Source organism: Vicugna pacos, chromosome 10 (genome assembly GCF_048564905.1).
Source record: "Vicugna pacos chromosome 10, VicPac4, whole genome shotgun sequence".
NCBI lineage: Eukaryota > Metazoa > Chordata > Mammalia > Artiodactyla > Camelidae > Vicugna > Vicugna pacos.
Window position 1 is genome coordinate 62,227,973 of NC_132996.1, and position 60,948 is coordinate 62,288,920.

The 60,948-nt window shown below is 38.2% G+C and overlaps 8 protein-coding genes across 8 annotated transcripts; 6 read left to right on the forward strand and 2 right to left on the reverse strand.

Annotated features, from left to right (window-relative positions):
* Positions 1–5,803: 5,803 nt before the first annotated feature.
* Positions 5,804–6,742, forward strand: OR5D14 (olfactory receptor family 5 subfamily D member 14). The gene has a single exon (XM_006214129.2). It carries the CDS (start codon positions 5,804–5,806, stop codon positions 6,740–6,742), a length of 939 nt encoding a protein of 312 aa, XP_006214191.2.
* Positions 6,743–14,219: 7,477 nt separating this feature from the next.
* On the forward strand, positions 14,220–15,155 carry LOC102542652 (olfactory receptor 5L2-like). Its single transcript, XM_015247768.2, has one exon. The coding sequence runs from the start codon at positions 14,220–14,222 to the stop codon at positions 15,153–15,155; it is 936 nt and encodes a 311-aa protein (XP_015103254.2).
* Positions 15,156–21,107: 5,952 nt separating this feature from the next.
* On the forward strand, positions 21,108–22,064 carry LOC102540272 (olfactory receptor 5D18). Its single transcript, XM_006214033.2, has one exon. It carries the CDS (start codon positions 21,123–21,125, stop codon positions 22,062–22,064), a length of 942 nt encoding a protein of 313 aa, XP_006214095.2. The 5' UTR covers positions 21,108–21,122.
* A 4,424-nt stretch (positions 22,065–26,488) lies between these two features.
* On the forward strand, positions 26,489–27,423 carry LOC102542907 (olfactory receptor 5L2-like). The gene is given in 2 exon segments (XM_015247769.3): positions 26,489–27,266; positions 27,269–27,423. Coding segments are annotated over 2 exon segments (933 nt in total).
* Positions 27,424–33,739: 6,316 nt separating this feature from the next.
* Positions 33,740–34,718, forward strand: LOC102540521 (olfactory receptor 5D16-like). The gene has a single exon (XM_006214034.2). The coding sequence runs from the start codon at positions 33,740–33,742 to the stop codon at positions 34,682–34,684; it is 945 nt and encodes a 314-aa protein (XP_006214096.2). The 3' UTR covers positions 34,685–34,718.
* A 10,634-nt stretch (positions 34,719–45,352) lies between these two features.
* On the forward strand, positions 45,353–46,306 carry LOC102543168 (olfactory receptor 5I1-like). The gene has a single exon (XM_006214130.3). It carries the CDS (start codon positions 45,374–45,376, stop codon positions 46,304–46,306), a length of 933 nt encoding a protein of 310 aa, XP_006214192.1. The 5' UTR covers positions 45,353–45,373.
* Positions 46,307–50,887: 4,581 nt separating this feature from the next.
* Positions 50,888–51,826, reverse strand: LOC102543419 (olfactory receptor 5W2-like). The gene has a single exon (XM_072970817.1). It carries the CDS (start codon positions 51,824–51,826, stop codon positions 50,888–50,890), a length of 939 nt encoding a protein of 312 aa, XP_072826918.1.
* Positions 51,827–58,888: 7,062 nt separating this feature from the next.
* Positions 58,889–59,824, reverse strand: LOC102540765 (olfactory receptor-like protein OLF2). Its single transcript, XM_006214035.2, has one exon. It carries the CDS (start codon positions 59,822–59,824, stop codon positions 58,889–58,891), a length of 936 nt encoding a protein of 311 aa, XP_006214097.1.
* Between the last annotated feature and the right edge of the window lie 1,124 nt (positions 59,825–60,948).

The following is a 60,948-nucleotide window of genomic DNA, read 5'->3' on the forward strand; positions in this document are numbered from 1 at the left end:
ATAAAAGGGTCTTTGATCTGTAAAGGTCTTTGTAGTGTTAAAAAAAAGAAAATATTAATTTTTTCTAGTCAGCTTCAGTGCTTTAAATGGGAAAGAGAAGTCATAATTGAATGTTTCAGTGTTCTTTATTTCTGTCCCAAAGGAGATCATTAAAAGTATCAAAATATATTTTTCTAGGAAGCAATTACCTTTTGATGCTCGGGGAGCTCAGAGTAGATAAAACAATCTGTCTTCATACTTGGTTTCCTTGTCTACAAGCAGTGTGACATAGATCTCTGGTGTAAATCCAGAACCATTTAGACTTCCACAGATAAGAAATTTCACATGTAGAAGGTTTGGAAGTGTTGCAAATAGTTCATATTTAATGGTATGTTGGTAGAGAATAAAAAAGCTCTTTAAATGACCTTATTTCTCAGTATTCTGAAAATTTTAACTCATCAAAAAAGAATTATAAATTTCCAGCTAAAAGAAGAGTCATCTTTTTTTTTTTGAGAGTCATCTTGATTCACAACATAATTATAAAATTTCTTTTTTCCCCCCAAAGTAGTTTATTTCCAAAGAGGACATACGCGTGGCCAATACATACATGAAAACATGCAGAACGTCACCGATTATTAGGGAAATGTAAATCAAACCCAAAATGAGATGTTGCCTCACACCTGTTAGAATGCCTATTGTCCAAAAACAAAAACAAGACAAACACAAACAAAAAAAGAGAGAACAAATGTCAGCAAGAATTTGTTACTAGCAAGGAGAAAACAGAATCCCGGTGCACTGTTGGTGAGAATGTAAATTTGCATAAATTTGTATAACCGCTGTGGACAGCACTATGGAAAACAGAATGGAAATTCATTAAAAATGTAAATAAAGATGAAAATAGAAGTACTGTATGATTCCCTGCTGAGTATTTATCCAAAGGGAATGAAATCACTTTCTCTTGAAGAGATGTCCTCACCTCCTTATTTATTGCAAAATTACTCACAAGAGCCTGGACATGGAAACTGTATCAGTGTCCAGTGATGAGTGAGTGGATAAAGAATTGTATAAAGCTGGAAAAAAGAAAGAAGTAGCTTGTCTCTTCTCTCTGTTAAATGGAATAGATGATAGAGAAGACAAAAAGTTCGAAAAAGTGTAGGAATAGCAGAGCACTAGAAACAAGGAAGTCCTGTGGGGAAAATTTTTCCTCTGAGTAAGTATCATTGTCCAGTACTTTGTGGTGCTTAATGGAAGAAGTTAAACAAATAAATACGTGACTATATGAATATATACATGCATGAATCTATCCATCCATCCATCCATCCATCCATCCATCCATCCATCCACAGATACATAAAAAGTCTCCATTGGACAGAAGTAGAGGATTATTGTGATAAACTAAACAAAAGCCCCCAGAGATACCCAGGCCCTGAACCTTGGACTCTTGAATGAATGTCAGTGTTACTTACCTTCTACCCAAAAGGGACTTCACAGCTGTGATCAAGGATTTTGAGATTGGACGATTGGCCTGGATTGTCTGAGTGCTAAATATAATTAAAGTGTCTTTATAAGAGGGAGGGAGGGGGAGATTTGTTACAGAAGAGACAGCGATGTGACGATGGAAGCAGAGGCTGGCGTGGTTCTGTCACAGCCAAGGGCTGTGAGCGCCCTCCAGAGGCGGGAGGAAGCAAAGGACGGATGTCCCCTGGAGCCTTCAGAAGGAACCAGCTCTGCCTTGATTTAAGCCTTATCCCTCATTTTGGACTTCTGCCCCGCAGAACTACAGTAACAAATATGTATTGTTTCAAACCACTAAGTTTTTTTTTTTTAATGTAATTTATGGCAGTAGCAGTAGGAAACTGAGACAATAATCTTTCCAAATATTAAAACTTTCAAAGGTGCAGAATCAGAGACTAAATAAATATGACTGCAACTTAATAAATTGACTAATCTCTTATCCAAAGAGAGGGGACAAGAATATCACAAGAAAATCAGAAAATTTGCATAAAGCAACAAGAGAAGTGTCTTCTCCTGTTCAGGCCGGGGCATAAGGACTTTCAAAGCAGCTCTCCCTTACTGAGTCTGACCTCTCTAGGAAAATCATGGGGAAATGGAAAGTGGTTATTGTGTGGATGCCTCTGGAGCTCTACCTTCATCGTAGGACAGGAAAGAGGTTATCGCTTACTAGAGGAGAGACTTTACGCTGTTTTAGAAAACCAGCAGAGGTAAGCCTATTTTCTCTCTCCAGTTTCAATCATTTCTCACCATTCTGTGGGCTGACTGTGTGAGCCTTCTGCCAGTCTCCCTTGGGCTCATCTTGCGACCACAATCCATTGGGAGCTCTGGTGGGGCTAAAACTTCTGAAATGATGTCACCCCTCTGTTAGGAGATCTGGTCCTGGCTGTTGGGTGGGGTGTCTCAGCGTTTTCCCATGGAATCTCTCACCCACTGGGAGGCTACAGTGGATTCCTTACCTGGGGACCTCAGAGCAGTGTTTGAAGAGACTGAAAGTAGAAACTGTAAGACACCTTGGTGCCCCTACTCCCTAACCAGTTAACATCATCCCACCATGTTTTCCTGATCAGACAAGTCACAGTCCCGTCTTAATGGGCTCATCACTGTGTTCTCCTACGGAAGCATCGTTCTTCTAACTCCTTGGCCTCACGGTTTCACTTATGGGAAGTTAGAGAAGTCAATTTGCTAGTATTTTGTTGAGGATTTTTGTATTGTATTCGTAAGTGATATTGACTGTAATTTTCTTTTTTGTGATATTTTTGTCAGGTTTTGGTATCAGAGTGATGGTGGCCTCATAAAATGAGTTTGCAAGTATTACTTCCTCTTTAATATTTTTGGAATAATTTCAGAAAGATAGATGTTAACTCTTCTCAAAATGTTTGGTAGAATTCACCTGTGAAGCCATTTCTGCAAAGAAGACATCCAGATGGACAACGGGAATGTGAGAAGATACTCAATATTGCTAATTATTATTAGCAATGCGAGTCAAAAATACAATGAGGTATCACCTCATATGAGTCAGAATGGCCATCATTAAAAAGTCTACAAATAAATGTCAGAGAGGGTGTAGAGAAAAAGGATCCATCCTACACTATTGGTGGGAATTTAAATTGGTGCAGCCACTATGGAGGACAGTACAGATGTTATTTAATAAAACTAAAAATAGACTTCCATATGATCCAGCAATCCCACTCCTGGACATATATCTGGAGAAAACTATAATTCAAAAAAGACACATGCACCCCAGTGTTTCAGTAGCCCCAGTGTTATAATAGCCAAATATGGAAACAACCTAAATGTCCATTGACAAATGAATGGATAAAGAAGTTATGTGTATATGTGTGTGTGTGTGTGTGTGTAATAGAATATTACTCAGCCATAAAAATAATCCTGTTTGCAGCAACATGGATGGACCTAAAGATTATCATTAATTGAAGTAAGTCAGACAGAAAAAGATTAATATCATATGTTGTTGCTTATTAAGTGGAATCTAAAAAAAAGGAAAGAAAAGATACAAATTCAAATTATTTTGACAAACCAGAAATAGACTCACAGACATAGAAAACAAACTGTAGTTACTGGGGGGAAAGAAGAGGAGGGACAGAGTAGGAGTCTGGGATGAATAGATACACATTACCATATACAGAATAGATAAACCATAAGGACCTACTGTATAGCACAGGGAATTATATTCAATTTCTTGTAATGAGCTGTAATGGAAAAGAATTTGAAATATATATATATATATACATATATGCGTATATATATGTGCATATATATGGCTGAATTGCTTTGTTGTACACCTGAAACTAACATTGCAACTCAACTGCACTTCAGTAAAAAATGATAATTAAAAAAATAAAATAAAAAAGGAAGGCAGAAATTGCTCCAGGGCAGAGAAAAGCATTTTGGGCCTTTCGAATAAATTTCAAAACACTCTTGAGTTAAAAAATGTTGTTAATAAAATAACCTCAGTTAAAAAACCAAGTAAAAGAAAGTTTTAAAATATTCCCATTGTTTAAAAAATGTACTATTAACTCAGCCATGTTTTTTGTGAGTACTTTACTTTAAACTTTGGGTTCTTCAGTCAATTTTAGGTTAAGATTCTCTCTTACCTTTCAGAGTGCTGGTTTCCTAACACAAAGACAAAACTTTATGATTCCAGAGATAGGGACTAAGAAAGTACACAGGTAGCACATTTTAGGAAACCACATTAACAGAATATCCTTTCTTTGCATATTTTCATAATTAGCAAATAATATTTTTTCAATTGGGTAAAATTGTAATACACTTAGAAATGCATCCTTCCCCCCTCAAAAAAAAAAAAAAAACCCCAAAACCAGAGACTAAGTGTTCCGGTTAGCACACTTTTCTGGGTTATCTTTGCCTTTTGTTATCAGTGAAGTATTCTACAAAAAACAAAAAACCAAACAAACAAAACCCTCTAAAATTTTCTGTAAATGAGACAGGATTTTAAAATGCTGCCTCCCTTAGTTTTATTTTAGTTTTATTAATTTGAGAGGACTTTTTAATTATGGGCAAGTAAATCCTGTTAGTCAGTTACAAGCCCCAATTTTTCTGTGTAATTTCAAGAACATTCCAGTCATTAAAAATGCTGCAAGAGACTTGCCATTTGCCTTAATTGCCTGTCTTGTTGTTTGTGAGGAGTGAGATGCTAGTGAGTCCCCAGAGTTCGGGTCCCCAGGGTTACCAAGCGAGATGTAAGAACCTTGGCGTCCCAGTAACACTCAGCTTGCAGAGAAGCAGGGTGGGGTGGTGACCTGTTTCTCTGTAGCAGGTAAGACTTTCAGGGTGTTTATGAAAGGGTAAAAATACTATTTTCTTGAAATGGTACCTGGGGCATTCATTTACTTTTCTTTTTATGATAACTCACTGTAAATGATATACAAGTCTGAGTTCAATTATATTAAAGAAAGAAGTTAACAATCATGCACAGATTTGACTTCGAGACCATTGACAACTATCTTACAAAGAGTGGAGTAAATTTATTACCTGGAAATGGATATTTATACATATTTCTTTATATGCACCTTAAATTGGTATATAAACTATCACAAGAGTGAGACCTAGTTAATTCCGAGGGAACTCTTACCTGATAAATCCTGAGACCCTTAAGAGGTAGCAATACAATGTCTAGGACTGCATTAAAAGCTAAGCTGCAGGCTAAAAATCCTGATAAAGTGTACACTCCGTTCAGAACTCAAAGCGAGCCATTGTCTTCCTCGACAGCTAAACAAGTCCATGAGGGAAGCAGCCTTTACTGAACAAAAGGTGTTAAAATGGGGTTGCTATGCTCTGTTCTTAGATTTCTGTAGTGATTTACTTTATTCTTGAAAAAGACATATATTCTGGTAAAGACTTTACTTGATTTCTGTTCACAGACAAAAAATACAGTAGCAATATATGTGGTTCTTTGCAGCAAACATTTTCCATATTTTTTAGACTCTTTCAGTAGTTTATGCACTTACGTGCAAGCATTTTCTAACAGTTATGTGCATATTACACCACTCGCTAATGAGTGGATGTATACACTACAAGTGTCTCATTTGGAAATGCGAATGGCGATGGAAATGCAAAGACATTTCAGAGACTCAGCTTGGTGGGGCACGTCCACACCTGTCCTCTGTATGAGGCATGTTCTCTGTGGAAGAAGTCAGGACCAATAACTCTTCTGATTTTCTTTTGTCCACCATAGAAGGTCATGCGGTGCCTGTCACTCATTCTCCAAAATCTTCTTTTTGTAAAGGGCAAGTCCCTTCTCCCAGCCCCTCTCTTCGAAGGCACTGTGGTGATGGCTGCAAGAAACCTGAGTGTGAAGACGACCTTTGCCCTCTTGGGTTTCACAGATTACCCAGAGCTTCAAGTTCCTCTCTTCCTTGTGTTTCTGATCATGTACGTGATCACGGTGGTAGGGAACCTCGGGATGATATTAATCATCAAAATTCACCCCAGATTTCACACCCCCATGTACTTTTTCCTTAGTCACCTTTCGTTGGTGGATTTTTGCTACTCCTCCATTGTGACTCCCAAGTTGCTTGAGAACTTGGTCGTGGCTGATAAGAGCATCTCCTACTCCAGCTGCATGCTGCAGTACTTCCTGTCCTGCTCGGCCGTGGTGACTGAGTCCTTCCTGCTGGCGGTGATGGCCTATGACCGCTTTGTGGCTGTCTGTAATCCTCTGCTCTACACAGTGGCCATGTCACCGAGGCTCTGTGCCCTGCTGGTGGCGGGGTCATATCTCTGGGGTATGTTTGGCCCCCTGGTACTCCTTTGCTATGCTCTCCAACTAAACTTTTCTGGACATAATGTAATCAACCACTTTTTCTGTGAATACACGGCTCTCATCGCTGTCTCGAGTTCAGATATCCACGTCCCCCACCTGCTGCTCTTTGGCTTCGCCACCTTCAATGAGGTGAGCACACTCCTGATCATCCTCACTTCCTACATCTTTATTTTTGTCACAGTGCTGAACGTCCATTCTGCCAGTGGGCGTCACAAAGCCTTCTCCACCTGTGCCTCCCACCTGACCGCCATCACCATCTTCCACGGGACCATCCTTTCCCTCTACTGCATCCCCAACTCGAAAAATTCTCGGCAGACTGTCAAGGTGGCCTCTGTCTTTTACACAGTGGTCAACCCCATGCTGAACCCTCTGATCTACAGCCTGAGGAATAAAGATGTGAAGGATGCCTTCTGGAAATTAGTAGACACAAAAGTCTCACTTCACTGAACCAATATCAAAAGATGTCTCCAATCTCAATGAACAATGGGCTCAGAGACTTCTAAAACGGTAACGAATATTTTCATAAGGTTTTTATAGATGACTGTGATGTTAATCTGTTGTGAATTGGTAAGCTCAAATCCCTTGAAAAAGAACAAGAAGTTCATTCTGGGATGAATTCCACGGGACTTTATCCACAAAGCATCTATTTCTTCAAATGCTCTAAAAACAAACACATGAAATACTACAAAGCACACCAGAAGTTTCAATGTGGGGAATGTATTTGTTGAGAGAATGATGGTAACTCAGCAGAGAGAAAGCCTTTCTGGTTTGTTGCTGCAGATGGCACTGTATAACTTGCCTTTAAAGCTACTCATGCTGTATGTCACTGAAGCATTGTGTCATTGCTGGGAAATACAGATGGCTATCAAAAATGAGGGGTGATTTTTTTCTGGCACCTTCATCCCTTGGGTTCTGTGAATTCTATAAATGGACAGTCTTCTACTTCAAACAATCAAATTATGTGGAGACGTACAAAAAACAAGGACATTTATACCAATTGTGTAGATGATGTGGAGATTAAAGAAACCAGTCTAGAAATGACTGAAATGAGACAAGAACTCATCCTGTTGACTCTAAGTCTAGTGCCTTTTCATGATGGTACCTCTAGGTCACAGAAACTTGTTTTGTCCTTCAGAAAGGACACTCACTGTGGTCATTTTAATATGCCTAGACATGTTTGGATATTATTACTCAAAAGGCTGCATTCCCAGTATTACCAGGTCTGGAAATCTCTACAGGCATTATCTAATCTAGTTCCTATAGTATTAGAACTAGTACAAATATAATACACATTTTATTTGCAAATATTGAGAAATTGTATTTCAGATTTTCTGTTCTAATATTTGTATGAATGACTAAACAAGAACAAATATCCAGTAACAAACATCCTAAAAATTAAAGCAAACTGTAGTAGGAAGACTAACCCTATATAATTTAAAATATATTTTAAAGACCTTATTATTAAAACAATGTCATATTTGGACAAATAGGTAACCATACTAGAAAATGATAAAATTTGATCTCACTTTATTTCCCACACCAAAAGAGAGTTCTAAATACCAGTTTAAAACTAACATTGCATGATTCTATAAAACTTCTTGGCAAAATAACAGAAAATGAGTAATATTTCAAATAAAAAGCTGAAAACAAAGTTACCACGTTTATCACATATAGAAGAGGAGAAAATGACAATCCTCTAGAAAAAGCTGACATAATTAACAGCTCTTATAAAAGAAAAACAAACAGCCCTTAAACATTTGAAGAATTGTTCACCCTGACTTATAATAATAGAAATACAAATGGAAACTGCCTTGAGCTCTCATTCCTCACCTACCAGAACAGCAAAATCCCTGCAAGTGAAGATGCGGAGAAACAGACATTTGGATACATTGGAGGCAGGAAGGTAACATGTTACCTGTAATTTGAATTACTAGCAACAATTCATGTGCCCTTATCCTTTTTAAAGCATTCATAGACCTGAAAGTATGCAGTCGTAAAAACAGAAAGGGGAAGCTTTCTCTTTATTGCTATGGAGAGAGTTCTAGAACATAATCTTCCATGAAGAAAGACAAGATATAGAAGAGATTTTATAATATAATAAACTGTGTGAAATAAGAGAAGGTAAAACAAAAACTCATAAAAGAAGAAAGAGATGAAAGAAAACTTCTAGAAATGAACTTTGTAGTATAGCATTGCTTTGGGGGAAAAGTAATATTTTACACAGTTTAAATGACCTAACTTTATATCAGAAAGTGTAACAAAGATATCCAAAAAATTAAAAACAGATAAAAAGAAATGAATCCATTCATAATGTTGGAAACATGGTCAAAAAGAGTGAAACACTTTCTATAAAGGACTTGAAACACAGCATTTTGAGTATACCACATATTGCAATGCTACTTTAGTATAAAGTAAATAATTATTGAAATTTTATTGAAACTAAAGTTAACAACATGGAGAAGAATTACAGCTCTAACAGGAGCAAATAAAAATGTTCAATTTTAATTCAAAATTCAATTTGAAACATTTTTCCTTTTAAATCAAATACCCACTAATGAAGGTAACTCAGTTGCAGTAAACACTGCTAGTCCCAAAACTTGAAATGGCTACCCACTAGCTTATGATGAACATAAAAATGAGTATTGACTGAAATTAATTTAAAGTCATCAAATATGTTTAAGTCAAATATGTCTAAATACTAAAAAAAAAAAACCATTGGTTACTATTAAATGTTGCTGAGGATATCATTATGTGGAATATTGGTAAATAAATGAGATAAATAGTTATTCTGTCTTTCCTCAGTGAATTGTATTTCAGGGTTACCCAACAGTTCAGGAGAAATTCAGAAGTAAAATCAGAAGGTATTAAAAACATTAAGTGAAAGTTGGTGGGAAATGCTAAAATGAAGTAATCCCGCTGACAGTGCCTGAATCCACAGATCAGACTGAGCATCACGGAAAGCCGGACACCAGGGAGCACACAGCCTACACCTGCTGCGGCTGGCGGTCATGAGGACCACGTAGGAAGACTCCTCGCCTCGCGGAAACTAAGGGAGTGAATCTGAACTATAAAGCTTCTTGATGTGAGCATCAGTTTAAAGAACTGATGTAGGAACAAGTCAAATGACCCCAAATAAAGCAAAAAGCCAAATGCAGACTATGAACCATTCTACAAATGATTCAATTTCTCCAAAAAATTACCTAAACACACATATATGTACACACACACAAACACACAAAAGGAACTATTATACAATATATGGACCATGTTATATAACACTGGAACTGTTACATACTAAAGGAAACCTAGTTACAACCACCAAATTTGTTTGAATCTTGATTCAGATTAACTGTAAAAATATATCTTGAAGACACTTGTGGAAGTTTAAAGAGATTTGGTCTGAGTTTATATTAAGACTACGGTATTATTTTTGTTAGGCGCAATTTTGGTACAGGTGTTTAATTAAATGTCTACTTTGCTGATGGTTATTCTTTTTACAAATCACTATTAATGACTTAGTTGTCTTAGAAGTGGGTTAAAACAGAAATATAATATCCTACAAATATGATAATGTTTGAAATGACTCCAGTTTATAGAAGTGGAAGCCAGGGGCTCACTGTTCCGGGAATGCCCTGACTCTTAAGGACAAGGAATGATCTACATATTCTCATAGTTCAAGCTTCACACAGGAATGTTTGGCCAAAAAATACATTTGGGACAGGAAAAAAGACAGTGTAACAAGCAGTTCTTACAGTGACGTGTTTAGAAGCTTATAGTGTTGGTTTAAGTACTTTTTATTTCTTTGAAAATCTTCAGAAGACTTAAAATTTTTAAATTACATTGACCATTTTTTTTGTTTTATCATCCAAATTATTTCCACAGAGCTGAAATTATTCAACAAAAATTTATTAATGGAAGTATACTGGGAAAGTACTTGTGTTGTCACTTATTGTGTTATTGATCTAAGGAAAACCAACCTACTGGCATAAATACATCTTTAAAGGACACCTGTAGATACACTCGGATAAGTTTTATTATGTTTTTCCTTGTCATAAATAATGTCACTATGAAAAATTCATTTTATACATGTTTTCCATAGGGGATTTAGAAAGCCTAGAACAATATCATAAACCGCAGAATTGTTGAGATGCATTTAAAAAGCTGACCGTCTAAAAACAAGTTGTATTTGCTCAAAAGTTCCCTTTGCTCACACTCAACATTTTTTCCCATATACTTGCTCCCTCACTTCATAAAGGTCCATGCTCAAAAAGCACCTCGCGGTAGACTGGTCTGAACTCCTTATTTAAAATGACGCCTTTAATTATATTTATTTCAGCATTTAGAAGCACTGGAAAATGACAAAATATACATTTGTGTTTTGCATTCCCCATTCAATATAAATTGTTGCCACAGGGACATTCTTTTTCCCACAGTACCCAAGCTAGTAACTAGCTCAGGGTAAGCCTATAATAAAAAAATAAATGAAAAAAAAAATGAATGAGTAATGACATATCCTCATTCTGTACTCAGTTTCTGTATTGCTTATCATAGAGCAATTAAGCTATATGCATATATATTCTTCTGCTTAGAGGAACCTCGATAAAAACAATGAAATTTAAGAGCTAAAAAAATTGAACATATTGTTAATTTCATTACACCTTTCCAAAACAGTATTATTCTGAACTGGTATTATTTTATGTGGTGTAAACACAGTGCATAAAAAACTTACAACTTCATATTGATAGTATTCAATTTATAGATAAAGACCACGACATCAATTTCAATACAATTTTTATATTTAAATCAACTATGAAAACCCCTGCCATGTCTTTAAGCCTAAGGTAAACAGATAAGCACAGCAGCTTTCCTGTGAGGGTGTCTCCCAGATGGTAGAAAGGGTCACTGTCAATGATGACCTTCATAGACGTTTCCTTAGTTTTTCTGTCATGAATTTCCCTCCTTCAGAGGGCTGCATTTTGTGACAGCAGGTTCAAGGTGTACTAAAAACAACAGCAATGAGAACAAAACAGATGCTAAACAAACATCACCTTCACTCTACTAACATCTGATTTCAAAACATCACTATGTCGACTAAAACATGTCTAATGCCATCATTTTTCCCTGAAAAAATATATGCCAGAAAGAAATAAGAGGTCCTACCACAGGTTTGAAAAGTCTTGATAAAAGCAACGTTTAGACTTCATGGAGAGCAAAATTTCACAGTGTTCTTTTTTTCAATTTTTTTATTGAAGTCTAGTTGACTGTCATATGGTATCACTTACATGTAGAATCTAAGAAGTGAGCCAAATGAACTTGTTTACGAAACATAAGCAGACTTACAGAGCAAACACACTCATGGGGGACAGTGTATTTATGCCTTAGGTTTTGGAGACTTGCTTTTGCTATTCTCATTGGGGTAATTCCCAGAGTAATTTGTGAATGAATAAGTGGAATCCTTGCTTTTGAAGAATGAAAGAAAAGGAATAGTGAGAGTGCTGGGCGGAAAAGCGACGCTGAAACACTCCTCAAAGTCAGGCAATTATCAGATGGATCAATTTTAGGGAAATAAGTACAGGTTATTGAGAATTTGGAAACTCAATACCTGTAACTAATTACATTCAAGGAATTTTTGAAATATTTGGTATTGATCCAGGAGCACAAACCACAGGCCGTCTTTTGAATGGTGCTGGTTTAGGGAGATGCTGCACACTCAGAAGAGAAGCAGACCTGGGAGGAGTCCCTCAGGCGTATTCGTGTACTTCACAAGGGCAGCGTGACCTCTGGTTCACAAAACCATGTTCGGATGCGGGTACAGTGCTCTGCAGTGCGTCATGAGCTCTGCGAGGAATCCTGTTGGATTATAACGTGTCCCAAGTTGGGACAGTTTTCCCCCCCGTTTGTATTTCAGATAAGTCATTAATTATTTGAGTCCCAAGGTGATGCTGCTGTCTTCATATCTTGATGTCCACAGAGATCAGTGACTAACTGTGGAAACCTAAGGAATGTGGGCCCCAGGGATGCACACACATAAACACATAAAGCTCATCACATTTCCCTTCGTAGTAGCTTCAGAAACAGACGAAGCAAGGTTTATCCCACAAGCTGGTTGGAAAGACTACACTCTGATTTTTCAGGAAGTGGAAGGTTAGTAGTATTGATGAGTTTTTAAGAATCTATATTTAGCATTCACTTAATTAGAGTGTTTTAAGAAAGGCCATGCTTTGGGCATTCCTATATAAAAGTATTTTCCCTTTTTGAGGAACAGTCTCAAGGGGAAATTGCCACAGTTTAATCTGCAGGGCCAGATACCTTGTAACAACTATTTGCATTGAGGGGAAGAGTGTAAACAAATCGGGAAGACAGCTTGACTTCTCTCTCCTTCACTTCTCCTCCTCTCTCTCACCTGGACTCCACCCGTGGAACCTGGTCACGACAGGATGGAGCTTCTCCTGACAGTCACGCTGACGCTGAGTGGTAGCGAGGGGTCCTCTGGACTGCTCACGGAGGGACACAGACATGGGACCCACCTCTGAAGCAGGAAGGGGAGGAACTGCATTGGCCCTGCCCCAAAGGGACTTTGCGACGTCTCTCCATAGCAGGTTTCTCATCATGGTTCCAGTGACATTTTGGGTTTTAGTCTAGATTCCTTTTACTCCAGGAAAAACCAACTAGTGCCTCTAAAGCATGTATAATTACCAGGGTTCCGGAGAGAGAGGAATCGGGCCTGTTCTTACGCTCTGTTGGCATTTTCTATTTGGGAGGGGCCTTGAATGTATCTGCCCTTTATTTAAAAAAAAAAAAAATCCCACCTTTCTTTGCAACACAACCATAACACTTACATTTTGTGAGAAATCAAGGAAGTGTCTACATCACTTTTTTAAGTAGTTGAAATAAAATATTTATGTTCCACTGGTGTTGTGAGGATTAAATACCCTATGTAACTCATGTACAGATATATAATATTTTATCTGGGCAATCTGGCTTTCTGTTTTTTCACTTGCCATTTTTCATAGTCATTTCCAGGTCGTTAAAAGTTCTTGGAAAGCTGCATAGTTTTCCATAATGTGTGTGTGTGTGTGTGTTTGTGTGATAACTTTGACCATTTCCCGGATGTTTTACATTTTATTTCTAAGTTTTATTGTCATAAATAAAGGTGCAATGCAGAGCACCAAGCATTTCTGTTAATTTTATCTTCACATCTTTGTTTAGTTCTTTCAACAGATTTAAAGTAGTGAATTTATTTGTCAGATAGGTTTTTCTAAGGGTTGAGAATCACAGTTACAGGAAGTTTGGATCTGACTGCCAAAGCCCTGAATAATGACTGAATTGTATAGCGTAGTTAACAAAATCACTATGCTGATTTTATAGAAGAAATGCTAATATAGATCATAAAACCTACTTTGTCCATCTGGACCATATTAATAAGAAATAAATACTTGTGGGTTAACAATCTTAAAGAAGCATACTTCTCACCATTTCAGTGGGAATAAGCAAGGTTATTATGTGGTAATTAAAAAAAATCATTTCTCAGGATCCCAATATATTTGACACTAAGTAAAAAATCTGCCCTAAAAAGAGATTTGAATTTCATAAAACAGTATGGCTAATTCAATGATGTCTTTCTGATGATTCAGTTTCCAAGCTGTAAACTGTGTACGACTAGTTTAGGGAATCATATGGGCTCTTACAGACGCAAATGCTTTGTGTGATTTATAAATTAAACTGTGAGCTCTATGCATTTGTGTGCTGCAGTATCTGAGCCTTTCCTAAGTTTCACAAAAACAGTATCCAATTTCTTTGCTGAAACAAATTAACTATCCCTCTTATTCTCATGTCTTCTTTAGGAGAGAGTCACAACTGGATTTAGGATGATATAATAGAGAATAACTATTAGTATTTTTTCCAGCCCTGATAAAGTGCAGACATGGGGGAGGAAAACTGCACCACTGTGACCAAGTTCATTCTCCTCGGGTTCTCTGATGCCCCTGACTTGAGAGTCTTCCTCTTCCTGGTGTTTCTCGTCATCTACGGAGTCACGGTTTGGGGCAACCTGGGCATGATTGCGCTGATTCACGTCAGCCCTCGGCTCCACACCCCCATGTACTTTTTCCTCAGCCACTTGTCCTTTGTGGACTTCTGTTACTCCACCGTCATTGTGCCAAAGATGCTAGACAGTATCTTCAAGGAAGACAAAACCATTTCCTTCCTGGGATGTGCTGTGCAATTCTACTTGTTTTGCACGTGTGGGGTAACCGAGGTCATCCTGCTGGCTGTGATGGCCTATGACCGCTTTGTGGCCGTCTGTGACCCTCTGCTGTACATGGTGACCATGTCCCGAAGCCTCTGTGTGGAGCTGGTGTCTTGCTGCTACCTCTGTGGGACTGTGTGTTCTCTGATTCACTTGGGTTCAGCTCTTAAGATCCCATCCTACAGATCAAATGTGATTAACCACTTCTTCTGTGATCTACCCCCGCTTTTATCTCTTGCCTGCTCTGATGTCACTGTGAATCAATTGCTGCTATACGTTGTGGCCACTTTCAATGAGATCATCACCATCGTGATCATCCTCACCTCCTACTTGTTTATTCTCTTCACCATCCTGAGGATGCCCTCTGCAGAGGGCAGGTCCAAAGCCTTTTCCACCTGTGCCTCCCACCTCGCAGCCATCATTGTCTTGCAGGGAACAATCCTTTTCACTTATTGCCGCCCCGGTTCTGGCAGCAGCAGGGATGCTGACAAAGTGGCCACGGTGTTCTACACTGTGGTGATTCCCATGCTGAACCCCCTGATCTATAGTCTGAGGAATAAGGACGTGAAGGAAGCCCTCAGAAAAGTGGTGAACGCCACAATACTTTCCTAGAGAACAGTTTTCTAGCAGAACTCAGAGCCCCAAAGTGGAGGCTGGTGGAAGGGTGAACTGATGGGCTGCACTGTTGGAGTAAAGGGAACAATCAAGGAGTGTGTAGTTATGAGTCAGTCCTTTGATTCACTTATCTTGTGTCTTATCAATTTACAAGTTCATGATTAAGCATATTTCAGAATCTGCAGCCTATTTCTTTTCTTTTATTCAATTTAAAATGTTTTAAATGGGACTAGTCAGTGAATGTTAAAGCACGTCCATTTAATTTGCTGTAAAACCTTCATGAGCTTAATGATGAACTCACAAGTATCAACATAAATATACATGTATAAATATTGACATTTACAGAGACTGAAATTTGTTCAGAAAGCAGAGAGGGGTAAGTCTAGTGGAGAAAGCCTTGGAGGATATCTTTAGAAAGTGGGTAATGTCCCTATGTGTCAATGAGTCACTCAGATTTACCATCTGTAGAATCACTAGCTCCTTATAGCTTTCACTGATTCATTTGACTTTAGTTTACACTTATTTAATGTATTTATTTTTGTAATGTTTGGTATATTCCCATGGTCCATCCCCAGCCCCCGCCACATGGGAAACACCTAATACATGCTCCCTGACATATTTTATGCGTATTAAAACAAATACCTAAATATAAGTTAATTTACTTTGTGAAGAGTTATTTTTGTGACAATATAGGTGACAAATATGAGAGGATGAGTCTATAGGTTTAAAGACCAAATTGGAGGTTATAGAACGGTATGAGTATAAAACAATAAACATATGATCTGAAGAAATGTCAGAGGTAATAGAAAAAACAAAAATCAATAATTTTGCATAAATGTGGTATTTTAAGTCGCTGAAGAGATGACCAGTGTATGATAAATTGGAAGTAAAGATGAGATTATGCTGTGAACTTACACAATATAATTATTTATCAGGTATCCAGGATGTTTGCAACAACTTTAGACACTAAAATACTGATTCTAGCCAGATGTAGCTTCCTCTGGGGACACCGAGAAACCAAATTCCTCTTTGCTGTCCTATCGTTGATATATATAAGGAGATGCTCTGTCCTAAATACCCTTTGGTGGGACTGTTGTTCACAGGATGTATGGTTTTCTGCCATTTGTCCCGTGACCCCCCTTCTCTGCTCATATCTAGCTACCTGCCTACTCTAACAACTAGAATTAACAATACTGTATTGTATACTTGAAACTTGCTAAGAGTGTCAGACGCAAGTGCTCTCATAAAAAAAAAGAAAATGGTAACATGTAAAGTGATGAATATGTTAATTAGCTTGATTGTGGTGATTTTTTTCACAATGTGTATGTAGATCATACCATCAAATTTTACATCTTGAATACATACAGGGTTTGTTGGTCAATTGTATCTCAATAAATTTAAAAAAAGAATAAAGCAATATACTATACTGCTGAGTAATAAAGGTAACTTCTGTTACGACTTGTTTGGAGAATGATCATGGGGCATGGAGAGAAGACATTTCAAGTTTTGATTAACTTTTGTATAAAATGTTTCTAAAGCTTCTGCTTGTTTTTATTCAAGTTTCCCAAGAAAACTGAGTTACATCAGAAAACAATAATTAATTTTAATTGCTTGTTTTGAGGCCTCTGAAGAATAAGGAAAGCAATTTTCTCTAGGGTGCTAATGGTGTTAGAGAAGGCACATAGGTAGACGTGAGCAGAGAAAGGGGGACGTAGACCAAATGGCAGGAATTGGGGGAAAAAAGAGGAGAACAGGACCAAATGCAGGAAACCATGCATCACACAAACAGCAAGGGTCCCTGGGGTGACAAAGAGAAACAGGAACCCGGGGAGTGGTAAGAAACCACACACTTTGGGGTGACAAGTGTCCTGGAGGTGGACAAAGGAAGATGGAATAAAGCAGGAATCTCTGGCATCTGATGTAACCTTTTCTTCATTATGGTCTCATTACAATAAAACTAGCCTTGCAGATTAGAAGCACCCACCACGCACCAATGCCATGACACTTCCCATCCAGACTAAATAAGCACAAACATCTCTCCTCTCCTCAGGAAGCTGCAGCTGGGATGGAAATCAGGGAACTCAAACCCTTCCCTCCCCAAAGGGTATTTGGCCCATTGATTTGTATGCCCTATGTAACCAACTTGCCAAAGAAACTCAGGGCAGCTGCTCACCTGAGCCTGCCTGCCCTCCCCTCGAGAGTGCACTATCCCTTAATGAATCTTCACTTCTTTCTTGACCTCTGTGTCTCATCTTTGAAATCTTTCTATGATGAGACAAGAACCCAATCACTGGCACCCATGGCAGAAGGCGTGAAAGTACATATAAGAGTCTTAGCCTCTCCCCCAAACCAGCAAGCTCTCCAGAGGCTTGGAGGGGGCTGCCTTTTCCACTACTAAGTTCATTTGCAGTTCTGAGAAAATATGTACACTCTTTACCACATACAGTATCTAATAGATACCTTAGGTTCAGTCATTTCTTCATGAAAAAAAATCAGTTGGGGGGAAATTTTGAGCCACTGCAAACATTAAGTATCTGGACCACAAAGTACATACTTTCCAGAGAGCTTTGAAAAGAGGGCCTGACTTAGCTGAGTGCTGGCAGGGATGTGGAAAAATTGGATCCTTCGGAGACTGCTGGTAGGGATGCAAAACGGTACAGCTGCTGTGGAAAACAGGAGGGAGGTTTTTCACAATAAGATAATTAAATAAATATATGATCCGGTAATCCTGCCTCTGGATATTTATCCAAAAGAATTGAAATCATGGTTTCAAAGAATATTAGCATTCCTGTGTTCATTGCAGAAGTAAGCACAATAGCCAAGATGTGGAAGCATTTTAATGTTTATGGACAAATAAGTAGATAAAGAATATGTGGTAGATACATACAATGGAATACAATTCAGCCTTAAAAAAGATGGAAATTCTTCACACGTGGATGGACATTGAAGACATTGTGCTTAGTGAAGTGAGCCAGTCAAAGAAAATCAATACTGTGTGACTCCACTCATATAATGTACCTAATGTACCTAATGTAATCAAATTCTTAGCATCAGGGTGGAATGATAGATGTCAGAGGCTAGTGGAGGGGAAAATGGGAAGGTACAAATCAATTGACATAAAGTTTCAGTTGAGCTTGAATAAGTTCTAGAAGTTACTGTATAAAAACCTCATCTGTAGTCGACAATACTGTGTTGTACACTTAAAGTCTCTTAAGAGGGCAGGTCTCATGTTCAGTGTTCTTACCACAATAAAATAAAATGTTTAAAAAAATAAATATTGGTGTGTTATGATCATCCCTAAAATCTAAATTTTATTTGGATTCCGTACTTTTTTTTTTCTTTTCCACTAACACCCTCTTTCTTTTCTGGGATCCAATCCAGGGGACCGCATTGCTTTTAGCTGTCATATCTCCCCAACCTCTTCTGTGACAGTTTTTCACTCTTTTCCTGTTTTTCTTCTCTTTGGCAGTTCTGAGGAGCACTGGCGAGTGTCCGGCTGAGGGCTTCCAAATGTGGGTTTGCCTAATGAGTGTTCTCACACTAACCTGGGATTACGGGTTTGGGGGAAGAATACCAGAGAGGTGTTTTTCTCATCACAGTATATCATGGGGTAAATGATATTCACATTAGATGACTGGTAATGGTCATCTTTATCTTTTGCTTCAGGTAGCATTGGACAGGGGTCCCCGAACTTGAACGAAGCTCCAGGTTTTCTAGTACACATTTATTACATCATAAGCAGTGATTAATTTTAATTGTTTATCTCATGCCTTCAAGAGAATGAGGCAACAGAGAGCCTCTAGGGTTTAAGTCCCAAAGGTTGTGGCTCTAGATATAAGAATACATGCATCACTTCCAACCATGAGATGTCCTACCTTTGCCATCGGCAGGTATGCTTTAAGATTCTAAAGGAAGATTGATATAAATTTCAATGTAGGGTATCTAGAAAAAATAAACGTGTGAGGGGTATCCTACCACGTAGACCCAGACAATTCTTGATAAATATTTAGTCATTGCAAAAGTTATGTATCTCAGATTCCAGGGAAGAGGAAGCACACTGGTTCCTGAATAACAGCCCCATAAACAAGTGCCTGGAATGGGGGTTAGAAGCGCTCTGGGAATTTGGGGAATGTGCACTGTCTTGCTTCTACAAATTTTAGAAGGAACAGTCAAGGGGAAATAGATAAGCATTTAAATTAAAAAAAAAATAAACAGAGATCAAATAAACATCCTAGTTTAAAAAAAAAAAGGACCATCTGTAATTAAGGCTATAAAGCAGCCCTGGGAGCAAAAATTACTACAAAATGGAGAAAAAATACAGGGAAGATTTTAGCTGCCATATTTCCTGAACTGAAAGACACTTAGAAGCAATTTAAAAATAACATTTGGGTCACAAGGATTATTACATGAAATATAACATTGGTTTAAAATGGACCCTGAAGTGCCTTAGGTAAGTTAACTAGTTAGAATGTCTGGCTTTGTGATAGACGGTCTTTCGAGGTTGTCTTTAATACTCAGATTTGTGAGTGCAGGAAGAGACAGGGGACTCGAGTGTCTCAGGTTTGCTCATGATCTGACATCTTCATTGATGAGCCATCTGAAATCTATTTCTTGGGTTGTGGGACCAGAGAGAACCTTACAAGAAGTGACAGAGAAAGAGGTTCTCAGTCTGGTTGGATCTGAGAGGGGTTGGTGACCAGTTAGAGAAAAACGATTCTTTTGTATTACTGTTTTATCATGAAATGTCTTCATAGTATAGTGCTGCCTGAAGGATTTAATCTTTTTTCTTCACAGGTAATCAAGGGACAGAATACATTTCCCGTTATGTCTTAAAGGGAGGAGAGAGGGAGGGAGGGAGAGAGGGAGAGAGCGAGAGAGAGCGAGAGAGAGAAGGAGAGAAAGGGAGGCTGAGGAAAGGGAAGTTTTTAAGTCAGAATCTTTGCCACAGTCATTCTTCCTGGGAGAGAAGATTTTGCTAAATCTTTTTCTCAGTTCATCCTGTTTGATGCTGCTTTACCATAGAGCTCTGTGATATTTATATGTTCATTGGGCAATTTCCTTTAGATTTATAGTTTCTGGTTTGTCATTTAAGAGTATGATCATTAATAAAGCAAATATCTTAGTATCTAGACCTTGAACACGGGTCAGTCTATTGCAGAGCAATGGATAATTGCTGGGAGTCGTGGAATCAGGGTTCTAGCCATGCATGTAGAGACTGGTCCCAATTTGCATGGTACAGGGAAAGTCAAGGTTCTCCAGCTTCTGTTTTGTCATTTCTAGAATAAGGAAGTAGACTAGCTTATCTTTATTATTTGTCTCAATTTTACTATTCCTCATGCAATGAGGGGGAATTGACCAGCAGGACTCCCCGAGTTGGGACACACACAACAGATTTACTGAGACAGAAACACAAACAAATATTAAGGTACGATTTGCAATGAATAATAAAGGCATAAATGTAAAGTGTCAAGGGTGTCATTCGTCCTGTCACATTGTGAACATATGCAAAAATTAATTTGTTTAGGAATTTCTCATTTTCCTACTAATTGTAGGACTGACATAATCAGTTATTGTACTATGCTGGGTTATACTTTTAATGAGCTTACAGTGTTCAAGGACAATTGAAAGTATTATGGAAGGATTTCATTTAAAATAACCCCAATCCCTTGATCTCATATTTTCATGTGTAAATATTAAGATTACAATTGAGAACTACTGAAAATTAATTCAAAATTGTATTGTTTTACTTAAAAAAATTTTTAGAATTTAGAATGATTATCATATTTTAAAAAGATATTAGGCATTTAGCACATCTTGCATAAAAAATACACACAGAAATCCCGAAAGAGATATTTTATTTCACCTTTCAGTCTTGGTAAGAAGTCATTAACAGAGTGTCTCATATCATCACTTTCCTTAATATTTTTGTTTCAGGACTGATTGAGATTCTGACAAACAGAAAGCATGATACGGGCAGAGAGAAATAAAAGTGGGGCCACATTCACTCTCTTGGGCTTCTCAGATTACCCAGAACTGCAGGTCCCCCTCTTCTTGGTATTTCTGGCCATCTACAGTGTCACTGTGGTCGGGAACATTGGGATGATAGTAATAATCAAAATGAACCCTAAACTGCACACTCCTATGTATTTTTTCCTCAGCCACCTGTCATTTGTGGATTTCTGCTTTTCCTCCATAGTTGCTCCCAAGACCATGGTGAACCTAGTGGTCAAAGACAGAACCATTTCATTTGTAGGCTGTATGACACAGTTCTTTTTCTTTTGCACGTTTGTGGTGACTGAATCTTTTCTGTTAGCTGTGATGGCCTACGACCGCTTCATGGCCATTTGCAACCCTCTGCTCTACACGGTCGCCATGTCCCAGAAGCTCTGCGCCACGCTGGTGATTGTATCTTATGCCTGGGGAGTGGCCTGCTCCTTGATACTCACCTGTTCTGTTACCAAATTATCGTTTTGGGGTTTCAACACGCTCAATCACTTCTTCTGTGAGTTCTCCTCACTGCTCTCCCTCTCTTGCTCTGACACATATCTCAACCAGTTGCTGCTTTTCATTTTTGCCACCTTCAGTGAAGTCAGCACACTATTCTTCATTCTCACGTCTTACGTTTTCATTGTTGTCACCATCCTCAAGATGCGTTCGGCCAGTGGTCGCCGCAAAGCCTTCTCCACCTGTGCCTCCCACCTGACGGCCATCACCATCTTCCACGGCACCATCCTCTTCCTCTACTGTGTGCCCAACTCCAAAACCTCCAGGCACACAGTCAAAGTGGCGTCAGTGTTTTACACCGTGGTCATCCCCATGTTGAATCCCCTGATCTACAGCCTGAGAAATAAGGATGTCAAGGATACAGTCAGCAAGATCATGGACTCTAAAGTCTTTTCTTACTGAATACGTTATCTAGTAGACCTTGTCCTTGGTATGTAAATAAAGCGTGTCTGTAAATGTTGATTTTTTTAAAGATAGCTTTAAAATTAATAAGAGTTAGTGTTGTGAAATGGAAAGAACATGGATTTTGGCTCAAGGAGACTAAACTTGACTCTGTCTTTTATTTACTGGAGAAAAACCTCATCAATCTCTCAAATCTTTAATTTTTCATCTACAAAATTGAGACTTCTAAGCTAATCTGATTTTAAAGATTAAAACACAACATAGATGTCATGTGAAATACATTTATAATCTTGAGAAATATTAATTTCATTCTTCTTTTTTACCTGAAGTAGACTAGGTTGTCCATAAACACATGCATTTCTCTTATAAAAGTACAAATAGTAGTTAAGAGAAGACATAGTCTCCATCCTTCAAGGAATGAAAAATTTATGTTGACAGTAGGACCAAGGTAGTGTTGTATTAGGTAGAAAATGGTAAGTATCCCAGAGGGCTTGAGAGAAAGAAAAGTTCAAATCCACTTAGGGACTTAGGAGAGATGCCTTCATCACATAGGTATTGTGTATACCTGTCCCTGGATGAAGGAGTGGACAGAGTTTTAGGAGACACATTTCAATAAGGGAGGAATTTTATTCAGGAGACTAAAACATAACAACAAGGAGGTCAAAATGTAGTACTGATTCCGTCCAACAATTTTTTTTTCATTGTGTAAGTACTGCCTAGAGTGTATGTATATGTGTATATGTGTATGTGTGTATGTTTGAGTGTTTGTGTGTGTGGTATTGTGTGTACAGGTTACTTGACATCAATGGAGAGTTGATAGACATGATCTATATTCCGAATGTGTTTTCAAAGGAGCTCCAGTGTCACAGTGCGACAAGCTATGACAGGTTCCGTCAGTGGCTTCAAAATGGTAGCATGGATCTCAGAAAATCCCACCTGCAAAGATGAAGTGTGATGAGTGCCGGCCCAGCCTGCATTCCGTGCTATTTTTCTGCCTTTTACCATCAACCCTTTGTGATGTTTTTCTGACCATAACGTCTGAATCCTTCTCAACTACACTCCTCCCTTTAAAACAAAGTTGCCCTAAGTGTTGAATGCTGATTGCCTATGCGACCATATTAAAAACAAAGTGAAGTCTAGGTAGTCATTAGCATCAGCACCTATTTAATCTGGCAAATTAGAAATACCAGCTTTCTCCAATATTAATGACCCATTTTGCTCAAATAACTTATACACTCTTCACCTCCTCTCTAGTCAATGTATCTTGATACATTCTTCCCATTTCTACTTTTTGACAGATGAAAATACTGAGAATTTTTCATCATAATGAAAGTAAAGGAGAATAGAAACTGTCAGAAATTGTGCTGTAACTGTAATGACACACAGATCTTCAAGCCAGTTTCTCGCAATAATCTTTCATTACTTTTTTAAGTCAGGCATTAAGGAAGATTAGATTGCCTTCCAATTTTACTGAAGGCCAAAGTTTTGAAGATTGTATCTTTTAAAAGAATTTGTTACCCGATGTGTCAGATTGCTTTGGCAGAAGTCTGGTGGGACTTCGGATCCTACGACCTCCGGGAAGGAGTTTTGAGGATAAGCCAGGCAAAGTTTATAAGACATATTCATGTATTTCATAATGTGTGATCTCTGGTTCACAAAACAGTGTTTGGATGCAGGTGCAATGCTCTGCAATTCATCATGAACTCTGGAAGGACTTAAAACATGTACCAAGTCAGAATAGGTTTTTCCTCTGTTTATATCACACCAAAGTCATTCACTGAGTCCCCAGATGACGTTGTTTTGTTTGTATCTTGTTGATATCCCAAAGGGGTTATTGATTGGTTTTGGAAGCAAGGGATATGAGCTCCAGGGATGCACACACATAAAATCATGGAGCCCATCACGTTTTCCATCATAGCATCTTCAAGAACAGAGGAAGCAATGTCTACCCCACAGGTCAGTTGGCTGGACTACACTCTGGTTTGGGGAGATTGGACTGAATATTTCCTGGGATGTGGAAGCTTGTTTGTTGTTTCTCATGGGAGTAGTTTATTATAGCCACGTAGAAGAGAAGGAGGAACTGTAAAGGAAGACAGTGGTATTAGGTATATTTTTAAAAGTCTGTTTTTAGCCATCTCTTAGAGAGTGTTTTAAGAAATGCCGTGTTTGGGGTACCCCTATAAAAGCAGTTTCCCTTTGTGTATTGAGAAAATATCTCAGTGAGAAACCAAACAATTTCATCTGCAGAAACAAATATCTTCTAACAGCTAGTAGTGTAGGAGGGGAAAGAGTGTAACAAATCAGAAAAAAATGCTTGATTTCTCTTCCCTCCCCTACTTCTCCCCTCTCACATGGACTCCATCCGTGGAACCTGGTCAAGACAGGATGGAGCTTCTCCTGACAGTCACTCTGACGCTGAGTGGTAGTGAGGGGTCCTCACAGACACATGAACCACCCCTGAAGCAGAACGGAGAGGACTTACTTTGACCTTGTGCCAAAGGGACTTTGTGATGTCCCTCCATGGCGGATTTCTCAGTCTTGGCACTATTGACATTTCGGGCCAGACCACATTTTGGTATTTGCGTTGTTGTGAGTACGTGTGCAGAGTTGAGGTGGCGGGTGGGGAGCGGGTGACGCTGTGACGTGCCTTGTTCAGGGCTTAGCAGCAGCATCCCTCGTCTCTATGCACCAGATGTCAGTTGCACCCCTCTGTATTGTCAGAACCAGCAGTGCCTCCAGACATTGCCACATGTCCCGTGGGGATCACAGTTACTCTTGGTTAAAAACCACTTCTCTGTAAGTGAGCAGCAGCCTGATTTTTCGTCTTTAGACTTAAAAACAGGAATAGGCTTTCAAAGTTTTGTATTATTTTGTACTCAGAAAAAGACAACTGACTTTTACTGGCCTTTGAAGGGAATAGAAACACATCATCAAAATAATGATTTGTTTTTAAGCTGAAATTTCTTAATTCACGTATCCTTTACCTCTTTGAAATCATTTGAAGAATGAGGCAAATATCTGGTTGTGTTGGGTTTTAGTCCAGATTTTCTTTCCTCCAGAAATAACCAACTTATGTCTCTTAATCATTTTATAGTTACCAAGGGTCAGGAGAGAGAATAAATGAGCATGTTTTTACCTTCTGTAGGCATTTTCTACATGTCAAAGGTTTTGTGTGTATCCCTCCTTTATTTAAAGAAAAAAAATCAATCACACCACCCCATAACACTTATGTTTTGTGAGAATTGCTTTTTTTAAGTTATTGGTATAAAATATTTATGTTTCATGGATGTTGTGAGGATTAAACATACACTGTAACTTATGTATACATATCCAATATTCTATCTTAGCAATCTGGATTTCTGTTTTTTTTTTTAGCTTGCCATTTTATCATAGTCATTTTACAGGTCATTAAAAGTTCTTCAAAATGCTGCATAATTTGCTTTTTCAAAGGTCAAATTAATACTTTTATTATTTTATCAACATACATGAGAAGTTTTTTATTATATATGTATGCCATAACTTTAACTATTTCCCTGTGGTTTGACACTTTATTTTGAAGGTTTGCTGTCATAAATAATGCTGCAATGTAACAGCAAGCATTCCTATTAATTACATATCCACAATTTTGATTAGTTCCTCAAATAGATTTAAAAGGATGAATTAATTTGTCAAATAGGTCTTTATAAGGCTTCAAAGTCACAGAAAGTTTAGATCTGAGTAACAGTTTCCTGAACAATGACCAACATTGTACAGCATAATTAACAAAATCATTATACTAATTTTATAGAAAAAATGCTAATATAGAGCATAAAACCTACCTTCTCAATCTGAAGTATACTGATAAAAATGAACACTTACAGGTTAACAATTGTAAATAAGCATAAAAATTCACTTCAATTCGGCAGAGAAAAAAAAAAATTTCTTATGTAGTATTTTAAACAATTATTTCCTGGGACTCCAAAATTTCTGTAACTGATTAGAGTCTGCTAGTAAAAAGGAATTTAAAATTAATTTTAAATTAAATTAAATTAATTAATTAATCAATAAATTAATTAAACTTAATTAATTAAAATTAATTAAATTTTAAAATTAATTAAATTTTAAAATTAAAATTAATTTTAAAAACTATGGCTAATTAAATTTGATGTCTTTCTTCTGATTCAATTCCAAGCTCTAAATTATGTAAAACTAGTTTAAGGAGTCACATGGGCTCTAATGAGGGTGAATGCTTTTGTAGGACCTGAGAATTAAACTGTAAGCTCTATGAATTTGTGTGCCAGCAACATCTTATTTCTTTGCTGAAAAAAAAATGAACTATTCCACTTATTCTCATATCTTCTTTAGGAGAGAGTCACAACTGGATTTAGGATGATATAATGGAGAATAACTATTAATATTTTTTCCAGCCCTGATAAAGTGCAGACATGGGGAAGGAAAACTGCACCACTGTGACCAAGTTCATTCTCCTCGGGTTCTCTGATGCCCCTGACTTGAGAGTCTTCCTCTTCCTGGTGTTTCTTGTCATCTACGGAGTCACGGTTTGGGGCAACCTGGGCATGATTGCGCTGATTCATGTCAGCCCTCGGCTCCACACCCCCATGTACTTTTTCCTCAGCCACTTGTCCTTTGTGGATTTCTGTTACTCCACCGTCATTGTGCCAAAGATGCTAGACAGTATCTTCAAGGAAGACAAAACCATTTCCTTCCTGGGATGTGCTGTGCAATTCTACTTGTTTTGCACGTGTGGGGTAATCGAGGTCATCCTGCTGGCTGTGATGGCCTATGACCGCTTTGTGGCCATCTGTGACCCTCTGCTGTACATGGTGACCATGTCCCGAAGCCTCTGTGTGGAGCTGGTGTCTTGCTGCTACCTCTGTGGGACTGTGTGTTCTCTGATTCACTTGGGTTTAGCTCTTAAGGTCCCATCCTACAGATCAAATGTGATTAACCACTTCTTCTGTGATCTACCCCCGCTTTTATCTCTTGCCTGCTCTGATGTCACTGTGAATCAATTGCTGCTATACGTTGTGGCCACTTTCAATGAGATCATCACCATCGTGATCATCCTCACCTCCTACTTGTTTATTCTCATCACCATCCTGAGGATGCCCTCTGCAGAGGGCAGGTCCAAAGCCTTTTCCACCTGTGTCTCCCACCTCGCAGCCATCATTGTCTTGCAGGGAACAATCCTTTTCATTTATTGCTGCCCCGGTCTGGCAGCAGTAGGGATGCTGACAAAGTGGCCACGGTGTTCTACACTGTGGTGATTCCCATGCTGAACCCCCTGATCTATAGTCTGAGGAATAAGGACATGAAGGAAGCCCTCAGAAAAGTGGTGAACTCCACAATACTTTCCTAGAGAACAGTTTTCTAGCAGAACTCAGAGCCCCAAAGTGGAGGCTGGTGGAAGGGTGAACTGATGGGCTGCACTGTTGGAAAGGGGAGAACAGCTAAGAAGTTAATAGTTACGAGTGAGGTTTTTTTTGGCTTGCTTATCTTTGCTTCCTCAATTTACAAGTTTAGGATTGAATATATCTCAAAATGTGCAATCTAATACTTTCCTTTTATTCAATCTAAAATGTTTTAAGTAGAACCGGTTAGTGTATTATGAAAGCACACCTGTTTAATTTGCTGTAAAACCTTCATGAGCTTAATGAAGAATTTGCAAGAATCACATTTTTTTTAGTATCCATTGTGGGGACAGTGACTCATTTCAAAGCTGAATATCTGTTATTTTACAATGAAAAACACACCTTTACCAGTTTATACACAGAATGAGATTTCCTCTTTATTGTTTATTTCTTGGTTCCTTTATTGTCTGTTTTCCAAATTTTATTCATTTATATTATTACTTAGTGGAGGTGCTGGGGATCGAACCTGGGACCTTGTGCATGCCTCTACTGCTGACCTGTACCCATCCTACTTTTATTATTTTTTGTCATCATTGTAGTCTCCAGTGTTTTTAGAACTTCATATATTATCACATCTGAAAAATAGAGACATTAATAATAATTATTTCACAGAAATTTTAGGAAAATTAAATAGCAGGTCATGTGCAAGTAGCTTGGAATAATCCTGGTACATAATTAGTCCTCTATCTCTGTGTGTGTGTATGTGTGTATGTTGTGTGTATGTGTGTATTTGTGTGTCTGTGTGCATGTGTGTGCATACAGGTGTATCCTGTTTCTTGATCTCCATGTCCCGTCTCTGAATTCTTTCTGCCATGGCACAGGAACCTAGTCTCCCTGGTAACAGATACAATTCAAACTTTGTGACGTTTGTAAACCAAATGCAACAGACTGTGGTGGTCACCCTTTAAGATCTACCTAAGTAAAATTCCATGGAATTCATGTAAATGGATCTAATCATTTCTCTACAATTTCTGAAATAACAATTCTTATATTTCCCTTGGCTGCTTTCAGTCTTAGTAACTAAGATAGTGACTGATCAGGACTCTGCAGGGCCTTCCCAGGGGAGACCCCCTCCTTCATACTCTCTGCTTTATGTTCTCTCTGGAACTCCAGGGTAATAGTGTCAGATGCACATTTCCTGAGTCATTTTACACATGTGAAAATCCCCCACCAAATGGCGGATGTTAACTACTTCATAACCACAAGCACATGGCCCCTTGGAGCCTACAGGTTGATGATATTAACCCCCATGACACAGCCCGGTTAACCTCACCATCAACCAATCAGAGAATCGTGCACAAGCAGATCACATGGCCTGGGACACTGGTTCCCTCCCCCGGCTTTTAAAAATGCTTTTCTGAAACCCTTTGGGGAGTTCAGGGTTTTAAGCATGAGTCACCCTTTCTCCTTGTACAGGGATCTTAAAATGCAATAAATGCTGCACCCTTCTTCACCACAACCCTCTCAGTAGGTTGGCTTCACTGCACGTGGGCAATCAGGCTCAAGTTTTTTTCCATAACTAAGATGATACTTTTCTGGGCAGCTTGTTCCAAAAGGAATTTTTGGCATCAAAAATGAATTATCTTTGCAGTTGGTGACTTTGGTGATGAGATAGAATGGAAAAGGTAATTCAGAATTTCCGAAGTGGGTGAGGGAGAGGCGTACATTACTACCATGGAGATGCAGATAAAGTGTTAAACTCTTTCTGCGCTTTCCATCTTGATCAAATAAAATGATATATTCCAAGCACATAAATCAGCAAGGAAACGTGATAACCACATCCCACTGTGGCTCAAGCAATAATTAAAAAAAAAGATGATTCACATAAATTATGACTTTCAAAGAAGAATGACTTTGATCTGGAGGAGGTAGAAAAAGTCTAATGGAAGGGCTCATGCCTCAGCAGTGTTTTGTGAGTAGACAAAACAAGTGGTAAACTGAGGGTGCCTAGGCTGATGAGATCTTGCATCAATGTGCAGATCTGTGAGGTAGCATATATCCATTAACAGAAAGAGATGTAAATACAGATATACATATGGAAACAGTGATATTTAGAGGCTGAAAGTTGTACAGAAAGTGGAGGTAGATAAGTCCAGCAGAGAAAGCCTTGGAGGATATTTTTAGAAAGTGGGTAATGCACCTGTCAGTGTCTGTGACTCATTCACATTTACAACCTGACTTGGTCATTGTAGCTTTCATGTATTTATTTTAATTTAGTTTATACGTATTTAACGTATTTATTTTTGTAATGGGGGATACATTCCCATGATCTACTTCTTTTTCCTCTGCCCTGTGATGAATACCTAATACATATATACTTCTAGACATATCTTATACATATTCAAACATGTATCTAAAGGAAGGCTGATTTACCGTGTAAAGACTTATTTTAGTGACAGTGTAGCAGATATAAGAGGGTGAATCTATAGACTTAAAGGCCATTTGGGAGCTTACAGAACAGTGCAAGTGTAAAATAACAAAAAAATATGATCTAAAGAAATGTCAGTGATGATAGAGAAGACAGAACGAATAGTTTTGTGGAAATGTGATGTTTCAGGGGCTACAGAGCCCTGGATGAAAGCTTTATAATAAAGTGGATGTAAAGATGAGATCATGCTATGAACAGTATATAATATATTTGCTTATCAGGTATCCAGAATGTTTGCAATAATTTTAGAAACTCTAATATACCAGTTCTAGCCAGATGTAGCTACTTCTGGGGACCAAATTCGCCTTTGCGGTCCTATCATCGACATACATGATGAGATGCTTTGCCAGTAACACCCGTGGTGGGACCATGACAAAGTAGCTGAGGTCCTGAGGGCAGGATCTTCCCACTCTTCAGTGTGGTTAGTGTAACCAGGAGCAGTTATGCCTTACAGAGGTCAAGAGCATAGTAGAAACTTAAGAAATAGTTGTTAAAAAAGAAATTCTGCATGATCTCACTTGTATGTGCAATCTAAAACAGTCAGACTCTTAGGAACAGAAAGCAGAATGGTGGTTGTCAGGGCTGGGAGGAGGGGGAATGGAGAGACATTGGTCAAGGGGTAGAAAGTTGCAGTTACACAGAATGAATAAATTCTGAACATCAATGTACAACAGTGTCACTATAACAACACTGTATTGGGTTCGTGAAACTTGCTAAGAGGGTAGAACTTAAGGGTCCTCATCAGAAAACAAAAACAAATGAAAATAAAAAGGTAACATGTGAAGTGATGGATGTTAAGTAGCTTGACTGTAGTGATTATGTCACAATGTATATGTATATCAGAACATCAAATTGTATGCCTTAAATACATATAATTTTTATTTGCCAATTATACCTCAATAAATCTAAAAAACAATTCAGACAGAATAAACAATATACCAAAAAATTCTGCTGTGTAATAAAGATGATTTCTGCCCTGACTTGCATTATACAAAATATGTTGGTGTCTATGGTAATGATCACGGAGCATGGAGAGAAGGAGGCATTTGAACTTTTATTAATGTTCATATAAAATGTTTCTAAGGTTGCTGTTTGCATTCATTCAGATTTTCCAAGAAAACTGAATTCTATCAGAGAACAATCATTAATTTTAATTGCTTGTTTTGAGGCCTTTGAAGAAGGCAGGCAATTTTCTCTAGGGTCCTGAAGTCAGTGGGAGTGGAAACAGGCATAAATACGAATTCAGCCTCTCCCTCAAACCAGCGAGCCCTCCAGAGGCCAGAGGGGGGCTGCCTTTTCCACCAGCAGGTTTGTTATTTTTGTCTGAGAAAATATACATGTTCTTTAGCGTGTAAGCTATCTAGAAGATACCTTGGGCTCAGTCATTGTGTCATGAGAAAAATCACTTCGGGCAAATTTTGAGCCACTGCAAACATTGTCTTTAGAAGAGGAAGCCCACACTTTCTACAGTTTTGTAGAAAGGGCCTGACTTAGCTAAGCTCCTTCATGGCTGTGTCCTGAACAAGTGTTTCCTGGGGGTGGGGGCAGAAGGACCCTAAGAGTTCTCAGGTGTATGTCTTTCTGCATCTGGAGAATTTTGGACAATAGGCAGGTATTTAAATAAAATTGAGTTAAAAGGAATACAATGAACCTCCTGGAGAAATAGAATTAACAGGATGAGCTCTAAATAAGATTTCAAAGCATGGGGAAAAAATATGGGCTCACAAGAGCGAAAAGAATTAAAGGGAAGAGATTATTAGAAGCTTTTTAGACACCATGTTTCCCAGATTCAAGGATAATGCAAATTGTTTAGTTCATTTAATAGCATCGTTTGGGAAATGAGAAGCAGTTTTAAGTCAGACAGAAGAAACTTTAAAACCTTCCAGAATCAAGTAGATAAGACTGTAGCTCTCAACTACATGCATATATTGACCCGCCTCCCCAACAGGGACATTTGACAATTTCCTGAGACACTTGATTGTCACGATGGAGGGACGAGGGGTGGGAGTGGTACTGCCATCTAGTGGACAGAGGCCAGAGATGCTGCTATACATGGTAAGATGCCCTGAGTGGTTAGTTCCCCATAAAAAGAATAATCCAGCACAAGGTATTGAGGTTGAGAGACTCTGAAAAATATCACTGATAAAGATTTTTATAATATTGAGAGCTGACTAGGAAGTACTGCCTTCTGATTGATCCTTAAATTCTTGGGTATCTGAACCCACAGGGCCATCAAGGACTCTCAGTGTTGTATAGAACCATCACCTTTTAGAGATCGAATGGTCAAAACTGTCTGGTTCTAGGGTTGTAGAAACAGAGAGGACATTACCAGAAATATCAGCCTGAGAAAGAAGTCTTCATTATAAAGGCAGGTTTTATGACTGAAAGAATTCCTTGTATGTGTGACTTACAGGACTAACGGAAAGTTCCAAGTGGGATGTGTTGTTCACCGTAGCACTCTGAATTCTTCCAGATACAGGGTTGCCATTTTGAGCAAGCAAAAATACAGAATTTTAAGTTTAATTTGAACTCTTGATAAGCAACGAATAATTTTTTGGTATCAGTGTCTCCATATAATAGTTGAGATATACTTATAGCAAAAATTCATTATCTGTGTGACAGTCAGATGTTCCTACGCTTCCTGTCTGGGCACCAGTTTGAAAAGTCCCACCATTCTCTCTGTAGTAAGAACTCCTGTATCATAAATGTCCTCAGAGTGTGGAGAATCTTAATTCCATTCAGTCTTTTGAAAGGTAATAGAGGCACAGGTTGAGTATCCTGGGTATCTTAAGGAAAGAAAAGAGAAGGGCCTAGAAAAAGCAAGTGTCACTACTTAAGGGTTTTAACCACACTTATTCCTCAACAGGGGTGTTTTTCTAACATCCATTTTCTGTGCTTCATCTTGACACAGACCTTCAGAACATCTCTGTGACCCTCAACGCATTCGATGGAGTAAATTTCATAGTTTCATAGTATAAAGTGTGTCTTTAAAGTGGCCAAAAGAATTAGCAAAATGAAGGCTGAAAATGTGATCTTTACAAAGTAAAAATGCTAATGTCTCAATCTGTACTGTGGATCGGAGCCCGGTGTGGAGAGAAGGGTACACGACTGGGAATTTAGGAATCTTGGTTCTAGTTGTCGGCTGATCACCCAGTATCTACATTATTGGGCAAGTCATGGCTTCTTCAGATTTCTCTTTGCTCATCTGTAGAAAAAAGCAGTTCAATAGAGATTATTTATTTAAATATATAGACTAATATTTACTTTGCTATCTGGCCTATTCAACCAAAAAGAAGTATGACGGTTAAAGTGCTAAACTGATAAAATACGGGTATAGGTAAGTGTACAGATTACTCTTTCTTTATGTCACGAATATGCACATATTTTATATAGAAGTTAGTTATGATTATAGAAGTTATTTCAGATGCTTCCACTTTACATTAGTAACTTAGGACTTACTGAAAGTTATTTCATTTTGCAGAATTCATGATGTTCAGTGAGATGAGAATGTCTTACATGAGGGTTTGATTACAGGTTGCCATTTAAATTGCTCAAGTTCATAATTATTACATTTGTATGCCTTTAACGTTATATTTCAGCACAGGAGCAGCATTTGTATAATGTTGAGAAAGTAAAATTAACTAGCAATTCTTTCCTAAAACTTTAGATATTCCAGCCTTCGATGCTGAACACCTACAAGGATTATAACATGGGTTTATTTTATCTCACTTTATATCCCTTCTGAATGGAGCATAGGTAAGCATGCTTCGTGTGTCAGTCACTCTCCATAATATATTATTTCCAAGACTGATTTTCAGGTCCTGCCATCAGGAAACATGTTTCTGGCCAAAAGAAATGTAACTGCTGGGACCACATTCATCCTCTTGGGTTTCTCAGATTACCCAGAACTGCAGGTCCCCCTCTTCTTGGTATTTCTGGCCATCTACAGCTTCAGTGTGGTAGGGAATCTTGGCATGATTGTGATCATCAAAGTTAACCCCAAACTGCACACCCCCATGTACTTTTTTCTCAGCCACCTTTCCTTTGTGGATTTCTGCTATTCCTCCATCATTGCTCCCAAGATGCTGGTGAACCTACTTGCAGAAGACAGAACTATTTCATTTTCAGGATGTATGGGGCAATTCTTTTTCTTTTGCACCTTTGTGGTGACTGAATTAATTCTATTTGCTGTGATGGCCTATGACCGCTTCGTGGCCATTTGCAACCCTCTGCTCTACACGGTCGCCATGTCCCAGAAGCTCTGTGCCATGCTGGTGGTGGTATCATATGCCTGGGGAGTGGCCTGCTCCTTGACACTCACATATTCTGCTATCAGATTATCTTTTCGAGGTTTCAACACAATCAATCACTTCTTCTGTGAGCTCTCCTCCCTGCTCTCCCTCTCTTGTTCTGATCCGTATCTCAGCCAGCTGCTTCTTTGCACTGTTGCCACCTTTAACGAGGTGATTACACTGCTCATCATTCTCACGTCTTACGTGTTCATTGTTGCCGCCACCCTGAAGATGCATTCAGCTCGTGGGCACTGCAAAGTCTTCTCCACCTGTGCCTCCCACCTGACGGCCATCACCATCTTCCACGGCACCATCCTCTTCCTCTACTGTGTGCCCAACTCCAAAAACTCCAGGCACACAGTCAAAGTGGCGTCAGTGTTTTACACCGTGGTCATCCCCATGTTGAATCCCCTGATCTACAGCCTGAGAAATAAGGATGTCAAGGATACAGTCAGCAAAATAATGAAAATGAAATTGTTTCCATATTGAAGGCATGTACCAGTAAATATTTATTTCAGTTATTTCAGAACACTTTTCTGATTTGGAATGAAACATGTATCCAGAGTTCATTTTAAAAATCACTTTAGATTTTGAAAAACAGAGCCCATTTGCAATGGAAAGGATATGAGTTTTCAATCAGGAGACTGTATCTGGCTCTGATTGAATAAACCAGAGAAGACTGATTGTTCTGACTTGGTCTTTATCTACAAAAATAATGTAAAATGATTTAGTCCATACAATGGTTTGTAGAGCAAAAAAAAAAAAAAAAAAGTAAGCAACGCACCAGGCTCATTGTGTATTTGTAGTAAATTCTAGTTCTGTTGTCCTTTCTTCCCTGATAACTAATAGGTGGTAACTGGTAACAAATTTAGTAAATTAGATGAGAGGAAAAGATACATTCTCACTTTCAAGATCCTCCTAAGCCAGTGATGCTAGTAAGTATCCCAACAGAGCTGGCAAGGAGACGTTGCTCAGAGCCATTTGTGGACATTAGAGGTCTTGCCTGATAACTCCATGCATCTTGTCTTTGGCCTTGAAGGATAGGGAAGCTTTTAATAGAAAAAGAAGAGAAAGACACAGATCTTACCTCAGAGTGAAGAACATGAATGTTCAAGGCTCAGTGATTCTACAAATATTCTGAGCTACTATTTATGTCATGTGTGTACGAAGTATCTTGTTAGGTGCTTGAAGGAATGAAACTTTGCATGAGTTGTAGCTACCATTCTGCATTATTCTGGAAAAGAGTTTCAGTGTCAAGGATGAAAGGATTTACAAGAGGCTCACTTGTCTGAGGGCTGAGAACAAGAAGATAATTCGTTCATTTTATATGTTTCTGCTTCCTGTTTCTCACCAACCGATCAGCCTAAATATAATAAATTCATATGGCAGCTCGACCCAGGTTTTTAATCTCAGTTGTCTGTATCAGGACCCCCTAGAAGCCCCTATAAAATAATTGAGTAGGTTTGTTATAAGAATTCAGAGTTAACTGCTTTCCTTGGACTTGAATGTTGCTTTAAACTAACTCTAATTTTTAAGTATAATCTATACGTACAAATAATTAAACCTAGTTTGTTGTGTATAGTAGGGAGGATTAAATTTTCCTCTAATCACTGTAATATTTATTATGACAGCCTCATTGATACAAGAATCTAATTTGAAAATTTTATTGCATTATATTTATCTATTCTTTCAGCTCTCCTATCATCAGTTTTGCTTGAATTACTTATAACATCTGTTTTCTGTTCTATGCTCTGTGTCTGAATGAAATTCCAAATATTGTGAGAAAAATACCAAGAGAAGAAATTATTGCTGTTTTGTGAAGGTAAAATGAAAACTGGAGAACAATTTTATATTACTTCACTGAAGTAATTTGAAATGGTTATACTGTTTCAGACTTACGATGATGAATTAATATAACCCTTTTTTCTGGTTAACATTTAGAAAAGTGGTGATAACCAACATTGTTTTACATAGTCACAAATAAACTGTCTTCTCCTACAGATTGTCACTCACTTGGTATTTAACTGAACTAGAACAACAGTGGATAAGCAGCAGGAAAGTTATATTGATCTTGATTGGAATCAGTGATGAGTAATCCGTTTTCAGAGAATAAATTTACATATTTCTTTTCTATCTTGGCAAAGGATGATTAAATTTTTGTGAAGTGAGAGACAGAATCCCTTTACTTTTGTGTGTGTGTAGCGGGGTAGGTAATTAAGTTTACTTATTCATTTTTAGAGGAGGTACTGGGGATTGAACCCAAGACCTCATGCATGCTAAGCGTGCAGTCTACCATTTGAGCTATGCCTTCCCCTCTATTTATTTTTTATTCTGACGAAATGGAAATACATATTGCTTAAGCCCTCTGACCACTGTTTAAAGATTAATGGATTCTATAATCAAGAGAATAATCTGATACTTCAATGTTAGCAAGCACTAACACTCGTCAATAAATACTGGTGTAAAAATTTATATGCGTCCACTATTTACCTTTAGATTTCAGAGTATCTTTGGTAACTTCTATATTTGCTATAAAGCATGATATTCATTTTTTTTTACTCATGTGCCTCTAAAATGAATGAATTTTAAAAATCTATATATCTGTTAAAATTTTCAATTGACTTCTAAAATAACTTACCATAAATTTAATTGAAATGGAAAAATCTAATATCTAGTGCATACCATGGATATCTTATGTCCATAATGATTAATTTGAAATATATAAGTTAACAGATTTCATATCATTTCTTTTACTCCTGAACTCATATTTAAGTTTACTTACTCTCCAGAATTGTATTCTTTACTAATCATAATAGTGTATCACTTTGGAACAAAAATATATGTAAATTGGCCTTTTCTTTTCTATTTTAATAGAGCTCCATGTAATTTTTGTCTAGACTGAAATAGCATCATAACAATTATTGCTCTACTGTTGTTCAATAATTTAATATATTACACATTTTTGTAAAATTTTTAAAGGTAAACTATAAAATGCCATTGAAAATTCATCTCTTAATGAAATTGGTTGGGTTAAATTTTATTTTTTCTTCATTTCAATTAGTAAAATTATCCATGGATTAATATTTTTATTGCTATGATTATAGCAATAGTTCAATTTGATCACATTATTTTTAGAAAAGCATGGGAAAACAATTGTGACTTTTTGTAAAAAAAAAAATTGTCACTCAATATTTTTTAACATCACACACATTAAGTCAAAAATCTCATCAGCCTTTATCATCAATAATTATTCTAATAATTTAAAAAATATAATTACATTCATTCTGTTTGTTGTTTAAATTACATCTGGTAATCTTATTCTCAAGTGAAATTATTATGCAGTCTTTGGAAGAATTCACTTTCTTAGTTTCTGAGAAGCTTATTAAAAAAGCTTTAATTGGCAAGGTTAAAAATGTATTGTGATATCACTCAGGCAAATCTCTTTAAACCAATACCATCATTCTTCTGGCTACATGTAGGAAGTAACAGACTAGAAAAATATTTGCTCCCAATATTACAGCACAAAAAAGCTAGATATTCTGCCAACTTGAAACTTTTCTAGAACCCACTGTAGCTGAGGTCACTGGGAAACCAATTAACACAAGCCTACTGACCAGTAATGGCATTGCATCTCATCACTAGAAGACGGGGGAGAGGCAAGAGACAGGCTCTCTCTGGGGCACACATGTGAAGGGAAGACTGAAACTCACGGTGGATGAGACATTGAGAATATCTGGTATACCAACCTCCTGTTCTAAAAATAAGGTAGCACTAGAAGAATTGGTAGCTTGTGGTTCACGGAGAAAGCCACTGCATCAGCAAACTGAAGCCCGGCTCAGCTTCCATACTTGATGTCAAGCAGATTGGGTTAATTTCCAAGTGAAATTACATTTATTGCAGTCTTTGTTGTCTTGCAAATAATATCAATTCTTAAGTGTTAAGCGTGGAGGGAAAAATGAAAACACTTAAAACCTGGGTAACAATATTATAGTAAAGACAGCTATAATTTCAGACCTAGAAGTAAAAGAGAAAGGAGATCAGGGCAGAGGAAAAATGTGCTAAGATAATGGCTGAGAATTATTCTGAAACTAAAAGCCAGCAAACCCAGATCCAAGAAGCTCAGAGGACACCAAGTAGAATGGACACACACACACAGACACACACACCACAAATAAACACACACACACAACATACACACACCTCAGAAGAAAATAAAGTAAAAGAGAAAATACTGAATGCAAAACCGTTGCATGTTGAGTAGGGCTTTCCAACCACAGCACTACTGGCATTTTGCACTGGGTAATATGTGTTGTAGGACACGATGCTATACTTGTGGGCTGTCTAGCAGCATCCGTAGCGTCTACACACCGGATGCTGCCAGCAGCCCTCCCTTGCAGTTGTGATAATCAAAAATATTCCACGCATTGCTAAAAGTCCTGGGTGTGTGTATAGGTGTGTGTGTTTGTGTGTGTGTATTGAAGGAGGTGGAACCGGGCACAAAACCATCTCTACTTCAGAACAACTGATCTCAAGGGAAAAAGGTAGCCAATCAGCAGGAAATATGCAAGTCAGAAAAAATGGATAGAAAATTGAAATCTTAAACAAACCAGTTACCCCGGAATTGTATACAAATAAAAATATCTTTCAAAATGAAAGAATAAACAACCTTTTTGAGATTGAAATAAAAAACGAGAGAATTTATTACCTGCAGGCATGCATGACCAGAAATTTTAAAATAAGTTACTCGGAGAGCAGGGAAATACTACTGAAGAGAAAATTGAAGGTTTCACGAAAAGATAAACGAGTAATTGAATAATGAGTACATCTGTTCATTTTTAAAATTTTTAGTTTTCCTAAAACACAGCAGACTGAAGGCCAAAAAAAAAAAGAATAACATTAGCAATGAAATAGCTTTTATAGAGTCTGTAAAAGTAGAACAGATAATAAAAAAGATGAATAAGAGAGGACTTAGAAGCTGACAATTTATGGCCCACCGAAGACCTTTAACTTATGAGAAAAGTTTATTGTAAACTCCTGGAAAGCCATTACAATTTTTCAAAGTAGTAAAAATGATACATCAATAGATGAGGCAAAATAAATAGAATCACAAACATATTTCAAAATAAGACAGAAAAAAAAGAAATGAAAGAAAGAAAGGGTAGATGAAACAAATAGAGATAATATATCAAGACAGTAGATTATATTCAATGGTATAAATAATTACATTGACTATAAATAGTACAGATGTACTAGGGGGAACAAATCTGACTCCACATTGGATCCGTTTCTTTTGCTTTAAACTTTGTATTCTGCTGCTTTGGCTACAATAATCACTAAGGGATGTTGCCTGTAGCCTACAGAATACATAATTGTCCTTCTGTGGGAACCCTGTTCCCCATGCGTGGGCATTAAGCTAAAATACCTTTGTTTAGCGCACAGGAAACATCGTGACCAGGTCCACCTGTGAATGGCTGCAGGAAAGAAGAAGTTATCACAGCCCTCTGGAGTCTGGCCAGAACCAGGAAATACTTGCAGCAATTTATTGCCTTTTTTACTTAACCCCCGTATCTCCCCATCTTTGTTCTATGAAAGAAACTAGCATCCTAACCAGGACAAGATGGTTCTTTGGTGACTAGGTCACCATCTACTTGTTCTGCTGGCTTTCCAAATAAAGTCGCTATTCCTTGCCCCAGCAAGTCATCTCTTGGTTTAATAGCCTGTCACAGGGAAAGCACTACCAGCCTGGACTCAGTGACATAGACACAGCAACTTAAAGATGGAGATTGTCACTTTGGACGTAAAACAATATTCTGTGCTTTGTAAAGAAATCTTCCTAAATTATAAAGACATATTGAGAGAAACATAAAAGGATTCAAAATATCACATGCATGGATATATTAATATAAAACAAAGTAGACTTTAGAGCAAGAAAGATTAGTAAGCATAAAGAAACCATAAAATGTTGAAATTATGGATTTACTATAAACTAGTTTCTTACTATCAGTCTAGGACTTAAGGAAGGGGATTTTCCAAGTTGCTTTTTCTGTTTTTAACTCTGAGGTAGGCGAATAACTCAAGTTTTGTTGTTTTTATTGTTCTTTGTCTTTGTCTTTGTTTTGTTTTGCTTTATTTTTTGGTAAGGCAACGAGAAAGAATGTGACTTCAGGAGAGTGATGTGTTTCCAGTTCTTTAAAATTAGTTCAAGATATGGAGCACATACACATGTAATGTTTCCAGTACAGAATCTCCTGACTCCATCTCATTGCTGTGCATATGAAGGCACATGTAATCCTCCTGCTGACCAGGAAGGAGAGCAGAGGATAAAATTCCTCAGTTTCCATTTGATTTTTCCTTAAGGAGAGGTCGAAAGGGTTGATCCCACTTACCTAGAATATACAGTGATCAATTAAGCCCCTCTCCAAATTTATAAAATTTCCCCAGATTCTTTATATCATTTCTTGCCACTTTCCATTATTGGCTAATTAACTAGAAGACAGCTTTGTGAGAGATTCCGAGGAAAGATATTAGAATTAAGAGGTAAAACAGAATCAACATGGGAGAACAAAGGAAAACCCAAAGTATAAAACTACAATTTTGACAACGAAAAAGTCATAGACAAGGGAGAGAAAATAATTTAAAATTTCTATATGTAGAATAAGATCCCAAATTTCTGTTTTGAAAAAGACCATAAGGGATAAAAATTAAATAGCTACCACAAACTATAGCAGCCTGCTTACTCAGGTTACTAATGGGCTCTCCACATCAGAATATGAAGTCCCAATCCTAAGAGCATATTTTCAAATAAACACTGTGCAAATTAAGTTTATACCATCATATAACAAACTCCACGGAGTAATCAAAGCAATAATTATATTTGCCATTTGTTTAATCTTCTTTCATTAAGGCTGACAAACTCAAGTGTCTTTGGGAGCCAAGTGGATAATTTGAAGGAGTGAAGCCAGTCGAGTGGAGGTGAGGCTACTGGCAAAGTGCATGATCTGCCCCAAGTTATTCCAATTCTATTCTTCCTCCCTAAATAAATCGTCTATTCTCATGCCTTAAATACCATCTACATGTTGTGGATCCCCAAATTTTTATTACATCCTGAGATCCATCCTCTGAGTTCCAAACTTTCACATTCTCCTGACTAGTTTATACCTCTAGCTAAATATTTATCAGTCACATCAATTGTGTAACTTGCCCAGTGCTAGGCTCTTTATTACCTCTCCACCAATCCTGGCTTTACTGTCCAATATTTTCCATATAAATAAAACCAGAAGTCAAAGGCACTGGGTCCTCCCTTTTCTCAAACTCCCTGTCTAAATTCATCTGATGAGCAGGATTAGACCAACCTGAAGAGCTGACCTCACCCATGGCCCTGCAGAGAACTGGACCAAATCAGCTAAACAAATCTCACAAGTATCAAAGTCAACCTTAGGGAGCCAGATGGCTTTATCCATAAGTTTCAAATGTTTTAAATAGAGTGAGATTTCCCATATTATCCAGGAAACTTTATATTTTAAGATGAAGTTAAGAGAAGCATCTTTCACCTTTGGTCCTCCAACAAGAACAGGGTTTCTTGACCTTAGCACTAGTGACATTTTGGGCTAGAAAATTCTGGGCTGTGAGAGTCCGTTCTGCTTATTATAGAATGTTTAGCAGCAACCTTGGCCTCTGCCCATTAGGTGACAGCACCATTGCCAAACACATCTGTGACAAGCAAAAATGTCTCCGGACATTGTCACATCTGCCCTGGCAGGCAAAGCCACAGCAGCCGGGAACCACTAGACTAGAGAGCGTCAACATACCAGAGCTCTTGTCTCCTCGGAAAAGCCTTCAGTGCCGCGCTTCCCTGTAACTAAGAGACTTCTCAGCTACCCGGGCTCATAGTTTATCCAGTTACCAGTTTGATCTCTCTCCAGAATCCGCAGTGTCCCTTTAGAGTCCGCGGGCTCTGGGACTTCAAGGGCACAGAATTACTTCAGCGTGCGTAAGTATTGACCCCTATGTCCTACTAGACATAGGCATACTTTTTGTATGGAAAGACTCATTGCTTTGTTTTAGCAAAAAGGAAGTCAACTTAGTCTTCAGCTTCACAAAACAAACAAACAAAAATAAAAATAAAAACATTTAAATATCAGGTTCTCTTTCCCTTCCCACGTTATCTCACAGGTAACACCCCAGGTGTCTGAGAACAATGGAGGAGAACACTGAGTTCTCCTCAAACATATCTGAAAAAAAAACACAGAAAGGTGTCTTGTATTTCTTTAAGAGGCTTTGCTTTACATGTATAATCTGGCCACTCCCTTACTTGCAAAGTATAGGGGTTAATATGTATTTCTCATTCTCTTACCAATAGCATCTCGATTTTCTGGTGGGGACTCAGCCTCCCCTATTGTTAGTGGGTCCCTGTGTTTGTACCCAATGGCATTCGGGGAAGTGTTCACGGCCAGTCACCAAGAGATCCAGTGATCAGTTTCTGAGTGGGACACTAGTGAGCTAGTGACTTAAGTGGGGTTTTGCTGGAATGATTGGAAAGGAAGAATTTCTTTCTGCTAAGGTTAATCCTCTGGGCAGAAAGAAGGTCAAAACTGCCCAGAGCTCTCTTTGTCAAGACATACATGTTTTTTTTTTCCATATATATACATATTTTTTCATTAGGCAACATCTTCTCTCTAAATCTATTTCAAGTCTCTAATCATGCCATGGACTTTCTAAACTCCATTCAATTCCTTATTTTTTTCCCCCTCTATCATCTCTCATTCATTATTCTGTATTTGACAAAATTCTTCATGCCAAGTTCAACTTATCCTCCTTTTCTCTGTTTTGCACCTAGAGCACTGCCTGGCGCACATTCATAGAGGAAACATACTTATTGAATTAAGACTCTCAGATTCTGGCCATGGATGGCCAAAATTCCATTTGAATATAATGCACCTATAGCACACATTTGAGTCATTAACTTCATTTGTAATTGATTTTCCACCTACATGTTGACTTAAAGATCTAATTCTCAACACCTAGACAGATACATTTTTGCTTCTTTCCAGTTTATTCCACTATCTTATCACGTAGAACATTCTAATAATTGTTTGATAATTTGCTTTGAGCAGGATAAATCAAATTAGATAGCAAATATTACAATCCAGTTTTATATATAATAATCTACTATTTTGAGATCCACAATATATTTTTCCTTGAGCTATTCTTAAGATGCAGAAAAACACATTAAATTATTTCCTTTGGTGCTTAACCAACACGTAGGTAGAACTGCAATTACTCAACGTAAATTTTCCCACTGGGATTTGGATATCAGAGAATGTGTTCCTGGGATCCGATGTGAGATCAGAAAGCTAATCTCAAAAGCCTCAAAGCAAAATATAAAACACCTTGCATTATGTTCAGGAACTACAGCTTTCCTAAGGGAGGTACAAGTTTCTCTTATAAACACAGAAGGCATGCTCAAATGGATTATAAAACATCTTGCAATGAATCAATTTTTTAAAGTGTCAAAACTGATTTTTCCAGTGGAAAATGAACGGATGCTGATGACAGCATTGTAAGAAGGTAAATGAAAGAGATAGTGATCTGGTAAGTGTTCTTACCTTAATCCTACACTTCTCATATAGCTGCATTTTGCTTATTAATACTGAATGTATAAAACATTTAATAAAGACGTCTAATTGTATTAAGAACCTGGAAAGAATTGAGGAAAGGGTAGGGGGTTAAAATTTTGGTCATGCTGTTAGATCATGTTCTGAGATGGAGAATATGAGTTGAAATGAAAATATATTCAGTCGAATGTATCTAAATGCTGAACCTGTTGGAGCTGGGTGTAATTATTTGAAAAACGACATATATGTATACATAACATATATATGCATACATGTATGACTTAATTATGACTTTCATACACATATAAAGTGTACATGTGTAAAAGATTTTACTTATTTTATTGATTAGGATGTTATAAATATTACGAAAGATCATTCATAGAACCACAATAGTCTAAATCAGAAATTCACAAATAAACTTACAAATAGATACAAAACTGGCTTCTTCCACCAGGGGAGAAGGAAATTGTCTCTACGCTGCATGCAATGTGCCTGTCTACAGACGACTATCTCTTGCGTTGCGATAGGCTATCTACAACTTACATGGCTGTAGACTGGAGCAATGACAAAGAACGGCAGAGATAACTTAGAGAGGTAGGCAGCTGAGCCTTTTAAAACATCTTTTACTCTTTTTCATTGCAAAGGGCATGGAAACATGCCTGGGTACTATTGTTGTATTGTTTGGATGAGTTTGATAAGTATGCAAGCAGGAGGATTTCTCTAGTTGTGTCCTATAGCTTGGATTCCAGATAAAATAATGAATGGATTGACTCAGAATGACTGTGTCGCCAGTGTTAGGACAGTGAATGAACAAGATGGTGAAGCTAGTGAGCTGTGGGAAGACACTCATTTGACACGTAATGTGATGAGAAAGGCACAGCCATTCCCATATGATAGATGATGAAACTGAATTCAGTGACCACGTGGCTGGCCCAAGCTTCCATGACTACTGAGTGGCACGGCTGGGAGGCAGCTCCTTATGGAACTAACCCAGAGTCTTTCCTCTTTCTATCACTGGTTTTCAAGCAACTCTAAGAAGTTCCTTTTATCCTCTGAGGCAAAGCCTCATCTCAAGGTGAGAAATATAGAATATCCGTAGCTCTATCCATACAAGGCTTCAACTGGAATAGCCATGATTTATTAGTAAACTAAAAAACAAAACAAAACAAAACAAAAAACACAAAGGGGAGCAGAGACTAGTTGCTCAGAGTTTGCTATACACCAATGTGGTGAACCGCCATCACCTGACATTGGTGAATGTGGAGAGGGTCAAAGTCAGTGAGAGTGAAGCCCAGCATTGGAGTTCACCTGCTGGTTTGATGGTGCATCAGTCAATGTAGAAAATACCTTCAAGGAATAGAAGTAAGTAATTATCGATTTTATTTTTAAGAAATTGAGATTCTGCACATTGCACTATATTTTAGATGTGCCTAGGTGCTAACAGGATGCCCCAGTGGACTGAGAATTACTCTTCTAATTATCTTAACCATGTTAATGTTGAGGTTATTGTCCATACTGGCGTCATCACTGTTGCGACCTCAGAAGCCCAGGAGCTCTGCAGAGAATGGAGCCAGAGAATAGCACTGTGAGGACGGAGTTCCTTCTCCTGGGATTTAGTGACCGTCCAGAGCTTCAGAGCGCTCTTTTTGCCGTGTCTTTTTCCGTCTACTCTGCTACCCTGATGGGGAACCTGGGGCTGATTCTACTCATCACAACCAGTCCCCACCTGCACACCCCTATGTACTTTTTTCTCCACATATTGTCTTTCATAGATGCATGCTACTCCTCGGTCATTGCCCCCAGGTTACTGGTGGACTTGGTTTCCAACAAGAAGACAATTTCTTACAATGGCTGTGCGGCACAGTTATATTTTTTCTGCTGTTTGGTTGACACGGAATCTTTCCTCTTGGCCGCCATGGCTTATGACCGGTACATAGCGATATGTAACCCGCTGCTCTATACTGTTGTTATGTCCAAAAGGGTTTGCTGCCGGCTTGCAATTGGGGCTTTTTTGGGGGGTACCGTGAGCTCCATTATTCACACCACTAATACCTTTCATCTGTCTTTCTGCTCCAAGGAAATTAACCATTTCTTTTGTGACATCTCCCCGCTCTTCTCTCTGGCCTGCACTGACACTTACGTCCACGACATTGTCCTGGTGCTCTTTGCTAGTCTGGTGGAAGCTCTCTGCCTTCTAACAGTTCTTCTCTCGTATGTATGCATCATGGCAGCTATTCTTAAAACAGGTTCTGCCGGGGGAAGGAAAAAAGGGTTCTCCACCTGTGCTTCGCATCTGACTGTGGTCACGATCTACCACGGTACCCTGATCTTCATTTACTTGCGCCCCAGTACTGGTCATTCACTGAGTATTGACAAAGTGACCTCTGTGTTTTATACATTGATCATACCTATGCTGAACCCCCTAATTTACAGTCTAAGGAACAAAGATGTAAAAAATGCCTTTAGGAAAATGATTGGCAGAAAATTGCTTTCTTAAGGAAGGATGAAACTGGGCCTGACAACCTTCCTACACCGTTTCTTGACCTTTGGTTCTAACTGATGGGAAAGTCAGTTTAATATGGATGTTCCCTGATTCTAAAGGCAGTGAGGCCCCAACCACAAAACAGGGCCAGAGCTGAACATCAGAACCAAGCCCTCTTACATCACTTGTGTCTAATTCTTTATCATTTTAAAGCCAAAATTTTTATCACACTCATTCAGTGTTGGTGGAAGTGTAAACTAGTGTTGTTTATGGAAGGTAACTTGCTAACGTTCATTATGGGCTATAATTAATCTGGCATTAAATATGCATGTATCATTTAACCAGCAAATCTGTTTCTAGGAATTAAACCTATAAAAGTTCATTACTTTCAAAAGTGTTCTTTGCATCATAGCTTGTAGTAGCGAATTATTGAAAACAATCTAAATGCCTATTAGTAGGGGACGGGTTAAATAAAATAAGTTTGAGTTTTTAAATATTTATCCCAGGGGTACATTAATTCTTCATATAATATCCCATATTTCATATTCATACTCTTTTTCTCCCCTCAGCCTAAATATTATCACATGTAGTCTCAACATTGGATAAGCCATTGACATATATCACCACCCTCATTTTGTGAAAGAAAATAAATGCAATTCGTTGAGACTTTTTGTTAATTCATTTTATTTCCATGTAAATACGCATGCATTGTAGCTTAGCTGTCTAAATTGTACTCATTCTGAAAAGCCTTTTGTCTGTATAGCACAGGGAACTATATTCAATGTCTAGTAGTAACTCCTAATGAAAAAGAATCTGAAAAGGAATATGTGTGTATGTGCATGTATGACTGAAACATGCTGTCAGAAACTGACTCAACATTGTAAATCGACTATACTTTAAGGAAAAATAAGCCTTTTTCAAAGATTAACTCCTATATGATTTTTCTTCTGAAACCTCCTTCAATATAATTAACTCATATTTTAAACCTCACTAGAATCTTAAGTGTGCTTCTAAGATTTCTACCACTTTCTATCTGATCATATAGTTGTTATGTCCCTATACTAAATTTATTCATTAATAATTAAGATTTACTTGAATCTTTGCCTGTCTATCACGGTATCTTCCCCAGTGTATATACTGAGTAAATTTTGATAAAATGAACATAAGTTTACTACTGATGATTTTTTCATTTACATCATATGCCTGTAATAGGCGAAACTTTCTCTTGCAGTGTATTTGGTTAGTTCTTCAGAGGGGCACATTATACACATGTGCCTATTTTAAGATTTTATCAAGTATGGTGGCTTCTTAAAAACAACTTGCCAATGTCGACTATGTTCAAGTCTGGCTCATAACATATTTTCTCAAAAATATATTCAGTCTTAGATAAACAACAAATATATCTTGTATAGCACAGGGAACTATATTCAATATCTTGTAGTAACCTATAATGAAAAAGAATATGAAAATAAATATATGTATGTATATGTGTGACCAAAACATGCTGTACACCAGAAATTGACACAACATTGTAAACAAACTAGACTTCAATAATAAATATTGTAAAATGTATATATATATATATATATATATTTAGTCTGAAATCCCTTGATTAGTAAGCAGCTAAAATTTCTGAGGAAGGAGGCCCTCTGAGAGATGAGAACTGGACTTCGTGGATGGTGAGATGACAGTTTGGTCGGCTGCGGGGGCGTGGCCAGCAGAGAAGGTATGGGGGGAACGTCTGAAGTAAGTGATAAACTCAAAGGTGAGCTGAGTAGTGGAGAGAGGATAGGCTAGAGAGGAAGCCTTCTGAGACTAAAGAACGTGCGCCGGGTTACAAATGCAGACCTCAGTTCCATTCACTGCAGTGGACACTGACTTTACAAGGAGGGTTTTGTCCACGCAGACCGGGGTGAGGTAGGGCGCGGCCAGGCGGGCTTTCAGTGAGGAAGAAGAGAATGGAAGCCCGAGGGTGGTGCGAACCAAGTGCTGTGTCCTGGATGTGGAGCAGGGAACGTTGTCAGATGTGCGTGGCTTCATCACGATAGACAGTGTTTCCTTTGCAGCTGTGTGTGCCATTTAGAAGAACAGAAAACGAGGTGCTGTGGGATTCATTATCTAAACTCCCTTCTTGGCCATGCGGGGTCTGGGAATTAGATCATTGGCGCGGTTGCAGGCACGTGGTCTGGACTGGGAATGATGTGGCCAGCATGGGTCATTGCAAAGAAGTCTCCGCTCAGCTCTAACCAGGAATGACACAGCAGGGGCAGGGAAAACAAGCCTTGAGGTTGCTGGGCGGAGAGCTCCAAGCATGACCGGAGGCTGGGATGTGCAGCTGGAATCTGCAAGACTGGGTGAGCAGGTTCTCAAGTGGATAAAGATGGATCCTGGAGACTCCATCTCATGACGTGATGCTGTGAACGATACCATCTTCTCTTCCAGCACCAAGGGTTGAGTCCTTGATGGGGAGTTAGTTGGCCAAGGTCACAGATCTAACAAGTAAATGATAGTTTACAGATTTGTACTCAGATCTCTCCCATTTCAAAGTCTAGTTATTATCTTAAACCCTCTTCCATCTTTTTTATTTCTTAAAATGAAGATAAAACCAAAACCCTGGGTTTCCTGACTATGTATAAAGACAATTAAATCAAAATCTTGAAATAAAAACATAAAGAAATAGAAAGGGGAAATATATTTTTTCATTAGACATATATGGCCAGTGACACTAATTTTACATAATATGAATGGGTTTAATTTGCATAGATATGAATATTTTAATATGTTTTTAATAAAGTACAGTGGGTTGGGAAGAGGCATGGACACTGATTGAGGGTTCCTGATATGTGATATATTCTATGAACCAAAACAAAAATGAAGATTATAAAAGAAAACTGAAGAGATATATTTAAGAAGTAATGGAATATTTTTATGTAAAATTCAGTTTAATCCATCATGCAACACAGATAACCTGCTGAAAATTGCATATATTTAGTATGTTGTTTCCTTCCTATGATGTTTTGACTACAGCACATTTTATACAATGAAGGGACTATTGAAAATTAAGGAAGAGGATCTGAATGATAAACCCTGAATAAGCCATTACTCTCTCCTCCTGGAACCGAGAAGGGTACCTCCCCCTTCCCTCCATGGCAACAACCTAAGAGAAAATAAATCCTTTTGAGAAACTGAAATTGTGTTATGTTTTTCACAACTGGGGATTCATAACTAATTGAAAACACGGGAAAACAACATATGCAATTCATTAAGCTTTTGGAAACGATTACAAGATTAACTAATTCAACTATTCAGCACAACAGCAATGACTATTATTAAAATTTTATTTAGAATACAATTCTAATTTAGGTCACAGATACATATAGACCCAATATAAAGCATTACATATGACACACTAATATAAGTGCTACTTTCTTCTTTCTTTTTTTCCCAAAGGAGATATATTTTTGTTAATAAGTCCATCTTTACAATTTAAACTATGTCAATGGGGGCATTTCAGTTTATTTATTTTTAAATTGTAATGAATATAATGCCATGAACCCATCGCGGAGTTGAGTCCTCTCCAGTGACCTTTGCAGAAGGTCCAGGTCCCTAACACCCAGCTGCCATTCATGCAGTTTCTGTATAGCTGTCAATCACATCTCCATAGTGAGGACCAGAAGAGGAGTCCACGGGCTGACGTGCACTGTGAGGTGGGATGTAAACCTGGAGCTGCCGATCACGGGGCGGTTGCTGATATAACTGAGGCAGAATGAAGAGGACTGCTCTGAGAAGAGGTCTACATCAGATAATCCTTGCTCCAGATACCCACTTCTGCCGAGGGCAAAAGAAAGCACGCAGATGAATTTCACTTAAAGACAACATGCTAGAATGAAATTAAAGAATGGAGGGGTTTTCGTTTGTTTGTTTTGGAGTTTTTTTTTTTTCTTTTTGGTGGGTTTACAAAGGCTCCATTTTGCATGACTTTTTCAGGCTACACTCATTAATTCAATAAATATTTTTGAATTGCGTTCTGAGGTTAAGCCTTGTAAATCACAAAGAAGAATAATGGTAAACAAGACAGAAAGGGCTGTGCTGCTATGGAGTATTTAGTCCTGTGGGGGATTTCTTACTTGCCTTATTTATTTATTTACAAATCACGTACTTCTTAGTGTTATGATGGAACATTTATAGGGTGGTATAGGTACATAAAAAGGATACAAACAAACCTAATTTAACCCACTGACCTCCCTTCTGGCTGAACAAGTTTATTGAACCTGGAGATTTAAGGAGAGTAAGTTGAAGTGGCAGGTGGAGGGGTCGCTGTGCCCAGGACATCTCACAGGACTAACCCAGGAACAGGGAAAAGAGAAACAGAAAGACACTCCGCAAAACAGCACAGTGAACATGTTACTACGCTTCAGTAGCTTGGAGAGAGCAGTAAGATCAGTAACAACTGCTTTCACCACTCGCTTTACACACAAGGGTAAGTAATGGGGCACATCCAGAAGGTTGTACTGGTGAGACTGCAAGCATCTGTATCAAAGCACTTGAACTTCAGATCTCCGGATCTTTAAGCACTTTTGGGTGAAAACATTGTTATCACCCAGAACATAATTTAGAGCTGATTGCTTTTTTCAGGGCACCTTTCACATCCTTGTTCCTTAGGCTGTAGATCAGCGGGTTTAGCATGGGGATGACAACCGTGTAGAAAACAGAGGCCATTTTGTCCGTGTCCATGGAGTAACTGGAGCTGGGTCGGAAGTACATGAACAGGAGGGTGCCGTGGAACACGGCCACCGCCGTCAAGTGGGAGGCACACGTAGAGAAGGCCTTGCGCCTCCCCTGTGCCGAGTTCATCCTAAGGATGGTGGTTATGATGTAGCCGTAGGAGAGGAGGACGGTGATGATGCTGCAGCCCACAACACAGCCAATAAAAGTGAACATCATGATCTCATTGGTGGATGTGTCTGAGGAGGAGAGGGCTAGCAAGGGCGGGATGTCACAGAAAAAGTGACTGATGATATTAGACTGGCAGAAGGACAATTGAAATGTTAAACAGGTGTGGATTGCCGAATCCACCAAGCCTTCCATGTAGACAATGGATATTAGCTGGGTGCAGAATCTCCTGGACATGGTGACTGTGTACAGAAGTGGGTTGCAGATGGCTACATAGCGGTCATAAGCCATGACAGCCAACATGAGACATTCTACATCTGCAAGGGCTCCAAAGAAAAACATCTGGATGGCACACAAATTGTATGGAATCCTCTTTTGCTCAGATAGGAAATCAGCCAGCATCCTGGGAGAAACATTGGAGGAGTAGCAGATGTCACAGAAGGACAGGTTGCTCAGAAAATAATACATGGGCGTGTGGAGTCTGGGGTCCACCTTGATCAGCAGGATCATCCCTAGGTTGGCCATCACGGTGATGCCGTAAACCAGCAGGAAGAGCACGAAGAGCCCCTGCTGCACGTCTCTTCTGCCAGAAAGTCCTAGGAACATGAAGTCAGCAGACACAGAGCAGTTCTCCGCAGCCATGACTCAGATCTGGGAACCCCTGGTTGGGGTAGAGGAAATGGAGGTGGTGGAGTGGAGGGTTAACATCATCTTACTATCTTCAGAGTGCAACTGCTAGTCCTTTCTACATTTCTGTAATTAGAAAAGAGATAAGTCTATTATCTTGTTAAACAAGATTATACTCTAGAGCACAGGGAAATATATACAAGATCTTATGGTAGCTCACAGAGAAAAAATGTGACAATGAATATATATATATATATTATATATATATGTTCATGTATAACTTAAAAATTGTGCTCTACATTGGAATTTGATACAACATTGTAAAATGACTATAACGCATTAAAAAATGTTAGAAATAAAAAGAAAAGAGATAAATAACACTAGGACTGCCTGAGGTTAGCTGGCTCTTTGGGAAATACATCCAATTTAAAATAAATTGATAAAATGATCATAATGTCACATGCATTTGTCTAACACCATACGTTTTTTCTAACACAATTTCATCTAAATAATATCCCGCTGTTTCCATACCAGTCTACAATGTATTTAAGATAATTCTTCTTATTTTTATGTAATATTAAGATATCGATGTCCTCAGAGTCAAGGAAATAAGTTCTTACTATTAGTTGGTCCAGATAAACCAAGTCTTCTGACAAGATTGATGCTAGTTGTGTTTTGTTTTGTTTTTTTCAGAAATGTTATTATATCTTGTATATAGAAAAACATAAGTGCGTAAGAGACATAGTATTGAATATATTCCTTTGTTATCTCCTCATCATCTAAAACTGTGCAGACAGAGCTCTGGCAGGTTGCTGGATGTAACATTCCCCTCTTCCCTGTGAGCCCCTCTGAACCAACAGAGCCTCAATCAGCATAGGATAGAGATATATGTCATCCAGGACCCCCTGGGGCGGGGAGGGCGGCAGTTGTTGGATAGTAAGGTGGAAGGGTCTCCACAGTGCCTACACTTTGGAGTGCACAGGCAGGCGTGTGCCAGAGCCCATCATGCTGGCTTTGGTGTTTGCTGTTTTCAGGGAGATTATGAAGACCGTTTGGGACCTAACTGTGGGGATGCTGGTAAGAAAGAGGAAAAAAGGGAGTGTGAGTCACTCTGCCTTAATCTACTGGAATCCCCGTGATCAGGTGTATAAAACACAATATAAAAGCAATCTTAAGCCCACAGTCCCCTAAACTCAGAAAGCTTCGTGTTTGACTTTGCTTTTGTTTCAGTCCCTAGTAATGTGATAGGTTTACTGTTTTCATTCAACCCAGTTTCGCCTTGGTATCTCTGAAATCTGCCTCCTTTGAATTTAAAAGAACGGGTGGTTCTTGGGAGGTCATTTGGATTCTGGGACCCACTCTTATATTTTAATCCAAAGCAAGTGTATCATATGTTGTATCGTACGTGACCTCCTCTGCTCTGTGGGAAGACAAGGTAGCTGAGGGACTGGAAATGAAAATCTGAGTAACAGTCCAGTGACCAACGTGCCGCTCTCCACACCCTTGGCTTAAACTCATTTAAATATCTGTCCCTGTAAACACATAATTGAAAACAAATTCCTGTACAAATGAAAACATTTTACAAACTATATAGAAATACAGGTAAAAGATTTCAAACAGTAAAAATGCCAACCACCTCTACAATCCACACGTGCATTTTATTATATTCCTTGTTACCTATATAGGTGTGTATTTAAACAAACAGATTGATGAATATAATTAAAATAAAGGTTTATATAATGTTGCACAACCTCTGTAGTTTTACAACATGCTTTCAGCTGAAAAAAGGGATAAAAGAACTAATGGCATCTAAATTACAAATCAGAGAAACAGCCAGAGATACCAGTGCCCAGTCCAGACCGTGTCTGTTACGTGCGGTTCCGTCTGCAGGAGGATCTGGCCTCGTCTCCGGACTGGCCTGGGCTTTATAACCCTCTCTGCGTCTGCTCCCCCGGGGTTGAAAACTTCGTCTCTCAGGAATAAGTGACAAAAACAATAATGTGGTTTATCATCTGATATTCATGCAGGTAAGGTGATTGAGAATGAAAACAGGTCTTTACTTTTTTTTCTTTTCTTTTGTTTCTCTCTGTTTTTTGCCCAATGTTCTACGTATTTAGCAATAATAAAGTGTCTCCAGGAAACCAGCATTCCTTACGTCCCTTCACCAAACTACATATAGGCAGTTTGTTTTTAATTCTATAATTTACAACAACAACAAAGAGCCACACCCAATCACTTTCACACAAGGACACAGTCCCACATATACAAACTCTTTCCTATTAAGCATATTCACAAGGAAAAGATTTTTGTAAATAGAGCAAAAAAAAAATAGTCCTGAATCACAATGCCTATGGGTAACCATATTCTGTTATCTATATTTTTGCATTTTTAATTTTTAAACAAAATGATGTCAGAATAAATATGCTTTGTGCATATAAACAAGTATTAAGCATACCCGCCAAAGGCCATTGGTTTATATGCAATACTTCATATCATAAAATGCTGATGTGAGTAAAATTATACTTACATCATTTATTATATCTTTAAAATAAATTCCATAAATGACCTTTAAAAGAAGAGATTTACCTAAACAAATGCAATTTTGGCCTTTTCACCATATGATGTTTCATACAATACGATGTTTATCAAATTATGACCACATGCTATCATGTATTATATATATGTATATAATCATAGATGTCCTGAATTGTCTCTAATAATCTTGTGTTTGTTATAGAAATTGAGACCCACAGATGATAAGTAAAATTCCAGGGTCTCATAGACATTAAGCTTTACTGACTTTATTGAAACAAATTTGTCTTAAAAGATAACTCCCTTAAATATTCTTATAGGATGTTGGACTATGTAAAGTAACAACTGAAGACACACAAAATCAGGGACCTGTGGACTCCTAGACTTCCGAGAGGACTGAGAGGCCACCCAAGTCCCATTTCTAAGCCAGCGTGGGGTCCCAACGTGACTGATGGCAGAGGGGAGCCAAGAGGAAGAGAGTCTCATTGGGAGGTGATCTGTTTTATTTATGTCACCTGGACACTTGTACACAATTAACGCTGGTGTGGAGAGTGATGTGTGGAGGGGGAGGCTGCATTGCCCAGTTTCAGAAATCATATAGAAAATAAGGAAATCGGGGCTCTTTGTCATCGTGCAACCTGGCAGTATAGGAAATAATATCTGCCCTGTCCATTTATTGAGCAATATTTTAGCATGTGTGTGAATCACAGCTGTAAACTTGTAAGTGCAGGTGCCACGTGTTCCTTAAATGCCTGCAGTTGATAAACGTTTTCCCCAAAAATGTGCAATAATCACATATCAGCCATACATCTTGAGTCTTAATGCACCTAGTCGTCATAGAAATGCTAAACTTGCTCAAACAAACAAGAAAAGTAAGATGTACAAGACATGCCGGGTTTAGGCACTCCAGTACTCCGGATGGTCTCCTGTTTCTTCTGAAACTTGGCCTAGAGTAAACAGGGACTTAGATTTTTGAAGTTATTTTTGTTGACTTTTTGTTGTTTGTTGTTATGCAGCTGCCTCTTGCTTTTTATACAGCTAGATTATTCTTCAGGCAAAACTCAATGAAATTAATATGTTTATGATTTTGGGAGAAGTGACTTTAGTGACAACTGTTACTGACTTTTCATAATGTGTTGCTGTTCTTTGAGTCATGGTCCCAGTACTGAAACATCAAGTGCATTCCTGCAGGAGATGTTGGAGCAATTTTCAAGCCACTAAGAATTTGCTAGTAATTATCCATCAGGTACACATAAGAAAGTTATATATTTGTTGTAATTAAGAGTTTTACTTCCGTTCTCTACTTCTATGGCATATTTGAAGGAGGCAGTGGTATCCTTGGTCCCCATCCTCTGATTCCTTTCCTGACTCACTTTTCCTTCAGATATGTCCCTGTCTCCAGGGATGCCCAACTTCCTCAAGCTACACTATTTGGTTTGGATCCAAACCTAACTTCATAAGCATGGATGCCCTTGGGGACCATTTAGTCTAACTCCCACCCCCATCAAATCCAAAAAATGAGGAGCAATATATTACTGAAAATTGGATAATAAATTACTTCCCAAAAGGTTTGCATGTTAATGAGAATGGCTTTAACTATGAAAGGAAGACATAAGGTGGGTTTTAAGATGATAGAGAAAAGCAAGTGAAAAAAATCTCTATGTGTAGGACTTCCTGGTATCACTGGTTCATGTAAATATGATACCACCGAGGCAGCTGTACTTAGGAATGCCTTCTGCTAGAAAATGGTTGTGTGGCCCTGAGGCATGAGCTGTTGTCATATACGTTTAGTGCACGTTAATGCTGCCAGGGAAAATTAGGTTTACTGTGTCTTCCTGTTGCAGGAAACAAGAAAAGGAGAACCTATGAGTTGCTAAAAACATCTCTGTTCTCTAAGCTAGGCATTTCTCCTGACATAAGGAATAATAACTTAATTAACTATTCTATGAAAATTGTATGATTTGTTTGGACTTTAATATATTTCAAACACTTTTTTCTGCCGTACTGAGCTATTAAGAAATATTAACAAGACTATGGGTAAACTGACAAAAGGTGATGCAGATGGAAAATATCAGCATATTTTTAAAAGACGTATTCCCCATAATTTTTCCCAACCCTGTATTTACCCCTAATTTGTCACTTGTTTCCCATAAATGCCACCATCGGTAGCAAGAAGTGTCTTGGGTTTTACATCCATTCTGACACGATTTCACACAGGATGTTTAAAATCACTAAAGAGGTGAAATTCTAATGGGTAATAAGGATGTCACTGAGTCTTGCACGGTCCTTCATTTATATGTCCATGTCCGTGTTCACATGCTTTGTCATCAGAAAAACCTGACAAAGCCAGATGAAGCAGAGCACATCAAGAAAGTATGCAGATGGATAATTTTCACTTTATGAGTAATAAACATAAATATTTTTATAGATGCATTACCTTACTATCTACAATCCTTGTGTGTACTTTCTATTAAGTATATATATATATATATATATATATATGCACACACACATATGTATATCTATGTATATGCAGGCACATGTCATAAGTTCATTTAATTATGGTTTCAGTGACATCTGTTGTGCATTCAAAAATGTTATTTGGTATGTTGATTTTTATTATTTATTTCTTTTTTCCCATTTGCATCCCAGACATGATGTAGGTACTGGGATAACAGAAATAGAACACTTGATCTTTGAGCAAAGAATGCACCAAGTCTCACACTGAAGCAATGCTTTACTCAACTGAGTGAGAGATAAAATAATGCCGTGAGGAGAGTATTATGTATAATTCACAATAAGGGACATTTAATGAGGACTGAGAAGGAGAAAGAAGGGAAGGAGAGAGGAATGGAAGTGACAGAGTTTCAGAGAAAGACGTACTTCATCAGGTGCTCTTTTATCCTCATCTTGGACTTCGTATCCTCTATGATGGGATTGCCCTCCAATCTCTAATTTACACCCTTCTTCTCCTCACCATCCATTGCATCTCTATTCATCATTTAGATCTGAAGCTGAATTCCAAAGAATCTTTTCTTCTCTGCACTCTAAACAGAGACCTTTTGCGTCCATTTAGAGTATCCTGCTTTTTTGTTTTGGTGATTTAGTTTATTATAATTATTAGTAAGATTAGTTAACTAATGTTTCTTATTTCCACTATATTATAGAGTTCACTAATAAATGTACAGACAGCTCAGACAGCTCAATATCAGAACAAAACAAACAAACAAAAAAAAACAAACAACAAACAGCTCAATCAAAAAATGGGCAGAAAGTCTAAAAAGACATTTCTCCAGAGAAGACACACAGACGGCTAACAGGCACATGAAAGATGCTCCACATCACTAACTATTAGAGAAACACAAGTCAAAACCACAATGAGGTACCACCTCACACCAGTCAGAATGGCCATCATTCAAAAACCTACAAATAATAATAAACTCTGGAGAGGGTGTGGCGAGAAGGGAGCCCTCCTACACTGCTGGTGGCTGGAGTGTGAACTGGTGCAGCCGCTATGGAGAATAGTATAGTGTCCTTGAGAAACTGAAAAGAGACTTACCATATGATCCAGGAATCCCGCCCCTGGACAAGTGGCTGGAGAAGAGTCTGACTTGAAAAGACACATGCATCTCAGTGTCCTTAGCAGCACTGTTTACAATAGCCAACACATAGAAGCAGCCTAAATGTCCATCGACAGATGACTGGATAAAGAAGATGTGGCATATATGGGAATATTACTCAGCCATAAAAAGCAATGAAATAAAGGCATTTGTAGCAACATGGATGGATCTAGAGATTATCATTCTAAGTGAAATAAGTCAGACAGAGAAAGACAAATATCACATGATATCACTTATGTGTGGAATCTAAAACTGATGTTTTAGACAATGGCCAAATCATAATGCCTAGATTTCTTTCAGCCCCTCTGTGGGTGGGTGGATTTCCTGCCGGGAATCTCTGTGAAAGGCCCAGCTCGAGGTTGTTCAGCCAGAATTGTCTCTGTCTTCACTGTCCTATTGACTCAGTCAGTGCTGGGGAAGGAAGACTGAGTTTTGGTGTTTTTTTTTTTTTTAATGTTTTGTGCACAGCCTAAGACAGTTTTGTAAGTTTGTTCGTCTGGCCTACTCTGATGTTTCCAGTCTGCCACAGGCTATGCCACTAGAATAATCAATGTTTGTCACTTCTGTTGGATAACAAGGTTAATTAGTATAGAAACAGATGGACTCCCCATGAAACACAGAGCACATAGAAGTGCAACAAGACCTTAGAAAATACTCAGTAACTTTCAGAAACATTAATGAATGCACATATGAAGATTGAAGAAAAACAATTTTGGGAACCTTAGAGTCCAAAACTTTTCCACAAATAATGAGTATCAGCTATAAATTAAGACCTAAAATGAAGCACGTGGCCTCTTGGGAATGACACATTTTGCCATGGCTGGAACAGGGCATAGTTCCTGGATCACACCATGGTAGTGGAAGCAGTTTTGATTTCCATGAATTACGGTGTAAGACTGGGGGAAAAACATATACATATAAATTTTCAATGGAACCGCTTTTTATTTTTAAGTTTCTTCAAAGCCTCTTTCACATCCTTGTTCCGTAGGCTGTAAATCAGAGGGTTTAACATGGGAATCACAAGGGTGTAAAAGAGTGATGTCATTTTGTCTTGATCCAGAGAGTAGGAAGAGCTCGGCCGGAAATACATGAAGAGCAGAGTCCCCTGGAAAATGGCCACAGCAGTTAGGTGGGAGGAGCAGGTGGAGAAAGCTTTGAGCCTCCCCTCAGCTGAGCGCATCCTCAGCACTGCTAGGATGATATAACAATAAGACACAAAAAGACCTGAGAGGGTGATCAGTTCAATGCAGCCGAAAATGATAAATATCACCAGCTCATTAACCTGTGTGTCTGAGCAAGAGAGCAAAAGCAGAGGCGGGACATCGCAGAAGAAATGGTTAATCTCATTGGACCCACAGAAACATAAGCGGAATGTTAATATTGTATTTATAGAAGCATCCGCCATCCCCACCAGGTACACCCCCACCACGAGCAGGGAGCACACGCTGCCGGACATGCTGACTGTGTAGAGCAGGGGGTTGCTGATGGCCTTGTACCGGTCATAGGCCATCACGGCCAGCAGGAGGCACTCAGAATCTGCAAAGGTACAGAAGACCAGTAACTGCAGGGCACAGCCATAGAAGGGGATGGATTTGTTCTTGGCAAATAGGTCCACCAGCATCTTGGGCCCAATTGCTGTGGAATAGCAGAGGTCACTGAAGGAGACGTGGCTGAGGAAAAAGTACATTGGCACGTGAAGCTGGGAGTCCATTCTTATTAAAATGATCATCCCAAGATTTGCAACAAGAATAATGAGATAAACAAGTAGAAAGGCAGCAAACAGAGTCACTTTGATCACAGGGTGATTGCTAATTCCTAAGAGAAGGAATTCATTCAAGGAAGAGCGATTTCCCCCATCCATTCTTCTTTATTTTCCTTCTAAAAATGCTCCAGAAATGATCAAGAAAATAATAGATCCAAGTTTTTTCTCTTTTTGACACAAAATATAATCTGTAAGTCAGATATAATTTATTTCAGTACATTAAATACTTTATTCTCAGAAAATTGCCCATACAAATTTCATTGCTATTTAGCTGGAAAGAGTTAGTGTCTGGGATAGGATTTTGAGAGCGCTTGCCTCTAAATTTGAATGTCATCCATGATGTGTATGGATTGTGTGAAACGCCACTGCTTTATCTCAGCCGTGAATCATAACTGAAAGCTCATTACAGGTCAAATATAATACAAAAGTAACACCTAAATTAAAGACAAAGCTGGAATATTCAGCCTCATATTTTAAAAATATTTATCCCCAATTAAACATAAAAATTCATATCCTTACTCAATTCTTAAGAATCATAATTTATTTATTACTGTATATTAAAAACACAATGAACTTATCTCTGGTTTAAAAATAATGAACAATATGGTATTACTGTTTTTGGTCTACGTTTTAATGTTTTACTGAGACATTAGCTATATTTTAGTGAAATTTTCTCTACTATTTTACTGCATGGCCAAATGATTATTACTTACATTCAAGAGTGGTCTGGTGCCAAAGGATATGCCTCTTGACCAGATAAAAAGAAATGCTGAAAACAAGTGGAAACAACAGAATTTAAATAATGCATTTACAGCCCTTTAGGATTTTAACCTGACTTGTTCATTAAAAACACAGAGAGGGGAACTGGATTAATGAACACATCTCTGATATAAGCTTCTGTGTGTGTGTGCGTGTGTGTGTGGATGTGCACCAGGACTCTCTGTCAATATATAAGAATTGGAATATGAATGATGGTCTGATTTTGTATTAGACCTCAGTAAATATGATACATGGTTCATATGGGTTTGAATTTACACAAATTTTTATTTGTATTGTGATACGTCAATTTTTATTGGTTAAAAAATTAGAAAAAAAGTCTTATATTTGCATATACCCTTTCACAGAGATTTTTAAAATCCCATTTTTTCCTTAAATTTGATTAAGATATAAGTAAGCAAAACTGTTCATTTGCTAATCAGAATGGATCTGATTTACCCTGCTTT

What these genes read in the sequence shown, in the direction of transcription:
- LOC102540521 (XM_006214034.2), top strand. Translation starts at nt 33,740, where the DNA reads ATGTTTCTGGCCAAAAGAAATGTAACTGCTGGGACCACATTCATCCTC.
- LOC102540765 (XM_006214035.2), bottom strand. Translation starts at nt 59,824, where the DNA reads ATGGATGGGGGAAATCGCTCTTCCTTGAATGAATTCCTTCTCTTAGGA.
- LOC102542652 (XM_015247768.2), top strand. Translation starts at nt 14,220, where the DNA reads ATGGGGGAGGAAAACTGCACCACTGTGACCAAGTTCATTCTCCTCGGG.
- LOC102543168 (XM_006214130.3), top strand. Translation starts at nt 45,374, where the DNA reads ATGGAGCCAGAGAATAGCACTGTGAGGACGGAGTTCCTTCTCCTGGGA.
- OR5D14 (XM_006214129.2), top strand. Translation starts at nt 5,804, where the DNA reads ATGGCTGCAAGAAACCTGAGTGTGAAGACGACCTTTGCCCTCTTGGGT.
- LOC102540272 (XM_006214033.2), top strand. Translation starts at nt 21,123, where the DNA reads ATGATACGGGCAGAGAGAAATAAAAGTGGGGCCACATTCACTCTCTTG.
- LOC102543419 (XM_072970817.1), bottom strand. Translation starts at nt 51,826, where the DNA reads ATGGCTGCGGAGAACTGCTCTGTGTCTGCTGACTTCATGTTCCTAGGA.